The sequence below is a fragment of the Pelodiscus sinensis genome, chromosome 1 (genome assembly GCF_052426305.1).
Source record: "Pelodiscus sinensis isolate ZL-2025 chromosome 1, ASM5242630v1, whole genome shotgun sequence".
Taxonomy (NCBI): Eukaryota; Metazoa; Chordata; order Testudines; family Trionychidae; genus Pelodiscus; species Pelodiscus sinensis.
Genome location: NC_143052.1, coordinates 345,381,969 through 345,452,581, shown reverse-complemented (window position 1 = coordinate 345,452,581; position 70,613 = coordinate 345,381,969). Strand labels below are relative to the sequence as shown.

Here is a 70,613-nt window from a genome sequence, read left to right as displayed (position 1 = left end):
GCTGGAGGGAGGGAGATGGGGACATTGGGGGGTCCCTGGGCTGGAGGGAGGGAGATGGGGACATTGGGGGGTCCCTGGGCTGGGGGCAGGGAGATGGGGGCATTGGGGGGTCCCTGGGCTGGGGGCAGGGAGATGGGGGCATTGGGGGGTCCCTGGGCTGGAGGGAGGGAGATGGGGACATTGGGGGGGTCCCTGGGCTGGAGGGAGGGAGATGGGGACATTGGGGGGGTCCCTGGGCTGGGGGCAGGGAGATGGGGGCATTGGGGGGTCCCTGGGCTGGAGGCAGGGAGATGGGGGCATTGGGGGGGTCCCTGGGCTGGAGGCAGGGAGATGGGGGCATTGGGGGGGCCCTGGGCTGGAGGCAGGGAGATGGGGGCATTGGGGGGGCCCTGGGCTGGAGGCAGGGAGATGGGGGCATTGGGGGGGCCCTGGGCTGGGGGCAGGGAGATGGGGGCATTGGGGGGGTCCCTGGGCTGGGGGCAGGGAGATTGGGGGCATTGGGGGGTCCCTGGGCTGGGGGCAGGGAGATTGGGGTATTGGGGGGTCCCTGGGCTGGAGGCAGGGAGATGGGGGTATTGGGGGGTCCCTGGGCTGGAGGCAGGGAGATGGGGGCATTGGGGGGGTCCCTGGGCTGGAGGCAGGGAGATGGGAGGCATTGGGGGGGTCCCTGGGCTGGAGGCAGGGAGATGGGGGCATTGGGGGGGGGGGCTGGAGGCAGGGAGATGGGGGCATTGGGGGGGGGGCCTTGGGCTGGAGGCAGGGAGATGGGGGCATGGGGGGGGGGTCCCTGGGCTGGAGGCAGGGAGATGGGGGCATTGGGGGGTCCCTGGGCAGGAGGCAGGGAGATGGGGGCATTGGAGGGTCCTTGGGCAGGAGGCAGGGAGATGGGGGTTTTGGGGGGAGGTCAGGGGTCACCAGGCAGGAGGTAGGGAGATGGGGGCATTAAGGGGGGGTTGCCAGTTCTGGACGCCAGTTCTGACTTACATACAGATTCAACATAAGAAACCCAGGCGTCCCCAAGTCAGCTGCTGCTGAAACTGATCAGCGGCTGATTCCAGGAAGCCTGGGGCAGAGCAACTCTGCCTCAGGCTTCCTGTAGTCAGCCGCTGGTCAGTTTCAGCAGCGGCTGAATCAGGACACCTGGGGCAGAGCAGCTGGGGTGCTGCTGGGTTGCTCCAGTAGCGCGGCTCCTCGGTGCTACTGGACCAACCCAGCAGCACCCCAGCTGCTCTGCCCCAGGCGTCCCCACGTCAGCCGCTGCTGAAACTGACCAGCAGCGGCTGAATCAGGACGCCTGGGGCAGAGCAGCTGGGGTGCTGCCGGTTTGGTCCGGAGCGGCGCTGCCGGACCAACCCGGCAGCTCCCAGCTGCTCTACCCCAGGGGTAGGCAAGAAAAGCCTGGTCTGCTGGGGGGGGTGGGGCACTAGCTGCAACCCCCCCCCCCCAGCAGACCAGGGAGACGGGGGTGGTGGGACCGCCCAAGTCCTCCACGGCTTTGCTCCATCTCCCTGGTCTGCTGACCTGGGAGACGTGGAGCAAAGCCATAGAGCACGCGGGCAGCGGGACAGTCCAGGCGCGCCGCGGCTGTCCCACTGCTGGCGTGCTCCGAGGCTTTGCTCCCCATCTCCCTGGTCTGCTGGTCAGGAGACGGGGAGCAAAGCCGCGGAGCACGCCCGCATGGGGACAGCTCAAGCGCATCCGGGCTGTCCCGCTGTGGGCGTGCTCCAAGGCTTTGCTCCCCGTCTCCCTGCAGACCAGGGAGACGGGGAGCAGCTTTTCTCGCCCCGGAGGACAGGGGCAGCGGACCGCGGCGCATCTGGGCATCCTGCCGCTCCCGTCCTCCGGGGCGAGAAAAGCCCCGTTCGTAACTGCGGATCCGACATAAGTCGGATCCGCGTAACTCGGGGACTGCCTGTATACAGAGTGTGGCTAAAGGAAGTCCACACACTGACATAATAAAGATCTTTTCCCCCCTCTCTAATCAAAATTCTAATAACCTTAAGAGTTACTTGTAAATCATTAGCTATTATTTTTTTCTGCCTTATCCTGGAAATACTTATGCACATGTGCATCTTTACTCATGTGTTGTCTCATTGGATTATTCCTAGAAATGTAGCCGTGTTAGTCTGGTGTAGCTGAAGCAAAATACAGGACTATGTAGCACTTTAAAGACTAACAAGATGGTTTATTACAAAGATAGCTTCCCCAATTATCACCTCTAATATCATTAGCGCACAGACATTCACCTCCCCCCCCCCAAAATCCTTCTGTTCTGAAATTTGATTTGTCCTTTTCTGTGTGTTCATTTTTTTAAATTGTATCCTTTAGGATATATGGTTGTGACTATTTTCTTCCACTATTTGATCTGAGGAAGTGGGTCTGGCCCACGAAAGCTCATCATCTAATAAACCATCTTGTTAGTCTTTAAAGTGCTACATAGTCCTGTATTTTGCTTTGGATTATTCCTGTTTGTAAAATTGTGCACATGTATACGTCTTGGCAGGATGTAGGCCTTAATAATTTCTAGAAAGTTTCTGTTATTGAAAAGTTCTATGACTCTCAAAACAGTAATGTAGAGTTCTAGCTCTCCTGTTGGGCAGCCCAGAGGAAGAAAGTCAGGCATCTATTATACAGGCAGTCCCCGGGTTACGTACAAGATAGGGACTGTAGGTTTGTTCTTAAGTTGAATCTGTATGTAAGTCGGAACTGGCGTCCAGATTCAACCGCTGCTGAAACTGACCGCCAGTTCTGACTTACATACAGATTCAACTTAAGAACCCCAGGCGTCCCCAAGTCAGCTGCTGCTGACACTGATCAGCGCTGATTCCAGGAAGCCTGGGGCAGAGCAACTCTGCCTCAGGCTTCCTGTAGTCAGCGCTGGTCAGTTTCAGCAGCAGCTGACTTGGGGACGCCTGGGGCAGAGCAGCTGGGGTGCTGCTGGGTTGCTCCAGTAGCACCGCTCCTTGGCGCTACTGGACCAACCCAGCAGCACCCCAGCTGCTCTGCCCCAGGCATCCTGCTTCAGCCACTGCTGAAACTGACCAGCAGAGGCTGAATCAGGACCTGGGGCAGAGCAGCTGGGGTGCTGCCGGGTTGGTCCAGTAGTGTCCAGAGCGGCGCTGCGGGACCAACCGGCAGCGCCCCAGCTGCTCTGCCCCAGGGTCCGGCAACAAAAGCCTGGTCTGTTGGGGGGGGGGGGCACACTAGCTGCGACCCCCCCCCCCCAGCAGACCAGGGACACGGGGAGCAAAGCCGCAGTGGCAGCGGAGTGCCGCGCCTCTGAGGCTTTGCTCTGGCAAAGCTTCAGAGGCGCGGGACCGCGCCGCGGCTGGGGCTTCGCTCCCGGTGCCCCTGGTCTGCTGGGGACCGTCTCCAGCAGACCAGGGGCACCGTGAGCGTAGCCACAGCGGCGGCGGGTTCCCGCGCCTCTGAGGCTTTGCTCTGGCAAAGCCTCAGAAGCGCGGGAACCCGCTGCCGCCGCGGCTTCGCTCACGGTGCCCCTGGTCTGCTGGAGACCGTCTCCAGCAGACCAGGGGCACCGGAAGCAGCTTTTCTCGCCCTGGAGGTCAAGGTGGCGGATTGCTGCCTGTGAGCTCCGGGGCGAGAAAGCCCCATTTGTAAGTGCAGATCCGACATAAGTCGGATCCGCGTAAGTCGGGGACTGCCTGTATGTGACTATGGACATGCACATCATGCTGTCCTTTGTTCTAATTTGCTGCCAGAGCCAATCCTGCTCCTAGACAGAATTCGCCTGGTTAACAAGCAGATAGTTACAAGTATTTCAGTTCCTCGTGACGGACTACACACCATGTATGCATGTCTCTGCAGTAACAATGAACGCGGTGCCCTGGGCTGGCTAGCTTGTTATCTACTATATTTACAATAGAACCTGGGAGCTCCAGTCATAAATGTACAGTAGAGGTAGACCATCTCTGCCCCATAGACCTTGCAATCTGGGGGCTTGTCTACACTGCCACTTTACTGTGCTGTAATTTTTTCACCCAGGGGTGTGAAAACCCATATACCTACCCCTGAGCACAGCTAGTTACAGCGCAATAAAGTGCCAGTGCAAATATTCTCCCAGTGCTGGGAGCTACCCTCGTGGAGGTGGTTTACATAGAGTGCTGGGAGAGCTCTCTCCTAGCACTGGTGCTGTGACCAGACTGCCATGTTAAAACTTGGAAGTATATTCTAAGTGTAAGATGAGATAACAGATGCAGAGCAACAGACAGTGGGGGGTGCAAATAAACATTTAACTCTAGGCATGTGAAAGTACAACCATGTACACAGTTAACCTTCTCGGTAGTACGCAGGCTCCCTTCTGGCTTTGGAATGTGATATTTAAGATTCTTTGAAGGGGTGGTGCGTGACATATAGCAGTAGCACTAAATGAGGTTACATGTATGCTTTGCTTTTCAGGTGTCCATTGTGGAAGGCATATCACCTCTCATGGTCTGGCGCTGAACTGCTGCACAGACCTAACATGGTTTGATCACATTGTTCCTTGTGGACTCGAAGGGAAGGGTGTCACCTCCCTGAGTGAAGAACTCCAGAGACATGTTACAGTGGATGAAATCACTGAGCCTTTTCTGGATGCTTTTGAAGAAGTGTTTCATTGCACACTAATTTCCCATGAGGAATCTATTGGATAAAGGGCTCCCAGTGCCTCACTTACCTGTGAAATGTGAATATTCTTTGGTGCTGTGTTAATAGAAACCCGGCTTGCAAGTTCCATCTTCCTTTCAGCAATGAAGTGCATGTAACAAACAGTACTCACCGGGTTTGAAGTGTATTCCTTGGTTTAGTCAATGTATGTTAAAAAATGAGCTGCTGTGCCTTTAAATATACATTGCATTCTGACACTGAGCTTGGCCACTTTATTTGATCTTTTTGTCTTAATGATCAAATGACATGCAAAACAGAGCAAAACACCCAAAAGGGATTTAATTTTCTGTAATACCAAATCTTCTTTACATCGCTCTGGTGGTGTTGCAATGCTTTACAGTAGGTTCAAGTATAATTTACACTTACAGGTCAGATCTCCCTGGTTCGGCACCCTCAAGACCTGACTGGTCCCAAACTGGGGAATATGCCAGACCAGAGGAGTTCTCCGCCACCAAATCCTTCCAGCCCTGGCGAGCCAGCCTGCTGCTAGCCCTAGCCAGGCTTCCTGCCAACTGAGCTCAGCCCCTGTACTAGGCTGTTGCGGCCCCAGGTCCACTGCCACCCTGCCGCCTCACCACACACCCAGGCTATGTCTGCACTGGTGGGTTCTTGTGCAAGAACCCGCAGAGCGTCCACACTGCCTGCCCACTCTTGCGCAAGAAGATTTACATACGGCATTGGAAGACGGGGCTTCTTGAGCAAGAGCTACGCTCTTTTCTAACGTGTAAGCCCTCTTGTGCAAGAAAGACCTATGGGTAAAATGGCCATCAGATCTTTCTTGTGCAAGAGAGTGTCCACACTGCCATGGACGCTCTTGTGCAAAAGCACATGGCAGTGTGGACATGTTCTTGCGCAAGAACCCACCAGTGTAGACATAGCCCCACTGGGTTGGTCTGCCAGGCTGCCCTGCCCAAACTCCACTGGCACCAGCGCCACCAGGCTCCCAGCTGCTGGCCCTTCTGTCCCGGGGCTCTCTCATGCAGGCTCTCTGGTCTTGTTGCTAGACCAGAGAGTCACGGTTTACGGAGGTGCAACCTGTACTAAAAGTCCCTGAGATGCTGCCACAGCAGTGTAAGGGAGATAAAGCCCAGAAATTTCATTGATGAACTAGATGCTGTATCTGAGCTGTGCTTCCCTGGGGAAGTAAGTTTGAAATTAAAACAGGAAGAGCAATGTGAGTATGCTGGTATGTTCCTTGCTTTTAACTGGTTTATAAGAGTGAAATGAATAAATCAAGGATATGAAGCCTTTTACCTTTGGCTGCTAGTTTGAATCCACCTACCTCTGTTGGTTTAAATTGTGCTATCTAATATCTGAATGATGGTTTCAGTCCATGAGAACTTTGCAGAGCCACTCCCATGACTGGCCACTGTCAGCAGCTGCACCAGCGAGGCTAAGGACTGAAGGCTGTGGAAACTGAATTCACTGCCTGCACCTACAGAGTGGTCCTTTCGCAGCAGGGCTGAAGCCTGCGCTGCCTGTGTTCTGTCTGTTCTTCTGGGGTGGTCTACACAGCAGGGCTTAACTCAAAATAAGCTACAGAAATTGAGCTACGTCAATTGCGCAGCTTATTTTGAAATTGGGAGCATCTGCACAGCACTTATTTTGAAATAGAGCACTCTTCCTCCGACTTCCCTTACTCCTCGTACAATGAGGGTTACAGGAGTCGGAGTAAGAAGTCCTCTCACTTGACAGTATTTCAGCATTACAGGCAGTCCCTGGGTTACATGGATCCGACTTACATCGGATCCCTACTTACAAACGGGGTGAGGCAACCCCGCACTAGCTGCTTCACCCCAGCAGACCAGGGACACACGAAGCTAGCGCGCCTCCTCCCCCCAGCAGACCAGGGAGATGCAGAGCGGCTTTTCTCAGCAGACACCTCAGCTTGAGAATAAAGGACTGAGGGAAGTGAGGTGTGGGAGAATAAAACAGCTCTGGAGAAATGTTTGGCTAGAGTTTCCCCTACAATTTGTACCAGTTCCGACTTACATACAAATTCAACTTGAGAACAAACCTACAGTCCCTATCTTGTACGTAACCCGGGGACTGCCTGTATTTCGAAATAACTGCCTGCTGTGTAGACATGGACTAAGATATTTCGAAATAACACTAGTTATTTCTAAATAATGTGGTGTAGATGTACCCTTGGACAGGAGGGGATTGTAGCCACCTAGTCTATCAAGCACCCTTCACCAGCACTCAATGAACTAACGATATTCAAAAGAAATACACACAGCCTCTTATTTTAAAGTCTTTTTTTTTTAAATCTTGAAACTAACTTTCCTCCTTGCAGAAAGTAGATATTAATCATACTTTAGTACGTCTAGAAAATCATTGACATTTTGGGCTGGAAGGAACCATGAGAGGTCATCTAGCCCAGCGCCCTGTGCTGATGCAAAGCCAAGTAAACCTAGGCCATGCCAGAGAGGTGTGTTCAGCCTGTTCTGAAAACCTCCAGTGATGGGGATGCCACAGCCTCGCTTAAGATGCCTATTGCAGAGCTTAGCTACCGTTACAATTAAGACAGTTTTCCTAATAGCAAACCTAAGTCTCCTTAGCTGCAGATTGAGCCTATTCATTCTTGTCCTACTTTTAGGGGACATGGAAAATAATTCATCACTGTCCTCTTTATAACAGCCCTTAACATGTTTGAAGACAATTCTCAGGTTCCCCCGAGTCTTCTTTTCTCAAGACTTAGGAAGTGGAGTCCCCACTTGGGCCCCTTGGTCTGGGATACCTTCTGGTCCACGAATCAGCCAGAGACGCTTCTGGTGCAGTCACCCGTGCTTTTAGTGTTAGTTCCCACCACCTTCTATGTACAAAGCTTAGTCAATTCAGCCAGCTCCTCCTTGCCCCCTCCGGGCTTCCGTCATCTGCCTTATATAGCCCTCACTCAGTGAAGCCCACAACTGCTTTTAATAGCCCCCCAGCCTCTTTAGCCAGGCTACAGTGGCAGAGCTCTGACTTAGCCAGCAGTCTGTCACACCGTAGATCAGATTCTCTAAATCTTTTATCATTTTTGTTGCTCTTCTCTGGACTCCAGTTTGTCCACATCTTTCCCAAGGTGTAGTGTCCAGAACAGGAGACAGTACTTCAACTGAGGCCTTATCAGTGGTGAGTAGAGCAGAAGAATTACTTTCTCTTGTCTTGCCTACAACGCTCATGCTATTACATCCCAGAATATTGTTTGCTTTTGTGCAACATTATTACCTTGCTAACTTACGTTTAGTTTGTGATCCGCTATAACCGCCAGATCCTTTTCTGCAGTACTCCTGCTTAGGCAGTTGTTTCCCACTAAGAATTGTACAATTGATTATTCCTTCCTAAGTGTCGGAGTTTCCATTTGTCCTTTCTGAATTTCATTCCGTTTATTTCAGACCATTTTACCAGTTTGTCAAGATCATTTTGAATTCTAATCCTGTCCTCTACAGCACTGTCAACCCCTCCCATCTTGGTGTCAGTGGCATACCTTATGAGAATATTCCATATGCCATTATACAAATAATTTATGAAGTTATTGAGTAGAACTGAATCCTGCACAGATTCCTTTGGACCCCACTTTATATGCCCTTCTAGCTTGACTGTGAACCACTGATAGAAGGGAGTTACTCACCTTGTGCCTTAACGACTGTTCTTTGAAGTGTGTGTCCCCGTGGGTGCTCCATGTATGGTGATGGACATCCCCGGAGCCGCAAATCGGAGCTTTTTCTAAGCAGTTACTAGTCGGCCGCGCATGCATAGCAGCCATCTCGCGCTGCTGGCAGTTTGACAGTTGAGTGCGGCCCGATCCCCTCCCCTCAGTTCCTTGTCTACCGCAGAGCAGACGTAGTTGGAGTAGCAAGGGGGAAGGGAGGGTTGTGGAGCACCCATGAGGGCACACACCTTGAAAAACAGTCATTACTGCACAAGGTGAGTAACTCCCTTTTCTTCTTTGATTGATGTCCCCATGGGTGCTCCACGTATGGTGACTATCAAGCAGTGTCCCGTGCAGTTTATGGGACTCTGAATTACTGCTTAATAGCAATGGACAGAACCACTATAGCCACTGCTGTATCGTGGAGAGGCTGGCGGAAGTCTTCTAGGTGAAGGAGATAGACCATTCGAACGACACCTCTGTAGTCTCCAATAGTCCCAGGGTGCTCACTGTGGCGGGTAATGTCGCAATGGGTAATGACAGCCATTGTGAGTGGTAAGGATGGTCCCTGTAATGGTAGTAGCTTCGGGACACTATGGGGGACGAATGTTGTGAAGAAAATGTACTCCTTTGGTCATAGTGAAGTGTAGCATGGCCATATGGCCATGGAGATGGCCTGCAGACTGGACAGTGAGGTGATGGGGGGATAGGTGACTGCTGTCCAAGTGGGGGGAGGGGGGCTTGAGTTCCTTCCCCTCAGAAGTGTGAGTCTTGCTTGCAGCGAGCTCCTGCATGTCAACTTGATCTGTTTGCTGAACACATGGAGCAGCCGTGTTGGCGGGAGGCAGTTGGGCGGACCGTGCAGCCTGTGGCAGAGCGCTGATTTCGCAGAGCCGCTTGAAAGGCAGCTCCATGTCCTGGTTCAGTGCCACATGGTGGGAACCATGAGCTGGCATCTGGGTTTGCTGGTGCGGCTTCTGTGAAGCGGAGGGGAGCACACGCAGGCTCAAAGTGCTGCCTCAGCACCGCAGCAGCCGTGCCTGGAGAGGCTCTCTGTGCCGAAGCGCTTGCGGTGCCGGTAGCATCCCCTCTGCTGTGTCCAGGTGAAGGCTGGGGGTGGCAGCGACCTCGTCGATGACAGCCCACCCACCCTTTGCCTCTGAGGGGTCGGGGAAGCCGATCTCCGAGTGGGGGGATCTACCCTTTTACTGTCAGGATCTGCATTAGGCTGTAAAGCTTTTTCAAAGAGCAGCATACGGAGCCTGAGCTCCCAGTCTTTGCTGGCTCTCGCAGTCGTCCCACAACAGCGGTCACATTTCTGGGGGACATGCGTCTTCCCCACAGAGCGAATGCAGCTGCTGTGCCCACCAGACGCAGGCATCGGGTCAGCGCAGGACATGTCTTGAAGCCCTGGCTGGGAGGTTCTTGTTTGGCTGAAGGATCCCCCAGCGTGTGGGCTCGAGATAAGAGTGTCTCTGCAGCCTCCACCCCCTCCGGGCAGTAATCTTCTTCTTTTCCTTTGTCTTCTGTTGAGTGGTTTGTTGTTTTTCAAGCAGCTGAATGAGAGTGGAGCTGGGGCCACCGATGCAGTCCATGGGACAGGGAGAACAGCTCATTGGTCTTTGTTCAAGTAGTTGCAAGAGGCTGATAAGAATGTTCTTATCTATTCACTGTCTTTTTTTCTCCTTTTTTCCTCCTTCCCCCCCTTCCCTTATTAATTCTTAGATCTGGATCAGGACTCCAGTCATCTGAAGAAGTGGGTTATGCCCATGAAAGCTCATGATACCATCTGTATGTTTTGTTAGTCTTTAAGGTGCTCCTAGACTATTGGTTGTTTTTTAAGCTTTTCTAGTTATTCATTCATTGCCATATTCAACTATTGCCTTTAGTGAATTCCTTTTTGGCACTTACTGTACCTGGGTCCTCATCTTATAATAACCTCTGCCCAGATGGACCCCTGCTTAGAGCTCCCTTGACTCTGCTGGGTCTCCATAAAGTCACAGGGCTCTGCCCATGTAGTGCACCCTCGCAGGACTGAGGCCTTAGATCTGCCTCCCCCCACCCTTCTCCCAAGAAGACTGGACAACCAAAAAAGTGCCAAGATTATCAAGATCCTGGCACCAAAAAAGAGAGGAAGGGTTGGCTAACAGACATTGTCCAGGACTGTGACTCAGGAAAAGTGGGTTTGGCTCAGCTACAGACTTTCTTTGTGCTTACTTGGGAGAGATTTTCAAAGGCAAAGAGGACAGGCACCAAATGCCCATTGAAAGTCCTTGGGAGTTGGGTCTGTAACTTTGATTTAGGCTTTTGAAAATATCCTATTTTAGCCTCTTCATTCCCAATTCCCCATCTATGCAATAAGAATAAGACCTATCCCAGGGGTGTGGTGGGGGTAAAGTCTACTGATGGTGGTGAGGTGCTCAAGCAGTGGGCCTTGCAACTGCGTGGATACAATTTGTATGCACATCCAATCTGCAAACATGGTATGCAGGTATCTGCAGGTTTGCGTAGCTGGGTGGCATACCATAAATGCCTAGATAGATACTGGGTGCAATGCAAATGAAACCTGATTAATGGGGGGGGGGGGAAGAGTGACTGTTATTCAGACTGTTTAACTCAATCTGACCCAGAGCTGGAAGGAAAGATCTTGATTCAACACCCACCAAAGTCAGCCCGTGGCTGGAAGAGCTGATATCCTAGTTCTCAAAGTCCTTCAAGGACATAGGCAAGACACGATTTGATATTACTAAAGTAACAAGAAAAAAGCAGGTCCTCCCCCCCAAAAAATGCATTAAAAATGCATAGCCCCCTCCCACCTCTTTTGCAGTCATCTTAATATCAGCATGTATATTTTTAGCATGAATCTAGCATGTACCTGTTAAGGCTGCTATAATTTTCTTTGGGCCTGTCTAAAGAAGAGTTTTAAGAATTACCCAGTCACCCTCATATCAAACATAAACTATTTGTCTTCACTTTCAAGTAGGGATGTAAGACTGTAGCCATGTAATTGGTAACCTATAAGTGTGGTTATAAGCAGCTCCCAGTCTGGCTCCCAGGGAACCGGCTGCCACCCTGCACTGTATCAGAGGAAGCAGTGCGGGGCAGCAGCCAGCTCCCCGGGAGCAGGGTGGCAGCCAGGAGCTGGTACTCACTGGGAGCTGGCTTAAAAGCCGGTTGCCGAGGACTTGCCTGCTGCCTCTGATACAGTGGCAGCACTATGGGGCAGCAGATAAGAGTCAGTATGCGTGGGCAGCCAGCTGCCCGGGAGTGGTTGGCAGGTTTGATACAGGGAGTGGGCTGCCACCCTGCGTGTAACTGCTGAAATTACAGGAGATCAGCCACGAACAGTCTGGCTGTGCAGCGGGGCTGAGAAAGACTCCCGTCTGCCATGGCTCTGCACCACTCCTGGAAACACCTGGCATATCCCTGCCATCCTTAGGGGAAGGCAGAACAAGAGGTCTCCACACACTGCCCTTGCCTGCAGGCACCACCCCTGCAGCTCCCATTGGCTGGGAACAGAGAACCATGGCCAATGGGAGGTGTGAGGGTGGTGCCTGCAGATGGGGAAGGGGATAATGCATGGAGCTACCTTCCCTTCCCTACCAGGAGCTGTTGCTGAACAGGCTGGCCGCTTTCGGGGGTGGTGCAGGGCCAGAGCGCGGGTGAGCCTTAGAAAGGGTGGGAAGGAGGCGGGGCAAGTGTATTAGGTTTTGAGGTAGATCCTGGATTGCACTTAAATTCAAAAAGTGATTTAGTGCTTAAAAAAGGTAGGAGACCACTGCCCTAGACCCAGCGATTTTCACACTTTTTTTCTCATGACCCAGCTGAAGAAAATTGTTGATGCTCGCAACCCAGGATAATTTGATTCGAGTGTGGGTTCCAGAGTGGGGCTGAGGATGAGAGCTTTGGGCTGTAGGAGGGGGCTTTGGCTTTGGGGGTCAGGCCTGGAGCAGGAGGGGCTTGCTTTGAGTGGCTCCCACTCAGCAGTGCAGCTTCCTGCCTCTCCTGGCACCCCAGACCAGGCTGCACCCCCGAAGCAGCCAGCAGCCGGTTTCCAGCCAGTGGGAGCACGGAGCTAGTGCTCAGGGCAGGGACAGTGTACAGAGCCCTGTGCACTCTCCCTGCACACACACACCTAGGAGCCGGGCCTGCTGCCAGCCGCTTCTGCAGCACGGCACGGCGCAGTCTGCAGTGCCAGGACGGACAGGAAGCTGCTTTAGCACTGGTCCCCCGATTCCCCTGCAGCAATGAGACCCAGTGCCTGACATTCTGCGACCCATAGTTTGAAAACCGCTGCTCTAGACTAAGTTCCTTGGGGCGGTATAGTGCCTAGCATAATGCTGGTCCTGGTCTATGATGAGGTCTCTGAGGTGCTACATTAATACACGTAATTAATTATACTTATGTTGACAGGCTTATTCAGAAATGCAGTCGACAGCATTCATCCCTTCAGCACAAGAGGAACCTTAGAAGAAAAATGCCACTTATTTTCAAGTGTCCTCACTTTACATGCTTGTAAAAATAGATTATATTTAATAAAATATCTAAAAAAGCAGGTGTTACTTTACTTGTCTCCTGACATAGGTTGCTGGTTTGCATAATACATTGTGTATTTACCTTCAGGCCATCAGCCAAGTCCTTCAGAGTGTGCTCAATGAATAACTGCTTGCTTTTATTGTATTTTCATAGAAACTCCTATGGTTTCTTTGAAAAGCAAAGGATCCATATTATGCTGATAGCAGAACAAGCTGAAAAATGGTGCTAAAGGCAGATAAACCTCTGGAAAAGGTGATTACAAAAATTCTCCTAGCAGAGCTAAATGGTGGGAAAGTTAAGTTTAATGGGAAAAATGGCAGGGTGATAGAAAAGAAACACATAGTAAGCAGAAGATAGGAGGGTGGTTTGAAATGCCCCCGTCCAAGGTCAATATTTGGTTGGAAAACAAGCTAAAAGCTTTCTCGTTAATCTGTTTTCCTCTTCCATTATTAGGTGTGATTCAGTTGAGGAATTCAGGCTTTGGATTCTTGCCTTTGGTGACCAACTAACAACATTTTGATGTATTGAAAGGGAGAGATTTAAACAAAGATCACCAGAATGTGTTCAGGGGAATTCTCTCTTTCTATGTGGAGGCTGAATTATTTTCAGAAGTGAATGGAACTCCAGTGTTAAAGCCCCTCCTTAAGCTTTGATCCTGTCCTCCTGTCCCATACTATCACCATTTAAAATGCATGTCTTTTAATACTTCAGTCATCTGAAGAAGTGGGCTATACCCACGAAAGCTCACGATGCCATCTACGTGTTTTGTTAGTCTTTAAGGTGCTTCTAGACTCTTTGTTTTTTAAGTTTTTCCAGTTACAGACTAACTCAGCTACCCCTCTGAAGCTTTTGACCATTTAAAATGGGCACATTTGGGTGTGGGGAGGCTGAAATTTTCAAAACTGTCTAGGGGATGCTCAGCTCCCATTGACTCTAACGGCACTTGGGCATCTCAGACGGCTTGGAAACTCTTTGTTTTCTCTGGGGTTTTCTGATTTTTTATTATTTTAACTCTGCCCCCTGCCTCTGGTGATAACTACTAGGAATCGTTCACTAGGAGGGATGCAGAACTTAAACTAGCAAGGGAAGTGGTGGATTCTTGTCTCTTGATGTCTTCAAATCAAGACTGGATGCCTTTTTGGAAGATGCTTTAGTCATAAGCTGTTATAAGTTGTTAGGCTTCAGTATAGGAGCAACTGAGTGAAATTCTTGGCCCTGTGATATACAAGAGATCACTGACAAAATCTATGACTCTGCTGCACACAGATATGGGGAAGGGCTAAGAGAACATACTGGGATTTGTGGATAGATTTGAATTCTAACATTTATCTGCATGCACTCTGGCTACATTGGCTGTGTGAAATGTATCTGGTCTGAATGGTCACTCGGGAGAGGGAGGTGCGACAGCCCCCCCACTTACTGGCAGGAAGTGGAGTGACGCAGTCAGAGGAGTACAGCAAGCTGGAGATGCATTGCTCCGCTTCCCCTGCCTCTGTCAGTGAGTCCAGGGGGACTGGACCTGCGCTGCTGCCATTGGCTCTCCATCCCAGCTAGCCCACCGGGTTGCATTGCTCAGGGGAGGAGTTTGAGGGAACAGGCAGGGGCATGGGCAGAGCAAGGATGGGAAAGAGGTGAGGAGAAGATGGAACCTGGGGGGAGGGGGGGGGCGGCCTGAGACCACGGGCATTGCCCCTGCTCTTCTTTAGCCTGGGGAGATGGTCACATGGCCAGCACCCCCTAGTGTCCACACCAGTCACCCCTGAAATCAAGTATGCCTCATTTCTGTAGACTGTGTATGTAGGTATCTACCAGGGTAACTTCTTGCCTTGGAGATTATCAGCAATCTGATGGCAGATGTAACAGTGGTCTCTGGGGCTTAGTAAGTATAGGCTGAGTTGCAGGGGGGGGGGGGATGGGTGGGCATTTCCCTGGAAACTACAACCCTCAGGCAGGCAGTAGTGAGTTCCCTGGGGGTCATGAAGTTATTATACGGGGGGGGGGGGGGGGTCACAATCTGTCAGCCTTCTTCCCAAATCCTGCTTTGCCTCTAGCATTTATAAGTGTTTATATCGATAGATAGATAGATAGATAGATAGATTTGCATAAAGCATGAGTGGACCTTCACAAAATCTACAGTATTTCCTTCATCTACACTTTTGCACTGGTGATCCTTTTTACACAGGAAGCCTCTGAGTGTGAGCGGGTCACACTCAGAGGCTTCCTGTGTGAAAAGGATCACCAGTGCAAACGTTTAGACCAGTGGTCCCCAACATTTTGGGGCTGCTGGGCACTTGGGGGCAGGGTGCCCGGGGTGCAAAAATGGCTCGGGCCAGCTCTGGTCACTAGGCGGGTGCACAGAAATGCCCCGGCGAGCGCCATGGCACCCGTGGTCACCACGTTGGGGACCCCTGGTTTAGACGAAGGAAATGCAGTAGATCTTGTGAGGGTCCCCTCATGCTTTATGCAAATTAGCTTGTGACTATGAATATGCAAAATTTGAAGATGCTTTAGACAAAATACCTGATGTAACATATCCATTTTCATTTTACAGTCTGCTGAAACTGTATCTGTTTATAATTCTAAGTGTGCTAATGAGAGCCACTACTGGTGCCTCAGAAGCCTAACGGCTCAGTGATCAACTCAAGGACTTGTAAATGGCCTTGTTTGTCCTGTTAGCCCAACTGGTAGTCGGTGCTAAAAGGCATGTGACCATTAAGGGTGTAAGCAACTAGTCAACTAACAGATAAGCAAATGCTTATCGGGTAGTTGAGTAGGAACTCAACCAGTTGCTTCCCCCCCCTTGCTTCCTCTATCATCGAGAGGCAGCAATGGGAGGGAGCATGAGCTGGTGCTTGGGGGAGTAAGCTTAAAAGTCGGTTCTCCTCATCTCCATGTAGGGCAGGGAAGGCAGAGGACAGCAGGGAAATGGTGCATGCAGCGATTGAAACAGACCCACTCGTGCAGGTCTCACTGCTGCTCCTCTCCCTTTGAAATGTGCAAAAGCCACCTGCAGCTCTTGTACATTTCAAAGGAAGAGGCACAGAGGGGAACCCATGCCAGCAGGGACTACTTTGCTCTTGGCGTGGGTTCCCGCTGCCTCTCTCCCTTTGAAATGTGCAAGAGCAATGGGCAGCTCTTGTACATTTCAAAGGGAGAGATGCAGTGGGATAGTTAGCACCCCTCTTATCGACTAATCGAACAGTCGATGGAAATTCCATCAACTACTCAATTAGCTTACTAATCGAAATTTGACATCCCTCGTGACCATTCCACCTGGTTCTGAAATCCATTTTGAACCTGCTGTTTTTCCATTGAAGGGGGAGATGCCAAACAAAAGATTCCCACTCTGTGGGAAAGTCTATTTAAGCAATGGGAAGCCATCAGCTGGCTTTAGAAACTGCCTGGCACACTATAAGAGAAAACAAATAACTTTGAAGGGCTGGAGCCCCAAGTCAGAGAAAATCTGATAAGAAATTTATACTTGAAATAAGAACTGCTTTTAGGGTAAGAATTTGCATGTAACAAGTTTTTTAGTGCATTCAATCTAGTTATGCATTTTCTATTCATTTTAATTTAGTAACTTACTTTGTCTATTTTCACTTGCAACTATGTAAATCCTACTTTTTATACTTAATAAATACTCTTTTGTTTATCATCAGCCCAATGTAAATAATTGTTACCTGGGGGAGCTACCAAGGTGCATATCTCTGTTTCATTGATAAAGGGAGCTTGCCCGATGAGCTTTCGCTGTGTGAAACTTTTACACAGAGAAAGATGGATTTATTTGGGGGGTTTGATCCTTTTCGGGGGTTAGTTTCTTAGATGCTATGCCCTTGAACTGAGTTCTCCCAGAGCCGAAATAGTTCATTGTCTGCATTACTCTGCAGAGGGGTGATAACCACAATTCTATGCCTTGTCTGGAGGAGACCAGAGGATCTGGCCTGACAAGACAGGGTGTTGGGGAGCTCCAGAAAGCAAGAAGGCAGGTATCAGTGACACGATCAGCACATCGGGGAACAATCCCAAAGGGACTTCTGCGATCGCACCTTGTTTCAGGTCTAAACTTCCTAAAGGTGCATAATACAGATAATACATTTCCACAGGAAAAATTGTTAAAGGGAGTAGATATGGATTAATCTGAGAACTGAAAGAGGGATAAAGAACTGGTTGAAGGGAAGATCAACTGGTCATACGGAAAGGTGAACTCTCAGGCTATCTCAAGGTTACTAGTGGAGTTCTTCAGGGACCAGCTTTGGGGCCAATCTTATTTAATATTTTTATTACTGACTGGCACAAAAAGTGTGTGTGCTAATAAAATCTGCAGACGATTCAAAGTGAAGAGGTATTGCCAATATGGAGGAGCACCAGACTATCATACAAGAAGTTCTGGATGACCTTATCAACTGGAGTAATAGAAATGGGATGATATTTAACAGTGAGAAGCTCGAAGTCATGCATTTAAGGACTAACAACAAGATGTTTTGCTATACAAGGGAGACATATCAGTTGACAGTGAAGGAGAAAGAGCTGGGGATATTGGTTGATCACACGATGACAATGAGCCATCAATGTGATGTGGCTGTGAAAAAGGCAAACACAGTCCGAGAATGTGTATAGGCAAGGTATTTCCAGTAGTCACAGGGAAATGTTAGTACCATTATACAAGGCACTGGGGAGACTTAATCTGGAATATTATGTGCAATTTTGGTCTCCCATATTTAAGAAAGATAAATTCAAACTGGAACAGGTGCAGAGAAGGACTACTAGGACAATCCGAGGACTGGAAAGACTACCTTTTGAGAGGGGCCTCAAAGAGCATGGCTTGTTTAACCTAAATTTAAATACATCAGAGGGATAAATACAGTAATTCCTCACTTAACACGTGCCCGCTTATCACATTTTCACGATAGTACAATTTGGGGGGGGGGGGAACATTTTTCGAACAACACGACCCGTCCCCACAATAACACAATTTCCCCTAGGACCGGCCGGTGACCGGCAGCTGCGTGAGGCTTTCCCTGCAAAGCGGCAGAGGTTCTCCGCTCGCCGTGCTGTTCCCCGGCGACCCCCTCTGGCCCAATGCTTTGCTCCCTCTCCTCTGCCCCCACTTGCAGCTGGATTTCCCCAGCTCACCGGTCACCAGCAGCTGCACAGGGCTTCATTTGCCTCCTTACAAAGCGGCAGAGGTTCTCCGCTCACTCCGCAGTTCCCCGGTGACCCGGAGGCAGCTGCGTGGGGCTTCGTCTGCCTCCTTACAAAGCAGCAGAGGTTTGCTGCTCGCTGCACAGTTCCCCGGTGACCTCCTCTGGCCGGACGCAAGGCCTCCGGCCAGAGCGGGTCACCGGGGAACTGCGCAGTGAGCGGAGACCCTCCGCCACTTTGTAAGGAGGCAGACGAAGGCCCGCGTAGCTGCTGGTGATCGGCGAGCTGGGAAAACCCAGCCACCAGGTGCAAGCGGGGGGCAGAGGAGAGGGAGCAAGGCATCCGGCCAGAGGGGAGGGTCACCGTGGAATGGTGCGGCGAGTGGTGAACCTCCAGAGGCAGGGTAAGCCCCGCGCAGCTGCTGGTGACCAGCTAGCTGGGGAAACCCAGCCGCCGGCTGCAAGCACCCTCCCCTGTCCTCTCCTTCCCTTCCCCAGAGCCAAACACCTCCCCTCCCTGCTATAACCCAGTCCCCTTTCTCCCCCAACCTTATGTCCCGGTCCCAGCTGATAACAAATGCAGGCTGGAGCTGCACGTGCGCTTGAAACACAACCCCCACCTTTTCCATTATTTTCAATGGGAAAATTGACCCCGCATAACACATTTTCACTTAGCACAATCATTTTCTGAAACGTATCTACCGTGTTAAATGAGGAACTACTGTACTAGGGAGGGAAGGAGTTATGTAAATTAAGCACCAATGTGGACCCCAGAACAAATACATATAAACTGGCCTTCAGCAAGTTTAGATGTGAAATTAGATGATGGTTTCTGATAATCAGAAGAATGAAAGTATGGGACAGCCCTCAAGGGGATCGTGGAGGAAAAAACGCAACTATCTTCAAGACCGGGCTTGATAAGCTTATGGAGGGGATGGTACAATGGGACAACCTATAATGGTGCGTAGCTCATTGGTGATTACCTGTAGCAAAATTCCCTATGGCTGGAGACAGGACACTAGATGGGGAGGGCTCTTGAGTTACTACAGACAATTCTTTCCCAAGTGTCTGCCTGGTAGGTCCTGCCCACATACTCAGGGTCTAGCTGATCATGATATTTGTGGTCAGGAAGGAATTTCCCCCCAGGTCAGATTGGCAGAGACCCTGAGAGATTTTCACCTTCTTCTGCAGTGGGACATGGGTCACTTGCAGGTTTAAATTGTAACTTGAAGTCTTTAAATCATCATTTGAGGACTTCAGTCACTCAGCCAGAGGTTAGGGGTCTATTCTAAGAGTGGGTAGGGAAGGCTCGATAGCCTGTAATGTCTCTCTCTCTCTCTCTCTCTCTCTCTCTCTCTCTCTCACACACACACACACACACACACACACACACACAGGCTGTGTCTAGACCGGCCAGTTTTTCCGGAAAATCAGCCACTTTTCCGGAAAAACTTGCCAGCTGTCTACACTGTCCACTTGAATTACCGCAAAAGCACTGACGATCTCATGTAAGATTGTCAGTGTTCTTGCGGAAATACTATGCTGCTCCTGATCGGGCAAAAGTCCTTTTGCGCAAAGCTTTTGCGCAAAAGGGCCAGTGTAGACAGCTCAGATTTGTTTTGCTCAAAAAAGCCCCCATCGCGAAAATGGCGATCGGGGCTTTTTTGTGGAAAAGCGCGTCTAGATTGGCACGGACGCTTTTCCGCAAAAAGTGCTTTTGTGGAAAAGCGTCAGCGCCAATCTAGAATAGTGATAGAAATGTAGCCGTGTTAGTCTGGTGTAGCTGAAACAAAATACAGGACTATGTAGCACTTTAAAGACTAACAAGATGGTTTATTGGATGATGAGCTTTCATGGGCCAGACCCACTTCCTCAGATCAAATAGTGGAAGAAAATAGTCACAACCATATATACCAAAGGATACAATTTTTAAAAAATGAACACATATGAAAAGGACAAATCACATTTCAGAACAGAAGGAGGATGCGGGGGCGAGGGGGAAGGAAGGTAAATGTCTGTGAGCTAGTGGTATTAGAGGTGATAATTGGGGAAGCTATCTTTGTAATGGGTAAGATAGTTGGTATCTTTGTTGAGACCGACACGTAGGGTGTCGAATTTTAGCATGAATGACAGCTCAGAGGATTCCCTTTCGAGTGCAGATTTAAAAGGCTTCTGGAGCAGGATGCAGGTAATTAAGTCGTTGAGGCATCCTGCTCCAGAAGCCTTTTAAATCTGCATTTGAAAGGGAATCCTCTGAACTGTAAATCATTTCAGTCACCTACAAGCTGTCTTGACTACCATCCCAGTTTAAAGATATTATGTCTTATGGTAGCTTTCTGGATGAAACTGTCATCAGTCTTATTTATATCTAGGTTCCCTGGTATTATTTTGATGCCTGTTAAGGAGAGCTTCATCATTCAGTTGTGTCTGTCCCACTGATGGCTGGAGATCATTTTTAAGTGTTTTGAAGCAGGAGAGCAAGAATTCCACAGGTCAGGATGATACAGGTGCAGTGAGAAGGATTTGTATGAAGTTGAAGAACTCTGGAAATGCAGGGCTTCCAGGGAACTGGAAATGACTCTAAGCTCTCTTTCTTGATGGGAAATAGCTAATTTAGGCACCATCGTTTTCGTAAAATGAGGTTTTCCTAGTTCGAACTAAGCGCTCCGCTAGTTCGAATTAAGTTCGAACTAGCGGAGCGCTAGTGTAGCGCCTATGAAAGTTAGTTCGAACTAACGTCCGTTAGTTCGAACTAACTCTGTAGTGTAGACATACCCACAAAGAGGTGTCTTGGGGTGTTTGTTCCTCCTTTTTATAGTTTCAGTCCCCCTCTTGTAACACATTTCCATCTGAGCCTCAGGAGACAAAGAATCTAGATGGAAGGACAGTCCCTGCTGAGGTTTCATAGAATATTAGGACTGGAAGAGACCTCGAGAGGTCATCGAGTCCAGTCCCCTGCCCTCATGGCAGGACACAATACTGTCTAGACCTTCCCTGATAGACATTTATCTAACCTACTCTTAAATATCTCCAGAGATGGAGATTCCACAACCTCCCTGGGCAATTTATTCCAGTGTTTGACCACCCTGACAGTTAGGAACTTTTTCCTAATGTCCAACCTAAACCTCCCTTGCTGCAGTCTAAGCCCATTGCTTCTTGTTCTATCCTCAGAGGCCAAGATGAACAAGTTTTCTCTCTCCTCCTTATGACACCCTTTTAGATACCTGAAAATGGCTATCCTGTCTCCCCTCAATCTTCTCTTTTCTAAACTAAACAAACCCAATTCTTTCAGCCTTCCTTCATAGGTTTTTTTTTCACCTGTTGGAAATTCATTTTCCCTCTCTGCTTGATGATTCTATTTACTGTACTGCTTAAATTAGAATTAAGGCATGAGCACATTCCTTCCTTTGTTTATAGAGAGACAGTGAGTGTGTAAGACCTTGTTTAAGATCAGCATCTGTAGAGGAGGGAGACAAGCTTTTGAGCCACACAGAAGTGGGATGACCATATAGCAAGTGTGAAAAATTGGGAGAGGGGCAGGGAGTAATAGTGCCTATATAAGATAACGCCCCAAATGTTGTGGCTGCCCCTATAAAATTGGGATATCTGGTTACCCTTCACAGAGGTCTTCTTCGGCTCTGGGACAGGAACTCCCAGCATCACAATAGAATACAAGGTGGAACCGACTGGTGAACTGGTCAGAGTGTTTTGATGAGACCTCTAGGGATGACATTTGGTTAATGCATTTGCTCAGGAATTGGATGTCATTGTTACATTTTGCTTCCCTTTTTTTGTGGAGTTTCAGACCTGACTTCTGCCTCCGCAGAACTCTGGGGTGTGGAACATCTGTTGACATCTTATAACTTCACATACAATCTTGTCACACATATTTTACCAGGACAATACTGACCAGTAAATTCTGCAATTTAAAGTGATATCTTACAAGACATACTTTGTACAGAGATTATTACAATAGTGTATAGGGAGTGGACACAAATGAATGTTCTGTTACAGAGAGAAGATGCCAAATATGCTGAATAATCACATTTAAAATGACTTCGAGTTGACTGATGAATTCTGTGTTTCATTCTATATTCATTCATTGTTTGGACTTTTAAAACTTTTTTTTTACTCCACTCCAGTGTATCTCATGGAGTGTTTTTTACCCATGAAAGCTTATGTCCAAATACATCTGTTAATCTTTAAGATGCCACAGGACTCCTCATTGGTTTTTGCAGATACAGACTGACACAGTTATCTCTCTAAAACTTTTTTGCATGACTTGCAGAAAGATGCATCAACGACTGATATTTATAGAAAGGCTTTCACCCTGATCTAGCTCAAAGACTTTGTTATGCAGAGGGCAGCACTGAAATGCAGCCACCTCTGGGGTGGAGAGTCAACAGGTGTTATTTATAATTAGTGCTTACAGGCTGCAATCTGGTCTGGAACCTAATGTGCAGGGACTGTACAAACATAGAGAAAAGGAAAACATAGAGAAAACTTCCTGCCCCAAAGAGCTCACAGTCTAACAAACAAGGTCTTGGCAGATGGATGAGGCAAAATGGGTTCATTGTTATTGTGACGCACCCTCCCCACCCACATGGTTTATGAAATGGACTCATGGACATGAATATACATAACTCAAAGGTGGTTTGAGCAAATTATTTCATGTAACCCATCGATCTTCATGTCATGATCTGCTGGTTCTGTTTTTCTTACTCTGTTGTATGTATCATTTGTGTGTGTAAAATTAGACACATGGAGTGGGGAATAATTTGTGAGTTTCAAATGTGTAAATGGGAGACATGGAGAGTGTTACCTACAACTTCTAGATGAGCCACTGTTAATCTTTTGTCCTTAAGTCTGAGCAGTGGTTGGTAGGGAGTGGCCTCAACTCCTTAACAAAAGGAATAGGAAAGCAGAGGCCTAGGTCTTTTGGCTGGGTTGCACCTGAAGGAAGGAGCCAGAGACCCCAGGGTGGGGAAGAGAGCCGTGGTTTAGAGTGGCAGCCGGAAAAGAGGTTTTAGGGTGAGTTTGATTAAGTTTGCACTGAGGTTTCTTAGGGTTGCTAGGTGTCCGGTTCTCTACCGGACAGTCCAGTATTTGCACCCTCTGTCCGGTAGAAAAATTCAGAAAATACTGGCCACGTGCAATGTCCAGTATTTTCTGAATTTCCAGCTGGCCGCCGGATGGAAGCCTGGCAGGGGTGGGTGAGCAACTTGGAGGCGGGGTCGCGATTGGCGCTGCGAGCCCTGTGGTCGTGTGCAAAAGCCACTCCCCCCGCCTGGCTTCTGCACACAACCAGAGGCTCCCAGCACCAACTGCGGCCCTGCCTCTCAGCTGGGAGCCTCTGGTTGCGTGCAGAAGCCGGGCGGGGGGAGTGGCTCCTACTAGGAACTAGAGGGAGTGCCTGCTAGGGGTGCAGCCTGTTGGACTCTGGCTGCGGCCAGTGGCTGCACCACCCCCCGCCAGCTCTGCTTCCTGTCCCCCTTCCTCCGCCCCCTCCTCCTCCCCCCGAACTCCCCCAGCTCTGCTTCCCGCCCCCACTTCCTCCCGGCCCCCCTTCCTCCCAGCCAGCCCCCGACACTCCCCCCCCCCCCCGCCCGCCAGCCCTGCCTCCCACCTCCCCTTCCTCCCGGACAGCCCAGCCCCCCTCCCAGCTGGTCTCTCTCTCCCTCTCCTCCCACCCATGATCAAGTGTGTCCAGTTTTTTTGGGGGGGGGTCTACTTGGTAACCCCTAGTTTCAATGTAGAATTATTCAAGCGGTTTTGTTTCTTTTTATTTGTAACCTACTTTGCTCTGCCTACTTTCACTTATTACTACTTAAATCCTACGGCTTCAACTTTATAAAACCATTTTTATTTTCTATCAAACCCAGTGTAAGCGATTGTTACCTGGGGGGGCAACCAGTGTGCACATTCCCCCTTTCATTGCTAAAGGGAGCTTACCTAATTCTTTGGGGTTTGATCCTCTCTGGGGAGTGCTCTCCCAGGAGGCTGGGCCCTAAACTGCACTCTCCTTGGACCTGAAATGGTTCAGTGTCTGTACTGCTTCTCGGCGGGGGCAGGGACCTCAGCTCGGGGCCTTGGCTGGGGGAGACCAGAGGAGCTGGCCCAGCAGCACCGGGCAGTGAGGAGCCCCAGAAAGCAGGAAGGCGAGTGGCAGTGGCCGTGTCAGCACCCCCAAGGGGTCGTCTGTGACCGCACTCCATCACAGTTATGCTGTGGAAAAGAGTGATAAAAACAACAGGATGTGTGCAATTCTTTGGTGACTAACAGACACTCAGTGTAACAGCACCATAGGGTGGGGAAGTGAAACAAGGATGTAGTTTTGGCCAGTTATACCAGAACAAACCTCTTTTATTACCAGACATGCTATGGGATCTTTAAGGTCAAACAAATCAGCCTTAACTCTCTTCTGAAAGCATCACCTACTGCAAGGTGTTTCTGGCTTGTAATCCTGTGCTTAGACCACTCGCCCATACTTCTCTCAACTGTAGACTGAGTCTCTCAAAGGAAGTGGTGAAAGTGTAACAATATGGTTTTTCTGTAACCATGTTGGAAGGCCTGAACTAAAGCCTTCTTCTGCAGCCAGACTGAAGAGAGCAGCCATTAGCTGTAAAGCCTGGAGTCACATACTCACAGTCCATCTAAATTGCATTAAAATAGTGTCACACTAGGCTGTGAGAAGGTGACCTTGTCCTTATGGCGCCCACAGTCACCAGATAAAGAAACAGATCTCAAGATGGGTAAAGAAAACTTAATTAACAGCGTTTCATCTGGCAAGAAACTGCTTATCAATAGTTGAGGAATCCTCATTCTACAATTATTGTCCTCGCACTGTCCTATTGTTTGTCTGTGTGATATACCTAACTCATAGAGCTGGAAGAGACCTTGAAAGATCATCGAGTCCAGTCCCCTGCCTTCACAGCAGGACCAAGTACCATCCCCAAGAGGGATCTGCCCCAAATTCCTAAATGGGCCCCCTCAAGGATTGCACTTACAACCTTGGGTTTAGGGGGGTAATGCACAAACCACTGTGAGTGTTTCTGTCTGATGTATAATTAATTTTGCTAGGTGTAACTCAACCAAGGTGGTGGGTGTGATTGGTTAGGTAAGTCTGTTACAGTATGTTATGATTGGTTAGTAAAATTATACTAAAATAATTGGTTAAGGTATAGCTAAGCAGGACTCAGATTTCACTATATAAACTGGGGTTCAAGAAGGAAGCCAGCAGAAGAGCAAAAGTAATAGAAGCAGAAGGAAAGAAAGGAACACCAAGAAGAAGGGGGAAGACCTGGAAGAACTCATCTCCAATACACAGCCTAAGACCAGAGCTGTCAAGATCCTTCTGCATGATCCAGGTGTGCAGCAGCTAAGATCCAGAGACACTGATCTTGCCTGGCCAACAGGGGAAGGCTGCCTGCCTGTATCAGGATTGGTAAGCATGACACTATGTGCTTAGCATGTGTATTCTGCCTGCTTGGGAAGTGTCAATGAATAAGAATATTACTGTGTGAGGCTCTTTCAGTGGCAAAAGATCCTGCAAACCCGTAGGAAGTTCTGCCCTGAGCCCTTAGGAATTGGGCTGGGGTGGGTGTGTAAATTAACAGGGTTGCACCTTCAGCCCTAGGAACTGGGTAAAAGTGTATATCCCTAAAGTGTGGCAGGGATAGAGAAATTTGTGTGGGTAACAAGAGTCACAAATCTGCACGATAAAGCAATGGAAATAATACCCCATGAGTCCTTACACTCATTTTACATATGTGTAAATGGAGGCACCAAGAAGTTGTCCCATAGGTCACTCGGTAAACCCATGACAGAGCCAGGACTGGAACTCACATCTCCTGACACTTTGCTCATTCCACCAAAAGTACAATCAGTGAGTTGTGATCAGCATGGTGAAAAACCCTGGACTTCTTTAGAAGACACAAGAGAAAAATGTATCTCCTGGTGTGCCATAAAATCCCCCCTTCCTTCCTCTATTAGGTGCAATTTAGAGATAGTCTATTCATTGTTCTAGAGGAGGGTCACTCACCACTAGTGTTCCCTGAAAGCTGAGGGGTTGGGTGGCCACCTAGGATAGATTAAAATGCCACTTTGCTGATTAGCAGAGTGCTCAGAGCTTGCAGCAGCTGACAACATATGTTTCTACTGATGGTGCACATCCACACATGCCTCAGTGCACAGAAAAATTATTCCACACATGGAGAGAAAAAATTACCATTACTGGTCACCACTCTTAAGTGCTCATTGAATCATCCAGCCTGTGAATAAGACCTGATAGTTAAATCTCAAAGGGCTTGATAACCTTTGGAAGTGCCACCATTTCTGCTAGCCAACCAGTTCCTCCTGGGTTAATTCCCTCCACTCCTGCTAACAGGCAGCTAAATCACATCTTGGATATTTTCAACCAAACACACCAGGCTCTATTATATCCAAATCCTGCAACCTATGACCACATTATCAGCTGGGCATTTTGTTCAACATCACTGCAGCTGCCTCTTGCATCTTGGCAGGCTTGAGATAGTCATTGCACTAGCATAGCCAGGACAGCAAAGCCTAAGGTATGGAAAATAAAGGACAAATGGGCACATTGAACCCCTGGGCGGCTGCGTCACTGTTTTTAATGGATTGTTGTGTGTACATGTCATAAGGTAGCTCATAGAATCCTAGGGCTGGAAGAAACCTCAGGAGGTTATGGAGTCCCCTGCCCAAAGCAGGACCAATCCCAACTAAATCATCCTAGACCAAGGCAAGCCAGTGGTAAACTGATTTAAGTATGTCCACATAGGGATTTGCTGCAATTTAATTTTAAAACTTATTTTAGTAAAACCAGTGCAAGTTCTGTGTGCAGGCGAGTGCATGGACTTGTAAGACAGATGATGATATGTTCCGACTTACTCCTGCCAACTTCCTGCTCCCCCTTATCCTGACATGGAGGCTTTCATTTTTGTTTCTATTCAAAACAATCTACCAAATTCTCCTCCCACACAATCTCAAATCCATGGCTGCATCTAGACTGCCAAGATTTTCCGCAAAAGCAAGTGCTTTTGCAGAAAAACTTGCCAGCTGTCTACACTGGCCGCTTTGAATTTCTGCAAGAACACTGACGATCTCATGTAAGATTGTCAGTGTTCTTCCGCAAATACAATGACTCTCCTGTTCAGGAAAAAGCCCTCTTGCACAAATGCTTTTGCACAAGGGGTCCAGTGTAGAACCGTTTTGCGCAAAAAAGCCCCGATGGTGAAAATGGCGATCGGGGCTTTCTTGCGCAAAACCGCGTCTGGATTCGCACGGATGCTTTTCTGCAAAAACTGCTTTTGCGCAAAAGCGTCTGTGCCAATCTAGACGCTTTTTTCCACAAATGCTTTTAACGGAAAAACTTTTCCGTTAAAAGCATTTGCGGAAAATCATGCCAGTCTAGACATAGCCCATGTGTGTGGCGGGGGAAACAGCTTGCTTAGAACAACATCATTAGGAGACAACATCTTTCAATAGATTCCTTTGCCTTGGTCTTGTTCTTTGCTCACATTCTTTCAGTCTCACCCTTGTTTTAAAATAGATGGCCCAGTAGTTTCAGCTTTGGCAGGGGCCACATGTAACCCAGAAGCACTGAGACTATGAAGTTTGCTCTCCAGTTCAGGCACAGTTGGCTTTTCACTCATGTAGAGAAAGCACAGGGCTTTAGCTCCTAAGGTTGCAGGTTTACTCCTACCTGCTGATGATGGGCTTTCTACAAATTACATACAGGTGAAATGAGTTTGGGGCCTCAGTTTACTGAAAGGTGACATGATTTTGACCTGTCATTTGACCAGCAGCTGTCAGGGGAGGAATACTTACGAATAACTGTTCCCATTACACCCATTTGCTTAAAGAATCCAAAATACTTTCCAGTGCAGGTACATCAGCTCTCAGTTCCACCATCATCAAAAAGCATCCAGTCCTGGGGTGTAACACTACAACATCCTGGATCCAGCACAGGGCAACACTGCCTAACGTTTAAAACAAAAAGCATAGAAGAATTCTGGATCCATTTGAAACATCCGGGGAAATGTAAGGAGATAAATGGCAGACCGGAACTTAGCCAGGACACCAAGGGTAAAATCCCTTCTCAAGTCCCTTTGAACAAGTCAGTTAGTCTCCGAGTCTCAGCTCTGCAGTTGTGCAATGGGAATAATAGCATGGCCCTGCTTCCCAGGGGTATCCTGAGTAGTAATACATTAAAGATTGTGAGGCGCTCAGTTGCTATGGTGATGGAGACCATGTAAGTATGATAGATGACAGATATCCCCTTAAGGAAAGCAAAACCACACTTCTGTATACGATGCCTTCCAAAGATCAGGGCTATATTAAGCGTCACAGCACCCTTATCACCTCACTGTTATTCCCTACTTTTACACAGGCCCAGCCAAAGAGTTCGCAGGGCCCAAGGCACTGGGGCTGAGCTGCACAGCCGTGCGGCTCCAAGTCAGGGCAGCGAGTGAGCGGCCGGATGGGCGGGGCCAGGAGCTGGACAGCTCGGGGCCCAAGGCAACCACCTCGCTCGCCTTGTCCAAAGGCTGGGCCTGCTTTTACAGGTGGGGAAACTGAGGCCACCAAGACAGAATCACTAGGTAGGTGAAAGGGCCCCTCTATCGAGGACTGCCCTAGCCTTCCATCCCCAGGTGCCCTTTAAGGAGGGCAGGGGGGCTGCAGCTCCCCCCCACATTCATATGGGAACATTGCTGGCCGTGCCCCTTCATCAGGGAGCGAGGGGAAAGTGCACAGTTTGCTGTATTTCTCACTCTGGCTGGGGAGCACAGGGGGCAGATGTACCTGGACGTGCCCCAGCTGGGAGACATTCATTCACCCCTCCCTCAGCAATGCCTGCTGGAGCTGCAGCAGCCATGGAGAGGCGCTTCTCACCTGGCCCCAAGCTTCTGCAGTGAGAGAGGGCTGGAGTTGTCGTCTCTCCCCAGGGCAGCTGCATACTGAATCCTTCATCCCCAGCCCCACTCCAGAACAATGATTTAAATGAAGAAAAACAAAAATGAATTGAATTAAGGACCCGAGCAATGCCGAGTAAATCTTCTTGTGTATAATAATAAATATGTTTTGAAAAAGATGTTTAATGGCAAAGGTACATTCAAGGACTCTGTATGACACACATAGGTCAGGCTCCGTCTAGATTACAAGCGTCTTGCTCAAAAAGCTTTTTGTGGAAGAGATCTGCAAAAACTTCTTGCGCAAGAGTGCATCCACACTGCAAAAGCTCATCGAAAAAGCAATGTGCTTTTGTGCAAGAGAGCATCCAGACTGCATGGACGCTCTCTAGAAAGAAAGTGCTGATAGAATAGTGGTAGAGATGTAGCCGTGTTAGTCTGGGGTAGCTGAAGCAAAATGCAGGACAATTTAGTCTTGAAAGTGCTGATAGGTATTCACAGAATGGCCACCAGGGCACCTATGCTTTTTTCGATAGGGGTTTTTTGTGGAAAAGGAAGCAGGTCCCCATCCACACACACCTTTTTGTGCAAGAGCTCTTGTGCAAAAAGGAATTATTCCTCGTAGAAAGATAAATAACTCTTGCACAAAAATCCTTCTGTTCTGTCGATTTACTTGCACAAAAACGTGCTTGAGGTGTGGACGCTCCGCAAGTTTTTGTGCAAAAACTCTGTAGTCTAGAGGTAGCCTCAATGAGCACCTCGTGTGACCAGCTGAACTCTCCTCCCCAAGGATCTCTAGAACTTTCCCTTTGGGTTGTCCGATGTGTAACTCCGGTCTGTCTCTTTGGTGTGTCTATCAATGAGAAAAGGTCCACGGAGCCCAGACTGAATCTGGATTACAGCCATGCCAGAAAACACCACAATGCAGCTGGCTCCCACTGAACTCAATGGGAGTTTTGAACTCAATGTCTATGGAGTGGACCCACATGTTGCTCTCTTGCTTTGCCCAAAGTCAGGATTGTGAAATTCTGGTTTCTCTAGCAAGAGATTAAAAAATGGTGCTCTCAGACGTCCCCTCCCAAACTCAGTTATGCAGCCGACACATATGGGCACAAAACTCCTTATGCAACGTCCTGGATACCCTGTCCCTCAGCCTTACTCAGGGCAGCACTCCTTGCTCACAGCAACCATGCCAAGAAGTCCATTAGGATTACTGACTTCCGGCATGCAGAATCAAATCCCAAATGCACATGGGCAAAACCTGATACCCATGTGCACAAAGTCCTTCACTGAGAAGGAGGGGGAGAGAGTCTATTTATTTTGGTTCATAAAACACTTCCCAAGCGGGAGAGTGAAAAGGGAGGGAGAAGGAGGAGGGTTACAAGATTTCTTACGCAAAGTAACAAAGCTGGACATGAGTCAACAGGGTTCGCTTGTAGCCAAGAAGGTTAACAACATATGGGCTCCCCATTATATAAAATATGTAGATGCACTGGAGAGGGTCCAGCGGAGGGCAACAAAAATGATTAGGGGGCTGGAGCACATGACTTATAAGGGGAGGCTGAAGGATTTGGGCTTGTTTAGTCTAAGGAAGAGAAGAGTGAGGGGGGATTTGATAGCAGCCTTCAACTTCCTGAAGGGGGGGTTCCAAAGAGGATGGAAAGAGGTTGTTCTCAACGGTGACAAATGACAGAATGAGGAGCAATGGTCTCAAGTTGCAGTGGGGGAGGTTTAGGCTGGATATTAGGAAAAACTATTTTGCTAGGAGGGTGGTGAAGGACTGGAATGGGCTACCAGGGGAGGTGATGGTATTTCCATCCCTAGAGGTTTTTAAGTCCCATCTTGACAAAGCCTTGGCTGGGATGATTTAGTTGGGATTGGTCCTGCTTTGGGCAGGGGATTGAGTCAATGACCTCCTGAGGCCTCTTCCAATCCTATGATTCTATGAGTACTGTAGAAGCTGTAGAAACCATTTTCATATTTAGCTAGAAGCCATCTTGTATATCAGAAACCATTTCAGCTTTTCTCTCAAGCACGTAGACCAGAGTGAACTTTCTGTCACCCCGTGAGAAGAGGCCTACAAGATGGGCTATTGGTATGTGTTAATTGGGCTGGTTGGGACAGGAGATGTACTCCCTCGTACCTGTCCGCCATCTTGTTGATAAGGCTTTGTTTTTCCAAATTTAATTAAGGATTTCTGTAATTGGATGCCCTGACGTCAGACTGTTTGGCTAAGGGTATAAAGATACTAGGATTAATTGTATTAGCAGCCTTACTGGGCCCGGCTCTGCTGTGACCACGTTTGGCTCATGCTGTGCTTTATTAATTAATAAAGCTGTTTGTTAGCTGCCTAAACACAGAGGAGCGTGTTTTTGCTTCGACAGTACCATTATGTTAAATAGCTTAGATCCAATGCCACTGTCACCCATAACCGTCCTCAGGTCCAGTCCCCAGGGTAATCACCCATGAACCCTGCAGTACAGCCCACAAGCCCTGGCAGAGCAGGGTGGGAAAAGTTCTGGAGGTGAGGGGCTCTCCTGGAAAATGTTCAAAGACCCTTCCTATCTAGGCCCCCAGCAGCAGCCACATGTCTAAGAACACCTCTGAATTGCTAACCTCAATCACACATAGTGGTGTCACATTATTGGATTTTAAAGTGAGCAGATCACTGTTGCACCCACTGGTGGCATTTGCCCCAAATTCTGTTCATATCACAAAGGTCTGAATAAAGACATTGGTGGGATGGTACGCTACATTCCATGTCCTAATGACATAAAAAACCAAACAATGGATACTTAAGAACAATTTGCAACTTCTCTATCAGCTTCATGTAGCATGGAGATTCTAATAGACTATTTCTTTCCTTTTTTTTTTCTTTCTCTTCTCCCCATCCCTTATTTATTTTGAAACTGGATCTTTAATAACTCCATTCACCTGAAGAAGTGGGTTGTGCCCACAAAAGCTCACAATACCATCTACATGTTTTGTTAGTCTATAAGGTGCTGCAAGAATATTTGTTTTTTAAATTTTTCCAGTTACAGACTAACTCCATTACCCCCTGAAGCTTTTGAATTTACTGTGTTAGTCGACAGGATCTTAGTTTAAAATTTGCTTTAAAACTATGTCATTCGTGTGTTGCTGAAAATTATAAAATCGCATCTCTAAAAAATCGCTCCTGCCTCAGCTGATGTTGGGCATAGAGGCACTAGTTTAATACTGCTGAGTAGGGCCCCATAAATCCTAATGATAGCCTTGCCACCTGGGTCCTTCTTCTCTATAAGAAGGAGTGAAACCATTGCTGAGTTGTCGCACCTCTTCCTGCTAAGGACTACACATCCTCACCAACCATCCCTCCTTACTCACCACAGCAAGCAATCTCACAGAATCACCTGGGACACTATAGTCTCCAAAGCTTCTCCTACCTTGCTCACCACTGTGCTAGCTGAGCACCTTCCCATAGCAAGGCAAGTAGCATCTGGAGTGGGCTGTAAATTCTCTCCTCTTCTTTCCCTGCCAACAGCACTCGTGCAGCATGGCTCCCACAGGCAGCTCTCAACCCAGACCGACCAGGGTTAAGGAGATCTGGGGGACATGGAACAAAGCCCAGGAGCACAGGGGCAGGCTGCCCAGCCGCTGCCTCTGCTCTCTGGGGAATCACACTTCCAGCTGCACAAGGGGCTTTCATTTCATTCAAGAGCAACTGGTGTCACAGAGCCCTCTAGGCCAGAGGGCAGCAAAGCTGGAGGCAGCGGCAGGGGGTGCTCTGGCTTGGGGAAGAGGAACAGGAAAGACTCAGAGTACAGAAGGGGGAAATGCTGGGCCAGCCCTTTCAGCTCCTCCTGACTTCCCTTAGACGGTTGCATCCGTGGGAGTGATGACTCTGGCCAAGCAGGGGGTGGGGCTGGGGGCATAGGGATGTGACCTGGGAGAGGGGACCCCAAGCCTGGGAGATGTGAGAGGGGGTTGGGACCCCTTACCTAGGGGATACGGTAGGGAGCCAGGAGTGGGGATCCCAAGCCTGGGGGACCTGGCAGGGGGCCGGGACCCCTCACCCCGGGACACGTGGCAGGGACCCTGGGCCCGGGTGTGTGGGGTGCCCCTAGGGCTGAGGGTCCCGGGGGGGGGGGCAGAAACTCGTGGCCCGAGGCTGGCGGGGCGGCGCTGCGGCCGAGGCTCGCGGGAGGCGATGGGGGGCAGCAGCAGGTGGCCCTGCCCCGGGACGCTGCGCTCCCTCCCAGCGGCGGGGGCGGGGCGGGGGCCGGGGCAGCCGCTCCCAGCGCGGCCCCCACGTGCTGCAGCCGGGCGAGTGCGGGCGGCCGGGGCCGGGAGAGCAGGACGGGCTGGAAGGCGCCGCGAGAGGTACCCCGGGATCCCCGTGTCTTCTCTAGGGAGCCTTTGCGACCCCCGAGCCTCCCCCACCCCGGGGGCTCCCACACCCTCCCCCCACGGAGCCCCCGCGCCTCGCTCCCGGGACCCCTGAACTCCTCCCCACGGAGCCCCTGCCCCGGAGACCCTTTGAGCCTGCCCTGGGATCCCCAGAGCCTTCCCTAGGGAGCCCCTGCCCTGGGGATCCCTGAGCTCCCTGATCCCCTACCCCAGCCACCCTGAACCTCCTAATCACTTTCCCTAGGGATCCACGGCCCCCTGCTCTGGGGACCCCCCAAACCGTCCCAGGACTCCTCCATCCTGTGCCATAGGAACCCCCTGAACCTCTATTCACCTTTCACCCCACTCCCTGAGCCAGAGAATCGCTTGATTTTCCCTCCAGCCCCGCACCTTCCCCAGAACACCACAATCCCATGTCCCTGGGGACTCCCTTGCCCTCCTGCACCTTTCCCCAAGGAGCGCTTACTCACTCTTCATCCACTCCCTACCCCCATCCCCAAATCCTCCCAAGCTCCCACCCCACAGCTCTGTGCCCCAGCCCCATTGTCCTTTTGCTGAAGGAGGTGCTGGGGGTTCAGGAAGAACCAGACTGCTCCGGGGTGACATGTACCTGCTACTATGATCTTTCTATCTTTCTATCCAGCTGCTACTATGAGTTATGGGAGGGAGGTGGAGGGGAGGTTGTCATAACTGGCAGGTTCTGGCCCTGTGTGTGTTCTGGAGAGTGCCTCTGCTTTGGACCTGGGGTGATGCAAAGCCAGAGTGAGTGTCGGTGACATTGACACTGGGGCAAGGAACGTGTCCTGACAAAAGTCCCTCTTCAGGCGCTTCATTTCTTTACAGAAAGTTTTAACCTTTGGGCTAAAAATATTGTCGGCTCCTGAAATCTCAGCGTCCTCTTGAGAGAGCCTGGGAAAACCTTTTTTATCCACCCTTGTATTAGCAGGGAGAGGGGAGGTAGTTTTTCCTCAGGTGAGAGAAAACTTTAGGTGAGTAGGCACTGCTAAGTTTGAAGTAGAGGTGGGAATTGGTTGAATAATTATTAGTTATCTCTTGAATGTCTTGTCTAAAGGGTATGCAGGACTGCCCTCTACTGGATGGAGTGAGAACTCTTCAATTGTGTCAAGCTTTATGTTGCTAATATCATGGAGATTCTCCTTTAAGCACTTTGGGGGCAGCGACTGTTTTATTCTGTGTCTATACGGTGCCTAGTGCAATGATGTCCTGGTCCATGACTAGAGTCCCTGGGCACCATCATGTACAAATACTAATAAAACGTGGTGTGGGCTAATGATTGGGGAGCAGGGGGATCGGGACTTTCACCTATCCCTGGGGAGTTCTAAGTGGCTACGGTGTGCAGCGTCATAGGAACTGGGAAGCCCTGGGTGACTATGGTTTAGTTACAGGAGATGGGAATCCTATATGGGGCATATGTAACTTGAACCAGCATGAGCCAACCAGCTTTGTTACAAGGGACCTCCAGTGACAAAACCATATAAGCCTCTAACAACAAAATAAAGCTTGAAAGCCCTTAGGGCAGGAGTCTCAAACCCATGGCCCATGCATCAGCCTGAGTAGTTCCATAAGCCAGTGCAGCGACCGAAACACTAGGTAGCAATTCCTGAGAAGTTGTACCAAATGTCATGTATGTATGACAGAAACTGTGACGGTCACAAAAACGGAGAGGTTTCACTTTTTGCCTATACACTGGCCCATGCAGCTGCTGGCACGTGAGTCTCTGCAGCCCTGGGGAGGGGAGGTATTCACACCCTTTCCCTGAGCTCAGCCCCTGCTCTGTCCTGTCCCACTCCTGCTCTGCCCTCTTGCCCCCTGCATTGTACCCTTTCCACCAACCCCCGCAAGGGATGCAGTCTTGGGGATTATCAGGAGTTGAGCAACTCCTCCCTCCACACTCACTGTAGGGGCAGGAGCCATGGTGAAGCGGGGAGACCCGACTGGCCTGGGAGATGGCAGCGGAGCAGAGCAGGTTGCTGCATTGCTCTGCTTTCCTGCAGCTCCTGCCGTTGCAGGAACTGCAGGGAGGCAGCTGACTCCTCCTGCTAGCCGCAGCCCGCCCAGGGCCCTGAGGACTAATCTGAGTATGGGGAACTGTCCTGTCCGTAGGACAATTGGGGCAGCCGTTGTGGGGCCCCGCTGAAGTGCAGGGTCTAAGGCGGCTACCTTGAACAACCCTATGGACAGGCAAGTTCTGCACACACCTCCCCTGAGCCACAGGGACGTGCAAACAGCAGCAGCTGCCAGAAGCTGGAAGCCGCTGTAACCTCATTGTGCTGCTGGTGGTGGCAATGGGAGCATTGGAAACCACCTGGGGGCAGCAGGCGGGGCTGGGGGGACAAACAGGGGAAGGGAGAGTGCATGGGCTGGTATGGGCACACGAGGGAGGGGGGGAGGATGCATGGAAACTCCTGCTCCCCAGGGCCCAGCCACAGGGGAGGGCCCGCTGGCCTGTAGGAAGAGTTGAAGGCTGACCCTGGCCCTAGGGTAAATTGAATTTGAGGCCCCTGCCTTAGGGCTTGACTTGGCTTATGTAAAAGGTGCATTTTCTAAACATGTTGGTTAAAGTGCTGTGGACTAGGGATGTTAGCGAGCAGTTGAATGGAGTATCGACTACTCGCTCCTCCCCCCGCTGCCTCTCTGGCGGGGGGGGGAGTGGGAACAGGAGCTGGTGCTGGGGGGCGATGGCTTAAAAGCCATTCCCCCCCAGCACCATCTCTGTGGTGCAACCTTCCCCCCTCTCCCCCGCTGCCTCTTTTTGAGGCAATGGGGGCGGGCGGGATAAAGGAGACTGCTGCGAAGCTGCCACTGTCCGCGGTGGGCTGAGGTTCGTTGTGGTCAGAGGCTTCTCCAGCAGCAGCCCCTGTCCATGGGGGTCCCAGTGGGGAACTGGGCCTCCCCATGGACAGAGGCTGCTGCCGCCATGCAGCTCTTGTTCATGGTGGTCTGGGCTGGCCGTTCCGGCTCAGCTGGTTCAGGATGTGGTGCCTCTGCATTTTAAATGTAGCAAGAACTCTTGCTACATTTAAAATCCAGAGCTGCAGCACAGGTGGGTCCCGGAGCCGGCACAAGCCGGAACTGCTCAGTCCTGGCTCAAGCCGGCCCCTGGAGCTACCCCCGCTGTGGCTCTGCAGAGCGGCCCTTATCGACTAATCGTGTAGTCGATACGAATTGTGTCAACTACACGATTAGCCAGATAACCGCAATTTACCATCCTTACTGTGAACTGAACAAGAGGAATTTAACAATTCCAGCTAGCACACATTACAATACAGCTTGTCCTGTCCACAGCAGGATTTTAAAATGTTTCCGCTCACTCACTTTAAAGAGACGTCTTTTATGCCAGTCTAGATGTACCCGTGATTATGAGCCACAGACTCCACAACCTCTTCTGTGAATCAGCAACAAGAGGGGGACAGAGACTGACGTGAGAATCCTGAAGGGGATTATGAAGATAATTATCTCTGTGGGGGTTGCTACTCTTTGAAATGAACTGTGTATTTCAATGGTTTAATGCTCTCCTACATGTAAAGCCCAATACTGTGTGCATTAGGGATTGTCTTAAACAAACCCACAGCCCACTCAAACCCCTGTGAGGTCTGGGAGTGCTAAAATCCAGATGTTGCAACTTCCTTCCAGGTCTACCCCATCTGTAGCAATCTGGGCTCCCTGCTTGTTCACTCTGCTCAAAGAAGGGTTTCAGAGAGGAACTATGGCTAGACAGTGGACACCAGTAGGAAAGGAAGCAAGGGGAGAAAGCAGCAGTGTGAGCAGGGATGGGACCCCCTTGCCTGGGTGGTAAGGACCTTCAGTAACATGTTCATCAAGGAGGATTGGCAGCACACAGCATCTCTCGGGGTGGGAGGGTGAGTCCAGCTGCCTCTCCTAAATCGGGGAGGGGGGGAATTAACTGTTTGAAGACCTTGCAAACTGAGTTTCTGCTGGGAGAATGGGGGAGGATGTGGATCTTTCTGGTGTTTCTGTCAAATTCCCATGGAAGTGAAGCTCTTGAACAGGTATGGATGGAGTCATCATCCCGCCAGAGTTTAACAGAGGCCGCCTCTAGATTGGCAAAAGTTTAAGCCTCCCTGTTATCGGTTAAAGTAACTTAGAGTTTCTTACAGGTACTGTCCTATTGTAACCCACGTCCCTGCCAGCTCTTTAAATAGTTCCCTGCTGGCTTTTGCCGCAGCTCAGCCAGCACTATGCTTCCAGTTCCCTGCTGGCGTAGATCTATTGATGGCAATGACCATGAAAGCACTTCCCTTGGCAGGACTCAGCTGTTCTTAACCACTCGCTGTCTAATTCTGTTCTGAACGGTGTTAAACATCACATGGAGAGAAAAATGCCAGCTCCCTGTCTACAGATGTTACACTGTGGCATCCATCCCTGCTCTGGTCAGTGGAGATGGGCCACTGGGGAATTCTAGGGTTGATTTCTTCCAGCTTAGTCCAGGCCAGAAGGAACAGTCCTGGAATTTTATGGGAGGTTTTAAAAAATATTATGACAAGAGTGCTGGGGTTACAGTCCTCTGAAAGAGGGTGGGATTTCATGGCAACAGGGCAGGGTACGCAGTTAGGACAGGTCGCATTGCCAGTATTTCTTCCCACTGCAGAGCCGAAGTTTGCAGGGAAGTCACCCTGTTTTCCGTAGCAGTCATTCCTCAGTTTCTTATAACAGGCCCACGCCTCCGTGGTTCCAGTCCAGCAACAGAGCTGCACAGTTACATGCAGCCTCACCTTACATTCCATACTCTCACAACCCCGTTGCTTAGTAGTAGTATCCAAACAGCCTCATGCTGCCAGGCTGTGGACAAACAGTGTGAGATGGGGCCTGGGTAGATGAAGTGACTTGCCCAAAGTCCTATAGCAAGTTAGTGGAAGATCCAGGAGAACCCAGATTGCTTGATTCCCAGTCTGGATTTTCCTCCTGGATCTATCACTAACCTAGGTTTGCTTCCTACAGACACTGCAATGCAGGTGGGTCTCGGGGAAAGTTTTGAAGAAGCAGAAAGTAGAAGCTGGAATTGGGCTGGACATTTTTTATCAACATTTTAATTTTTCCAACATTTTGACCAGCTCTATAGCAAGGCTGAGAATCAGAAAGAAAATATATTCCAGCCATTGGTAGCGGTAACATTGTGGGTCACTGGAGACAGAGCCCTCCACACTTAGGGGACTGTGTGGCAGGAAATGGACAAATGACCGTGGAGACTGGCGTTGTTGGCAAAACAAGGAGTGATGCTCTTGGAGGAGCTAGTAACCAGATTGTTACACTTACAGTTTTTTTGTGAAGGGTGTTTTTGCCTGTTTACAATCTGTGGTTTGATGAATGAGCTTTGCACTGTTCTTAATTATATTTTATATCTGATGTTATTACATCGTCACCAGTGTATCTGGAAGCAGCGACACCATCTAGAAATCCCTGTTTTCTTTTTAAAAGATTTTGACTGAATTATTTATAGTCCAATAAAATGCCTGCAGCAGTCAGTGTAATTAATTATTTCTAGACACATTCATCAGGAAGGGCCCATTTCCTTCAGAATGGTTGTGAAGGCATTTTGGCCACAGGGGGAGTATACAGCGGCGGTAGTTGTCACCACTTGACCTCCCTGTTGCATAATTGGTTTTATTGCTCATGGTGTCACCGGACGCGACTGCACAGAGTTAGACTGCTGTAACTGGATTTCATTATTAAATCAAGCAGTCACTTCTTTAATGTGGAAATGTTCTTTTTAATGTTTTCACATCCACAGCTGTTTAATTCCCTCTCAGATCAGCAGAGTTTCTTTGTACAAAAGCTTTTTTTTTTTTAACGTTTTTTAAGTAACATTGTTTCTGGGGGCTCTAAGCTTATTGTTTGGGTTTTTGCACTTTTTTTTTAACTTCATACAGGTTCCTGCAAAGCTGTTCTCACTAAATACAGGCCTGGAAGGATGGTTGCTTTTTACTTTGGATTTAAGTAGCAGACATTGTTTTCTTTCTGCCTTTTCGGGAGCTTTTTCCATTTATCTTGTTTTCTTCTTTGTGACTGTGATTTGCTCTTCATGCTTTTTATATTTATTCCCCTATGGTGGCACTTTTGTTTGTAAATTTTTAGCCACCAGGAATAAATCTTGTGATATTGCTGCCTTAATTCGGGCTTTCTTTGCCTAGCGGGAGAGGGAAAATGAGAGACTATTTTTCCCAGAGTTGTCAATGAGTCCTTTTGTTTGCTTGTTTGTTTGTTTTTGGAACATTTTAGTGGCATTTGCTGTGTTCTGCACTGCATTATTTTTTCCCTACAGGTGCCACACTCTGGGATTCCTTTTTCTCTCAATCCTAGTGTGATGGGTTGGATCACAGAAATCCCCTTGGGGTTGACCCCCAGTGGACGGATCATGTCACTGACACCTGCCTTTCTACCCTCTGGGGCTCCCCATCACCCTGTCCTGCTGGGCCAGATCCTCTGCTCTCCCCTAGCCAAGACACAGAGCTGGGGTTACCCCCTGCTTTCAGAGCAACACCAAGTATTGTCGGTATTGTCAGTGTGGGACATTGCAGCACAGCTCCTGAGAGACAGTAACAGGCCACGTATGCAACGAGAGTGTCTATGCTGACACAGCGTCGACCTAATGGCATCGTCTGTGACTCGACGCCACTTGGGGTGACAGTGTTACCAGATGGGCGTACAGAGGCACTTAACGTCTGTGGGAGCCAAATGTAAGTGGCGACACTTTCGCAGCTAGGTCCTTACAGTGCAGACCAGGCCTCACTTTTCCTGAGGCATAAGAAAGGAGATTGCAGCAGTAGCATGACAGGTGTCAAATTCTTGTATGCGGTACAGCTCCTTTCCAAGTGACTCAGCCTTTTGACGTCCCATGATGTCAGTTTACCTGCTGACATAGAACAATTGCTGCATTCAGGAGAGACATAAGCTGGTATTCAACTCTGCACCCAAGCAGGCCCCTAGAGCTGCAGAAGCCGGTGTCTGGCCCTGGCAGGAAGCTCAGGTGAACCGGCCCTGTTGGCGATACAGAACCTTGTTGTCATTTCAGAGCAGCGTAGCTGGGAACTCCTTAGCTTGTGGCTAAGGCCTCTCCCAGCTCTAGGTCAGCAGTCCAAAGTCAGCCTGTGCTGGGAGTTGCCTGTTGGTACTTACCATCTAGGGTCTTAGACAGGGGCCAATGAAATAAACTTGGCCTTTGTACTGAGTTTAGACCACAACCACCACCACAAGAGGTCAGGGGCTAACTTAGTTCTCTCTCCTTCACTGAGAAGATTGGTGGTTCCTCTAGACCAGTAGTTTTCAAACTTTTTTTTTCTTGTGACCCAGTGACCCAGCTGAAGAAAATTGTTGATGCTCACAACCCAGCACAATGTGACTGGAGTGGGACTGAGAGCCTTCGGCTGTAGGAGGGGGCTCTAGGTTGGGAAAGGAGGGACTTGCCTTGAGCAGTTCCTGGTCAGCAGTGCTAAGACAGCTTCCTGCCTCTGCATCCTGCCTCTGCAGACCAGGCTGCGCCCCAGAAGCAGCCAGCAACAGGTTCCCAGACAATGGGAGTGCGGAGCTAGTGCTCAGGGCAGGGGCAATGCGCAGAGCTCTGTTTGCTCCTCTACCCCCTCTCCCCACCACACACACACACACACACACACACACACACCTAGGAGCTGGACTGAGTCTGGGGAACAGCATAGTCTGCAGTGCCAGGACAGACAGGGAGCTGGCTTAGCACCCCCAGTGGCTACTTGATCCCCCTGCAGCACCGAGACCCAGTGCCCATTATTCCGTGACCCAGTCCTGGATCACAGCCTGTAGTTTGAAAACCGCTGCTCTGGAGTCTGGCTGGAGCACACGAATATGTCATCAGCCCATGCTTGCTTGTTTAGTGTGGCTCATTTTCTCCAGCGGCTGGACCCCAGAACATCATAATTCTTTGGCTGGTTTTGAGCTGAGACCTACCCCTCTCTGGGTAAGATCATCCTGAGCTTCCGAGCTCTTCACAGCTGAGCCTCCTGTAGGAACCACTGCTTGTACTGTGACACCCCTGTGCATGTGAGCAGCCACAGGGCTTGAACCAGTGGCCTGTGTATCCAGCAGTCCGGCAGGCTCTCAAGAGCCAACCTTAGGGTGCTCTATTAAGAACCAGCCCCAAACTCCCCATTGGCAGTGAGTTCTATACAAAGGACAGGTCTACACTGGTGAAGAGTCTGTATGCCAATGGGAATGTGCTCTCCTGTCCGCATAATTACTCCACTTTCGCAAGAGATGGACGCTATGATGGCAGGAGAACATATCCCACTGAAATAGCCAGGGCCAGCCCACAACATTTAGGCACCTGAGGTGGGGTGCACAAATGATGTCCCCATGCCACCTTTTCTCCTGCCTGCCTGTTATGTCTCTTGTGCCCTCCTTCCTCCAGCACAGCACTCCACCATCTCTGTGCATCTAGAGCAGAGAGAATACATATGCACCAGCAGCAGACACAATTTTCTACACTCTGGGTCCTAGTGGCACCCTCTCCCCCCAAGTCTGGCACGCGAGGCTGCCACCGTAGTTCGTATCATGGTAAGACCAGCCCTGGAGGTAGCATTGATGTGGACAGCGCTGGGGTCACTCTGTGTGTGTGTTTCACATTCCTGAGTGATACAAGTTAGATAGACCTAAGTGGTATGTAGACGTGCCCTTAAATTTTTCCAACCAGTTGTCAAGTGTAAACTCGACTGGTGCTACAACAGCCTAAACATGGAGTCACAAAGGGTACATCTACACAGTAGCATGCAGCTCGAAATAAGCTACACAATCTGAGCTATGTAAATTGCGTAGCTTATTTTGAGATAGCCTGTTTTGAAATTTGGCACTGTCTAAACAGCACTAATTTCTAAACAGAGCACTATTCCGATAAATCCCTTCATCTTTGTGCATAGGGTTGCCAGACGGTTTAACCAAAAATACCAAACACGCCTCCCCCCCCTCCAAAAAAAACAAAAACACTGGGCAGGGGAGAGAAAGGGGTAGACGAAAATTCTTGAGCAAAAAAACAAAAACACAGTGTGGCCCCTTTAAGAAATGCTTTTGAGGCTTTTTGGCCTTAACAGGCTGCTGGCAGCCATCTGCCATCTTGTCTACCTGCTCTGGGCCAGACAGCTGCCCTGCGGAACCCGGTAAGCATCCGGGATTTTTGCCTCCTGGCCAGGAAAAAATCAGAAAATACCGGACATTTTAGGTGTCCAGTATTTTCTGATTTTTTTTTTACCAGACAGGAGGCGAAAATACTGGACTGTCCGGGTCAATACTGGACACCTGGCAACCCTACTTGTGCAACAAGGTTTTCAGGATGTCAGAATAACAAGCCCGTTATTTCAAATATATTTCAAAATAATGGGCTTGCTGTTAAGACATGCAGATTGCTATTTTGCGATAATAGACGTTATCCTGGCATAGTGCTGCTGTGTAGACGTACCCAAACAGTCCCCTTGGATACGCTATTTCTCACCCAGGAGAGCCTACCTTTGTGATAGGCTGTCCTTTACATCAAGAATCATAGCAGTACTCAGGTTATTCTGAGTCTCAGAGGACCAGTCACTTACCCTCAGTTCAGTTGCACGTTAGAGCTTACAGCAAAGACAATGCTTATAGTCAATCCTATGTTAAATTATATAAAGATTTATTGTATAGGAAAATAACCTTGTTATTTACAAGGTTACATATTTACAAGGTTAACATAGACACACACAAATGAGTTCTAATCAAGTTTCAAAAAGAAAGAGATGCTTCAACAAAATGTCAGGTGAAATTTAATGTTCATAAATGCAGAGTAATGCACATTGGAAAATATAATTCCAACTATACATGTAAAATAATGGTGTCCGAATTATGTGTTACCACTCGAGAGATCTTGGAGTCATTGTGTATAGTTCTCTGAAAACATCCACTCAATGTGCATCAGCAGTCAAAAGAGGAAACAGAATGTTGTGAATTATTAGGATAGATAAGAAAACAGAAAATTCATTTTGCCTCTATATAAATTCATGACATGCTCACATCTTGAATACTGCATGCAGATCTGGTTGCCCCATCTCAAACAAGATGTATTCAGATTGGGAAAAGTTCAGAAAAAGGAAACAAAAATGATGACGGGTAAGGAACAATTGCCATATAAAGAAAAATTACAGATTAAACCTCTGTGGTCTGGGACTCTCTGGTCCAGCAACATTTGTGGCAGGAGCTCCAGCTGGGTGGCAGAGCTGCCACTGAAGCTGGCGGGGCTGGGAACGCTGGCGAGGCTACCACCACCTACAGAACCAGAAGGCTGGGGAGCAGAGACTGGGGAGAGGAGGTTGGTGCGCGCTCGGCCCCCCCCACCCCCCAAGACCTCACACTTGCTCTGGCAAATTCCTTGGTTCAGAACTGCCAGATGAGGGAGGTCCAACATGTAAGACTAGGACTTTTTAACTTGGAAAAGAGATGACTAAGGGGGGATATGATAAAGGTCTGTAAAATCATGATTGTTGTGGACAAAGTAAATAAGGAAGTGTTATTTACTCCTCATAACACAAGAACTAGGGGTCACCAAATGAAATTAATGGGCAGCAGGTTTAAAACAAACAAAAGGAAGTATTTCTTCACACAACACAGGCCATTTCTGTGGGGACTGATGCTGCTGCTAAATCAACTGCAGGGCGCTTCCCAGGTACTCTGCCTCTAAAACTAAGGTAGACATAATATACAGAGCTATACCTATCTCATAGAACTGGAAAGGGCCTTGAGAGGTCATTGAGTCAAGTCCAGTCCCCTGCCCTCATAGCAGGACCAAGTACCAAAATGATGCACCAGCCAGCTCCGAAAGCCCAACATCAAGAGCCCACTATCACAGTGAAGGGACAAAAGCTGCAAGCAGTGGACCAATTTACATACCTTGGCAGCACCCTCTCCCGCGCAGTGACAATTGACATCGAGGTCCACTGCAGAATCGCCAAGGTAAGCTCTGCATTCGGCAGACTGCTAACCAAAGTGTGGGACCGCTGTGGAATAAGCCTTGCTACAAAGCTTAAAGTCTATCGAGCAGTAGTGTTAACTACCCTGATGTATGCCAGTGAGACTTGGACTGTATACAGGAGGCACGCTAGGCAACTGAACCAATTTCTACATGATTTGCCTCCGCAGACTTCTGAGGATCCGGTGGCAGGATAAGGTGCCAGACACAGAAGTCCTTTCTAGAGCAGGCCTGCCGTCAGTTCACACCCTGCTGATGAAAGCCCAGACACGCTGGGCTGGCCATGTTGCAAGGATGCCAGACCATCGCATCCCTAAACAGCTCTTCTATGGTGAGCTGTCTCAAGGAAAGCGATTGCACGGGGGACAAAAGAAGCAATACAAAGACATGCTTAAAGCCTCTCTCAGGTCCCTGGATATCAACACCACCTCCTGGGAGACCCTGGCACAAGATCGATCGACATGGCGCATGCTGATCCACCCAGGCTGCCAAACATCTGAAGCCAGAAGGACAACTATAGCACAAGAGAAGCAAGCACTCCGTAAAGCCAGAGTTGCAAATGCTGCAATAGTGGTGCCTACACATGTCTGCCCAACATGTGGCAGAACATTTTGTGCCCACATTGGCCTTATCAGCCATCTACAGACACACCGCGGACAGCCCCACAACTTGTTAGATGTCAAGTTCCTCTTCGAGCACAATCATCATCAAGTACCATCCCTGATGAATTTGCCCCAGATGCCTAAATAGCTCCTCTCAAGGATTGAACTCACAACCCTGGGTTTAGCAGGCTACTGTTCAAACCACTGAGCTATCCCTGCCCCCTTCCTCTACACTCAACCTAGCATGGAGTAGACACTGCAGTAAATTGGCCTAAGTCAAGTCAACTCCAGCTATGTTATTCATGTAGCTGAAGCAGCGTAACTTAGGTCGACTTACCCTGGTATTGTAGACACAGTCCCCTTGTGGAACTCTTTGCCAGAGGTTGTTGTGAGTGCCAAGACTATAACAGGGTTCATCAAAGAACTAGATAAGTTCACGGAGGTTAGGCCCATCTCAGGCTATTAGCCAGGATGGGCAGGGATGGTGTCCCTAACCTCTGTTTGCCAGAAGCTGGGAATGGGTGACATGGGAGGGATCACTTGACGATTCCCTGTTCTGTTCATTTCCTCTGCGGCACCTGGCATTGATCGCTGTCGAGAGACAGGACACTGGGCTAGGTGGACGTTTGGTCTGACCCAGTCTGGTCACTCTTACGGTCTGTCTATAGTAAGCAAGTTTTATAAGTTCTTTAGGGCTAACCCAGTCTGTGCACTGAAGATCTTATGCTTATTCCTAGTCATTCATGCCGTGCCTTCCAGAGTCCAAGCAGCATATACAGTTCCCTCCTGCTAGGGATTTTTATTCCTTTCTGCACTTGTGCTTTCAGCTACTCCGCGGATGGAAGGAATTCACTTGCATGACTCATCTGCTTGGAGGGGAGAACAAAGTCTTTTGTTCTCTTTAACGTTCCACAATAATTTGTCTGGTTTTGGTGGCCCTTTCTCGTTGAGTTGTGTCGTGGTTTTTTTTTTTAAACCTTCTGTTGGTGGCCAGCACTTTACACTCGTTAATGTCTCTCTCCTGTCTGGTGATTTACACTGTCACAGTGTCATATAATACAGATGAATGAATATTACCGTACAGTATGGGATATTATTATATGTTATAATAATCCCATTATAAGTGAGATGAATGTGTGCAGTAGTTTACAAGCATTCAATGGTGTCTAAACAGGACAGACATTTTAAAGCATACTAAATACTAACTCATAGGAAGCCAGACGGAATCATGTCATGCTCTAGTCACGTTCCTCAGAGGCCTGGGGACCGTGGCATGAGCCAGCGCCTGGTCAGCCAGTGTCTACACTTTGCAGCTGGGTGCATGAGCCTCAACTGTTTGGTCTAAAAGACACCCCTGCTCTCTGAGCTCAAACCCAGTGGCTGATGCATAAACCTCAGTGAGGTCAAGCTGCGTGAGGGGCACAGAGAGCCACACCAGGCAAGAGTGGGATACAAGTGGCAGTGTGGAGCTGCTTGCTTTGTGGCTACCCGTGCAGTGCTGTGGGCAGTGAGTGCCTGTCTCCAGGAGGGGCCCTATAACCCCTTTCACCACATGAGTGGTTTGAAAAAGAAGCTCATGGGCAAACTGAGGCCGCATCTGGGGCTGCTGTTTGTAGCTGGAACCACTTGGCCAAATCCAACAGCCAGACCCAAGGTTTGGGCCTACCTCTGTTTCTGACCGGACTGCTCTGTTCTGTTAATAATACACATTGATGCTGTATTTGTAAATCGACTTTCCTAGTCTGTAACTAGTCTCATTGATCAATGCATTGTGAGGTCATGGGAATTCCTGGATTGCCTCCTTAGTCCTGCCTCCTCCAGGTGCTCACTATAAAATGTGACAAGGAGTCCGGTGGCACCTTATAGGCTAACAGATTTATTGGAGCATAAGCTTTCATGGGCAAAGACCCACTTCAGATGCATCTGACGAAGTGGGTCTTTGCCCACGAAAGCTTATGCTCCAATAAATCTTAGTCATTAAGGTGCCACACGACTTCTCGTCACTTTTGCAGATTCAGGCTAACACGGCGACCCCTCTGATGCTATAAAATGTGATACTTAAATCCTTATGGGAGCCAGTGAAATGATCATTTGGCAAGAGTACTGACGTCTTTAACCAGCCTTTAGGTAGGAGCTGTGGTTACTGTCCCTGGTCTGTGTGTAAGGTGGGAGCTGAAGAGTTCACCAGGCTGGGAGAAGGACACATGCCCATTGATGCTGATGGATACCCTGGGGCAGGAGGAACAGGGAGCATGATATGCAGCAGTGAAGTCCCCAGGAGCCCTGACTGCGTGACACCCTTTCCCCAGGAAAGAATTCCTGCTTCTCTACTGTCTGCATCCTCCCTTGGCTAGCGCTCAGCAGCGCCTCCCTTTATCCCAGGGGTGGGAAACCTCTGGCGCACAGGCAAGATCTGGCTCACCCCTTAATTTCATTTAGCCTGGCTACTGGTCTAGAGGGACCAGGTGTGACCCAGCCTGGAAGTTTTTATCCTAGATCTAGAGCACTGGACTGGGAGATGTCCCAGGTCAGTTGCTGGCTTTGCTATATGGCCTTGGGTGAGTCACTTCCCCTCCCTGTGCCTCTGTTTCCCCTCTCACTCTGTATCTGCCTTGTCCATTTAGACAGTAAGCCTGTTGAGGTAGGGCCTGTCCCTCGTGGTGGTTTGTATAGCACCCCCTAGCACCGTGGGCCCTACTGTCCTGTGGGTAGTACTGCGGCAGCCTCTACTAAGGAAACGGCATGTGTAGCTTTGGAACACACCATAGATGACTGCTGTCGACTTTACCTTCTAAGGGCCAGATCCTCAGCGGCGTAGCTCTGCTGGCATTAGTGGGGCTGAGCCGGTTTATGCCAGCTGGGGTCTGGCCCAAAGAGTCAACATGGCAGGAGGCTTATAGTGAAGTGAAAACATGAGAGCGTCGATTGTGTGCACTCTTTGGAAGGTAGCGATTGACTAAGTGTTGGCTGCGGAGGGCCTGACAGCCACCATAGGCCCTGGGGCAAGGTGCGTGGAGGGGGAGGCTCTGCACCCCCCCAGAAGGGACAGGGCCAAGAGCAGTCAGGCCTCAGCACCACCCAGACTGCAGTGTAAACCTCCCCGCCGCTCCCCCCCATACACAGCCCTCAGAGCTCCTTAGAGTGGCGCTACTGTGCTCCTGTGGCAATTCAAAGGGGCCCAGTGCTCTGGCCTCCTCCTATCCCCTCCACCCTGTCGGTGGGCCTTGTTGGCTGTTGAGGTATTTTAACTTCCCACCAAGCTGCACTTGTGAACGCACTAAGGACAAGCTGTGACTTGCACAGAGCATCACTGAGTACCCCCGCCAGTGAAGAGCAATAGTGCACAACAAGGACAGGAAGGGACGGACGCCTGGTATCCAGTGTAAGCTACAGCAGGGATGGAGGTTGGCCAAATGTCGGCTGACTCACGTTTGAGTTTGGCCAAGATATTGGGTAACTGCTCCTCCTCTGGCAAATAGCGTCAAGGAGTTGGGAGCTCAGTTTGATGCTTTAATTTTTCTGCAACCTGTTTGAACAGCCTGTGTTTCTAACCAGAGCCTCATCCCATGGCTCATTTTGCAGCTGTGATGCATTTGGCTTGGCAGGATAGTATGGGATTCCCTCTACACCCTATCAGCATGTCCCCTGGTAGCCAGAGCTCACAGTGGATGGTACAAGGCAGACCTGTTTCCCTGATAGGGCTGGGCATGGTCCAAGAGCGTGGTGGGAGTTGCACAATCCATACTCAGTGGCTAAAGAAGAACAATGAGAAATAAGAGAGGAGTTTACCAGGGGAAATTAGGCTCATTTTTCATGGTGCTTGATAACTGTGGGAGATGTTTGGAAGCCACTGGTGTCATGGCAATGCTAAGGGCAGCCTGCCCCTCCAGGCCTGCCTGCCTCCAGTGGAATCGCCCCAGGGAGGAGTTTGGAACATTGTCTTGTTTCTTGTGAGTTGTTCTAGACTAAGAAGGGCAGAAGCATGTAATAAATCTCCTTTTGCCCGAGGCTGCTGGCTTCACACTGTGGGAGTGCCAGAGACTGGCAAGGTCAGTTGTGGGACCGGTTCTGCTCATGCTGAGGGAATAAATAGGCCCAAAGAGTTAAAGGGGTTAACACGACCCTGTATCTGTTCAACATTAAACAGCGATAAACAAGGTTCAGGGGTTGGTACGCAGGGTCCTCAGCCTGCTTAATGTCCTGGCAAACACCCAGTAAGCAGCCATTTTCTGTGAAAATACAGAAAAGGACGAGTAACAGTTGAAGCGGTTGAAATATGAAGCATGATACAAGGCTGTCGTTTCATTAGCGTCCCTCATTCCCTTCGGCTGGTGAGAGTTCTTGGAAGAAAGCCTCCGTTTGACAGTCTATAAGTGGTATGAAAGATACCGCGGCTTTCCTTTTTGGAGGTTGGGGAGGAAGTTAGTTGAGCTGGGCTGGAGTAGCTGTTGTTAAAATCTCATCTGCTCTCAGATTATAACAAAGACACACAGAAGGGAGATGGAAAAGAAGAGCACAGGTAGAAAATGCAGCTTTTGTCCCTAGGGGTGACTCTTCCTTGCATCCTTGCAGCTAGAGAAACCCAAGCCTGGCACATGTTGGAATAATAACCTGAGGCCAGGTCTCTGCATAAAATATGACATTGGCACTGATGTGAAGACACTCCGGCACTAATGGGAGAGCTTCTCCCAATGATGCAGTTAATTCGCAGTAGCTATGCTGGCAGAAAACACTTAGGCTACGTCTAGACTGCAAGCCTCTTTGGAAAAAAGAGCATCGAGACTATAACCAGTACTTTCAAAAAGCAAGCCACTTTTTTGAAAGAGAGCACCCAGGCAGTCTGGATGCTCTTTCGAAAAAGCACAGTTTGTATTACATAGCGCTTTTTTTTGAAAGAGCACTTTCGAAAAAAGGCATTCTTCCTCGTAAAATGAGGTTTTCCGCGGTCGAAAAAACTGCCACATTCTTTCGATTTACTTTAGAAAGAATGCGGCAGCAGTCTAGATGCAGGGGAAGTTTTTTTGAAAAAAGGCCACTTTTTTGGAAAAAACCCTGTGTTCTAGACACACCCTCAGGTACCAACATTGGGCTGTTTAGGACACTGGTTTTTTTCTGCCTCTGTGGTGGCTATGGATGTGAATAGGTAACCAGATACCCGGAAAGCATCACTCTTACTGGGTACTGGTTAACCAGCACCCAGGAACAACCCCCCACACATGGCCCACTGCAAGCAGAGGGCTGCTCCAGCTCCACAGGGATTGGGAGTTGGACTCCCTACATGCAGGGGGGCAAGGAGCAGACGCTCCCCCACCCCTACATGCAGGGCTGCTGGCTCCTGCTGTTTGCCCCCATTAGCCTTGTGTGTGGGGAGGTTGGCTTCTGCTCCTGGCAGTCCTGCACACTGCGGTCTGGAGAAGAAGTCTGCCCCATGGTGAGCCCAACTCGGGGAGCAGGCTGGGAGCAAGAACCAGCACCCCCATGGGCTGGAGGCTGTTCCAGCCGGGAAGGAGAAGTCCCTCCTGGAATCCCGTTTAATCTGTTAACCTGTTAAACCTAAGGTTTAACTGGTTAATGGAATAACTAGGATTTTACATCCTAGTAGTGGCAGGCTCACAGCAGAGTTGCAGAATACACCATCTTGGCTGGCTAGGCCAGACTTACACTGCACAGAAAGCAAAAGTGGAGCGATAGCAAAGGGTGTGTCTAGACTACATGCCTCCTTCGACGGAGGCATGTAGATTAGCCAGATCGGAAGAGGGAAATGAAGCCGCGATTAAAATAATCGCGGCTTCATTTAAATTTAAATGGCTGCCCCGATCTGCCGATCAGCTGTTTGTCGGCAGATCGGGGCAGTCTGGACGCGACGCGCCGACAAAGAAGCCTTTCTTCATCGGCACAGGTAAACCTGGTTTCACGAGGCTTACCTGTGCCGATGAAGAAAGGCTTCTTTGTCGGCGCGTCGCGTCCAGACTGCCCCGATCTGCCGACAAACAGCTGATCGGCAGATCGGGGCAGCCATTTAAATTTAAATGAAGCCGCGATTATTTTAATCGCGGCTTCATTTCCCTCTTCCGATCTGGCTAATCTACATGCCTCCGTCGAAGGAGGCATGTAGTCTAGACACACCCAAAGAGAAGAGATGGGTGGGAAGAAAAAGACCGCACCAGGAGGGAGGGAGGGAGAAGACAAAGCCTTGCACCTCAGGTGGTTGCTGTCTTGGACCAGCCCTGTAGGGACATTTCTGAGGATCAGGATGACAAAGGCCCAATGGTGTCATGGTGAATCCTGGTTCTCAGGAATCAGCGGGGAGGCAGCCATAACAGGGAATCTCACTTTCCTGTTCTCCAGCCTTATCCTCTTCACTCCCCTTCTCCCTCCCACAATGTTGTTTTTGTTTTGAGACTCCCTGAAAGAGGCAATGGTTGCAACAGCTCCGCCCCTCGTTAGTGTGTTCACTAATTAGATCTAATGTACAACATGCCAATTTTAGTCCATTGGTTTTCAGTCCCATCTTTTCCTAGTTACTGGCCATGGTGTTAATACAGTCCCTGAGCTACAACAGGCCTTTGTGTTTGGACCACTTCCCTCTTCATGTCTTCCCTTTCATAGAATCATAGAATAATAGGACTGGAAGGGACCTCGAGAGGTCATCGAGTCCAGCCCCCCGCCCTCAAGGCAGGATCAAGCTCCGTCTACACCATCCCTGACAGATGTCTATCTAACCTGTTCTTAAATATCTCCAGAGAGGGAGATTCCACCACCTCCCTTGGCAATTTATTCCAATATTTGACCACCCTGACAGTTAGGAATTTTTTCCTAATGTCCAATCTAAACCTCCCCTGCTGCACTTTAAGCCCATTACTCCTTGTCCTGTCCTCAGAAACCAAGAGGACCTTTCCCCAGCACCGTTTCTTACCATAGGCTGTTGTGCGGCTGTGGGAATGTGCACTCCTCACAGTTCAGCTCACAGTTAGGGTCCATTTGTTGGCCCCATTAGTACCACACGCCTGATCCTGGGAACAGCCCCCACGTCCCACAAGTCCTTGGGACTCAGGGTCATTCAGCCTCACTCAGCAGTTGGAAGGCTCAAGTCCTGGCATGTAGCTGTGATTAACTCCCTCGCTCAAGCTTTGAGTGCCCAAGACTGTGCCACTCTGCGATGTCCCTGGGCAGCAGTTTAACGAGGGGGGTGCATGCTTTGGTGCTGCTGTAGGATGAGTGTATTGCACATGCCAGGTGCTCCAGGCATCCCTCCATTCCCTTCCTGCAAGGGCCCTCTGTCCACCCTTCCACTCCCCTTTATTTCAGGCCAGGGGTCACCTGGCCCCAGATTCACTGTTTGGGTTGTTACACTTTTACTCCTTTCTGGTTTTCTTAGAAAACAGCAGTATGTTGGGAAGAGCAGACTAGCTCCAGGCTGGGGAGCCGCTAGAGCCGGAGCAAACTCAAAGCCTAGCCCTGAGGCAAACAAAAGTTTTTCTCAAGAGAGGCTTGGGAGGTTTGATCAGGTGGTTGGTTTGTTGCATTACGTGGTGCCTGACGGGATAGTAACCTGCGTGGTTTGTCTGCTGGGAGTGACGCTCTGAATGGAAAAGCATCTGCCTCTACGGCTTGAGTTAAGTGATCGGATCCATTCGCTCAGTGTCTCTAGCACCCTTGTGGTCTGGATGGGTTGAACAAGAGCCCCAGGGAAAGGTCGGGGCCCTGTTTTGCTCAGTGCTGTACGGACGCAGAACCAAGACGCTGGTGCCTGCCCCAGAGAGCTCTCCCATAGTCATGTTTAGTTTAGCTGGATGATAGTGCCAGTTTGAGGGACCTGAACAACATCCCGGGAGACTCATGCTCTCTCCATTCACAGGACGGGCCCCGTGAAGGCAGTGACGTGGCCGGCTCCTCCACCCCACTCTGCCAATGGACCGCTGGAGAGGGGAGAGAGCTACCCACGCTACAGGTCTAGTCGGTCTCTGAGAGCAACTGTCCCCAGGGGACCTGACTGTGGATATCTGTGACTTCTGGTGTGGCCTTCGGGATCTCTCCATCTCCATCACGGGGCCGATGCCACCACCACATGGCCCTTGGAATGGGAGTCACTATGTGAGTACAAAGAATTTACTCTTCCTTACCTGACGTGGGGCTAGGCCCAGAGGGATGACTGTTCCGGCAGCTCCAGTGCACAATGGACAGGGGCAGATCACATGCCTCTCTAGCCTGGGTCTTCCGCTGGTGCCCTTCTTGGCCCGGGAGGGCAGTGAAGGGAGCATTGTGTTAGCACTGCAGACCACCCAGTTACAGGGACCATGTGGGCTGGAGGTGTTGACCTTGCTGGGTGGCATCCCCTGTGCTGCGTACTGCTGCAGAGGCCCTCGGCAGGCTGGCTGAAGCAAAGCCCTGGCTGGGGAAGGAAAAGACCAATCTGCAGCTTTTCGCTCTTGGCGGAAGGAGAGTCCCCAGGGTGGCTACCAGAGCGGCAGCGCAAAGCAGGGAGCAGAAATACGAGGAGAACCTCTGCCGAGGGCCCCACCCAGCGGGTGATCACCACCGTTTTGGCGTATGCAGTGTGGGGCACAGAGCCGGGATGCAGGCACTCCCTGAACCTCCCTGGAGCAACAGGCCCAGGGCTGCAGGGCCAGCCCCACCCTTCCTCCTTCTGAGGGAGGGCCAATGGCGCCTCATCTCATGGCACTTTTGAGGAGGGAAAATCCTTCCAGCTGTGCCCAACTCTAATACATTCCCGCCCCACCAGGCCTAAAGAGGCAGTTCCTGTCAGTGGGCTCTGCTTATGCTCCACAGCCCCCTCTACACCTGGGTTTAGGGCTGGTGAAGCCATGTGGTGTGAGACCCTCCTGCCCCAGTGGCACCCCAGCTCAGTCTGTCTACAGAGCCAAGCAGAGAGAGTCTGTGTAAGGCCTTCACCAAAGCATCTCTATGGACTCCACAGATCCTGCCCCCTCCCTCTGCAGTGGGCCTTGCTGCCAGGGCCCCCTGCAGTCCCAGAGCAAGGGAGCAGAATTCCCCCACATCAGGAGTTTTCCAAAGGGTTCCTGACCAAAATGTCCCCTCTGTGTGCTGTTGGGTTGCTGTGCTGCACACCAGAGGAGGCTGCATTGCAGTGGTGCTGTGGGCCTGTGGCTAGTGGTGCACTGGGATTATGCTTTGGGATCAGGCAGGGGAAGGTGGCGTCATAGTGTTATATTGTTTGAGAAATGCACGTTGATCCCGTCTCAACAATATGCACCCGTTTTACGTTGGGTGCTGATCAGCCAGTATGATCCCTTGCAGCAATGATGCTGCCCTGTGCTGTGACCTGTAAGCGCCCCCAAACCTTTGCTAAATAAAGTGCAACCCCTTCTCTCCCGCCCCCCCCTTCCCTCAGACAATATGTCTCAGAGCCTAGGGCAGCGGACTCAGGCCCATGCTGCAGGGCTAAAACTAGCAGTGTAGGCATTCAGACTCTGGCTGCAGCCCAGGCACTGAGACTCACCAGTCACCAAGTTTCAGAGCCCAGGCCTAAGCGTCTACACTGCTCTATGTAGACCTGCAGCACAAGCCCAGGTAGTTACCCTGCTCTCTGAGACTCACTGCAGTGGGTCTGTACTGTGTACCTGGCCCCCGCTGACATCCAGTTGAAATCCCTTTTCCCCCTTTGTCCCTGCAGAAAGTTTCCTTGGAGTTGCGAGGCCATGGAGGCATGGAACCTGACGGAGACATGGTACCAAAGCCTGCACTCGGTGCTGAAGGCCCTGAACCAAACACTTCATGGTGCCATCCAGTGCCAGGCAGAGCAGGCCATGGGGCAGACAAATAGCAGTCAAGCTAAGCTGGCCAGCAAGGATGACTATTCCTACATGTACATCTTGTTTGTGATGATCCTGTTTGCCGCCACAGTGGGGAGTTTGATTCTGGGGTACACCAAGTCCAGGAAGGTGGACAAGCGGAGCGACCCCTACCATGTGTACATTAAGAATAGAGTGTCTGTGATTTGAGCAGGACTGGGACACTGTTGCAAGGACGTGCACAGCTACCGGCACCTGCTTTTCCTGGCCTAATCCAACTCTTCTTGGAGGGGCCAGCACATGGCTCTGTCCTGCTAAGAGACAGCCACAAGGACAAAGGCAGAGGACACTAGCAGGCCAGAATAGTCATGTGACAGCTCTGGACACTCGCCAACAGGTCAATCTCGGATCACTTTGCACCAGTTTCTAAGTTGCCATCTACCTTGTCCTCCTCCAAAGGACATGGGGATTGGCCGATGGAAGGGCTTACATGTGTCCCAGAATCCTTTGCTCCAGTGCAAGGGAGCATGGGATGCATGTGGGCGCTGCAAGTTCTGTTACTGTGATGTTGGAACATCATATGAAATTGCAGATAAATGGATATGGAGATCAAGGGGTGTGGTGCCCACAGCTCAGCAGTGCTCGTGCTCCTGACTATGGTAGAGCATGGCACAGTTAGGGGACTGGGTGGGAGCACAAAGTGAGGGCACCTCTTCCACCCCCTAGAGTCCAGATCATTGGTGCTGTGACCTAGCACCAGCGTGTGGAGGTGCCTCTTTCACTACAACAGAGAATGAATGATGGGGAGATGAGCCAATCAGATTGTTTGATTTGTCCCTCTGCGTCTGTCAGCCTCTCTCTAGGCATGTGTGGCCGGGAGCCTAATGATGCTCTGAGCGGGGATGCCTCCCAATCTTAGAGAAGCTAGAGAGCAGCTCCCACTAATCTCTGCCCCCAGGACCAAGCAGCTGTATATCACATAGGGTATGTCTACACTACCCTCCTAATTCGAAATAGGAGGGTAATGTAGTCATACCGCAATTGCAAATGAAGCCCGGGATTTGAATTTCCCGGGCTTCATTTGCATAAAGCCGGACGGCGCCATTTTTAAATGCCGGCAGTTCGAACCCCGTGCCGCGCGGCTACACGCGGCACGGAGTAGCTAGTTCGGATTAGGCTTCCTAATCTGAACTAGCTGTACTCCTCATTCCACGAGGAGTCTCCTCATTCCCCAGTCTCCTCATTCCACGAGGAGTACAGCTAGTTCGGATTAGGAAGCCTAATCCGAACTAGCTACTCCGTGCCGCGTGTAGCCGCGCGGCACGGGGTTCGAACTGCCGGCATTTAAAAATGGCGCCGGCCGGCTTTATGCAAATGAAGCCCGGGAAATTCAAATCCCGGGCTTCATTTGCAATTGCGGTATGACTACATTACCCTCCTATTTCGAATTAGGAGGGTAGTGTAGACATATCCACAGAGAGCCAAGCAGCATTCCCTAACCACGGTAAACCATTCTGCATTTTAATAAATCTACGGCCACATAGCATACGGTGTAGCTAAAAGAGACTTGTTAGCAATATAGGGTCTGTGACCTTTCTGGTCCTTAAAAATACATTTATCTATGAAATGGGTTTTCTTCAAAAAAATATGAATTGAATTAAATAAAGTGACAATGAAAGGGATGGTTATAAGACAAACGGGTGTTTGTTTCTGTTTCAAGTGGCTATAATTATCCAGCCACTTACATTAGAGCCCAGTAGAATCCATAGAAATGTGGGGCTGGAAGGGACCTCAAGGGGTCATCTAGTCCAGCCCCTTGTGCTGAAGCAGGGCAAAAGCTTCAGCTGCTGCACTGGTGACTGGGAGAGGTATTCCCTGCAAGGTGTGTACTTGTACGGGTGCTCAGGAGAGATTCGAGTTCCTCCCAGCTAATTAGCAGAATGCCCACAGCTAGGTGTTTGTTTCTACTGGTGGTGCACATTCACACATGGCTTAGTGCACATAAACATTTATTCTGCACACGGATGGAAAAGATTAGAGCAAGGATGGGCAAGAAGTGACTAGTGGGCCAGATCCAGCCCACAGCACCTTGCCGGCACTCTTACTAAACAGCAGCAGCAGCCACTTTAAACAGCAAGCTGATATTTGCTAAGCAGTCTGGGCAGGGAGAAGAAAGCTTTGTGTGGTGCCCCTGCTCCCAGCAAAATCCCTCAGCTCCCACTGGCCAGTTTCTGGCCAACTGGAGCTGAGAAATGTTGCTGAAGGACAGGTCAGTAAATGAAGCCTCCTCACTCCCAGTCTCTCCCCGTGCTGGAACAGAGCCTGCCCAGCACACAAGCATAGGGCCTGTATCAGGTTCCTGCAGAGCTGCTGACTGGAAGCCACCTCGGTAAGCGCCTCCCAGCCAGAGCCTGCCTCTGGCACCCCACTCCCTTTTCCCCCCCAACTACCTGCCCCAAGCCACCACCCAAATCCTCTGTAACCCCTCTCCCCACTTCTTGCAGGTCACAACTCCCTCCCAGACCAAAATCTTGGGAGTGGGCCCCCATTACAAATTATTGCCTACCCCTGGGTTAGAGGGAACGTTGACTGGGAGAACCCAGGAAGATTTGCCATGGCTATGGAACAGCCACACATGGAAGCAGCTGTTTCTTAATTTTAGATCACCAACCACCCCCAGTTGTTTGGACTCTGCCTGGGAAGTGCTGCTGTCCCTCCAGTGCTCTCTTCCCAGCCGCTCCCTCTCCCTCTCTGGTGGTAGCAGGGCCTGAAGGAAGGAGTCAGAGAATGCAGCACACTCAGCAACCGTGGTGGCATTGGGCCATTGCTAATCTCACCCCCGGAGGGAGGTAGATGGAACCTGAGATTTTTGGTTCCCTGGGCGAGTTGCTGTGGGCACAGGAGAGAGCACCCAAAACTGGGACCATTCTGCACTGACCCCACTAGGGTGGCTCAGCACGGGCTGGTGGGAAAGGACTGAGATCGGGGTGTTCCTGGAGGTGCCCATTTCAGCCTCTAGAAGAGGCTCGGATGGCTGAGGGGAGAGGAAAAGGAAGTGCATATGGGACTAGGAGGCTGTAGCCTGGGAAGTGGAAGAAGGGAAGGTAATAGGCAGCCTGGAAGCTGAGTACCGAGCTGGGTGGGAGGCCAGGGCTGGCAGAAATGTCTTGCCACTGTCTCTCTAAACACTTTCCTGAATGACTAAGCTAAGGGTACTTTGCCTTTCTTAGGGGACAGCGATCCAGCGTCCTCAGAAAATTGGTGCCTGTTAGTCTCAAGGCCGCACCTCAGTGGGAGGGAAGGGTTATTAGCAGCTTTGTACAGACCGCAAACAGAAACACAGAGAAGTCAGGGATTGGCCTGGGACAGAAAGTGAGTCTCCCATAAGAACGGCCATACAAGGCCAGACCAAAGGTCTGTCTAGCCCAATGTCCTGTCTGCCAACAGAAACCAATGCCAGGTGCCCCAGAGGGAGTGAACAGAACAGGATATCGTTGCGTGATCCATCCCGTTGCCCATTACCAGCATCTGCAAACAGAGGCTAGGAACACTATCCCTGCCCATCCTGCCTAATAGCCATTGGTGGACCTACCCTCCATGAATGCACCTAGTTCTTTTTTGAATCCTGTGATGGTTTTGGCCTGCACAATGTCCTCTGGCAAGGAAGCTGTGAGCTGTGTGAAGACGCTGCACTGTGTGATGATGGATCCCATTGGAAGATCGCCAGCTCTTCATGGCAGGCCTGTCTTTCGTTCTTGTGCAGCACCTAGCACAATGGGGCCTAGTCCATGACATCCCTAGTATGGTAATACAACTAATACATGTACAGCACCTGGCATGGTAGATTAGCTCTGCTTGGTCCTACTGAAATCAAAATAAATAGCAGATTTGAATTGCACTGGACCTCCGGCCAGAAACCTTTGCATTATAGGACCAGTGATGTCTAGAACCTTGCTCTGGGTCTGTTATTGTCTGTGTCCTTCGCTGCTCTTGTTGACACAAAGCTAAACCAGGGGTGTTTTGGTGGCCCTCCCTCTGGGGCTGCCTGTGTTGCTGCCACTTTGCAGGTGAGAGCAGAACTTGCTGTGACTAGGAGGTTTGTTTCCCGCCACGGCTCAGCTCTGCATTTGATGTGGCACTCAGGAGGACAATGCGAATGTTTGCATTCCCATGAGTCACCCTATAGCTTGAGCAATGCAGAGCTGTGGGGTGGGGGAAGGAGGGATTTTTTCCCCACAGAGAAATAAGCAGGGGTGTGGATCATTTATCTTGTGGCCTGTGCATGAGGCAGAGGAAAATAAAACTCTCCGCAGTGTCTCAGGCTTTTATTTACAAATGGAGCAGGAGGAGGATTGGGAGCAGGCTGTGATTTCAGAGAATGCCAGTGCAGGCACCCGAGGGTTTGTTTTTGCAGTAGCTTTTAACTCATGATTGTTTGCTCCCTTATCAAATACCACTCAGATTTGCTCTGATTCCTCTCCTCTCCCAACTATGAACTTTCCATCCTACACTGGGTGGGATGCAAGGCTTGGTGTTCTTCCAGGGTGTGTCTAGACTACATGCCTCCTTCGATGGAGGCATGTAGATTAGCCAGATCGGAAGAGGGAAATGAAGCCGCGATTAAAATAATCGCGGCTTCATTTAAATTTAAATGGCTGCCCCGATCTGCCGATCAGCTGTTTTTCGGCAGATCGGGGCAGTCTGGACGCGATGCCCCGACAAAGAAGCCTTTCTTCATCGACACAGGTAAGCCTCGTGAAACCAGGTTTACCTGTGTCGATGAAGAAAGGCTTCTTTGTTGGGGCATCGCGTCCAGACTCCCCCGATCTGCCGAAAAACAGCTGATCGGCAGATCGGGGCAGCCATTTAAATTTAAATGAAGCCGCGATTATTTTAATCGCGGCTTCATTTCCCTCTTCCGATCTGGCTAATCTACATGCCTCCGTCGAAGGAGGCATGTAGTCTAGACACACCCCCAGTGGGCATTACCCTCGCTGTTCTGGCCCCATTTCAAAGTAGGAAATGAATCTGGGGGAAGTGGGGAAGCAAATGGGGTAGAGAATAAGGGATGGAGAGAGGGGAGAACTGATTGGGGCCAGAGAATGAGGACCGGAGATGGAGGGGGAACAAGACATGGAGGGAAGAGGAATAGATACAATGACCTACAAGGCAGGGGAAATGGAGATTTGTAATGAACCCAAAGTAATAAAATGGAGTAAGAAAGCAGAGAGGGGCAGAGCTGGGAAATGTCCGCTTGTAGGTGTTTCTTCTTGAGAGAAGATGGCTTGTGTTGCAGGCAGGGTTGCCAATCCTCCATGATTGTCCTGGAGTCTCCAAGAACTCAATATTAATCAACGATGATGTCATGTGAGGAAACCTTGCGGAATACATCCAAACAAAACTGGCAACCCCCCCTAGCTGCAGGCCATAACGAGGATGTACTCTTCCTCTGGCCTAGGCTTAGACCCGGTGGCAGTATGGCCAACCTCCATGTTCAATATTCGTAAATCATGTCCCCCAAAACTCATGAGGTGAATAATCAATAACTGATTTGCTCTCTGAGTTTTGAGCCTTCAGAATTCACATTTTTCAAGCATTTTCCCACACCCCTAAAAGCTAGAGTTAGTCACTTGAATGAAAGTAAGAAGCAAGCAGAGATTTTCCTTTGAAATGCCCTGCCTAGTTTTCCATAGCACAGGCTGCACTTGTTCCGCTATAAGCCAACAGGTGCACTTTGCACTCCAGCCATTGTTCAGAATCCAGCGGGCCGCCTTGCTTTGCACTCAACCTCACATGGTCAGCAAGCTTGCAGCCGGGAAGATTCCTCTACCTACAGGTATATTGCTCAGAATGGAGACAGATGACATCTCAGTCAGGTGGCCACACACAGTACAGCTCGCAGTGAGGGAAGCAGGCTGCACAGACTTGGAAATAAGCAGCAGCTTTATTGTGCCACAAACAACTACCATATTAGCTCTGGAATGTGCTCCTGTGACACATAGGAGGGTTCCTACAATACGGGGAAATAAATACCATAAAAGCAATGATCTTCAGCTATAAAAACAGCTACCCTGAGTCAGACCATTGATCAAAGGTCCTTCTAGCCTATTCTGTTTTCTGACTGGCCAATGCCAGGTGTCCCAGAGAGAATGAACAGAACAGGGAATCACGGAGTGATCCAGTCCCTGTCACCTGTTCCCAGCTTCTGGCAGGCAGAGGCTGGGGACACCATCTCTATAATGATCTTCCAAACTGTTGCCATCCATCCAGCTTGCACCCACCATTCTAGCATCGAAACACTCGACACTTGTATTAACATCAGCATCGCTCCGGCCTGAAAGGCCCCCGTTTGCTGCCCCTCCAGGGTTCCAGAAGTGGTGCCCAGCCCATGTCTGCACTTACCTAGCTAGTCCTGGAACAACTCAGCCCTGCCAGGCTGCAACAGGGGGAGGAAGGGTGAAGCATTCAAGCACACAGCAGCCCATGTCTCTGTGGGGAGGAAGGGCTCCAGCCACTCACACTGTGTCAATGGGTGCAGAGCCCAGACAATAGCTGAGCCACTGCAAAGGGACGTCTGATGGTAGGCAAAGCATGAGTGCCACCCTGTGGTGTGTGCAGTCAATTAAGAGGAGCTGAATGGCTCACAGAAGTTGGGATGTGCCTATTGAGGGACTGGATTGTAGAATGTGAGCATGTGTAGGCTAAAGGCCAATATCACCATATGACATCATCTAAAGTCTGACGACGCTAACATTCACATCCAGGCACCGAAACAATTGGACTGATTTTCAGAAGTGCTGAACAGCCACGACTAGGGATGTTAAATTGCGAGTAACTGACTAATTGAATAGTCGATGCATTTTGCATCGATTAGTCGATAAGGCGCCTTCGCCTTTGAAGTGTAGCAACAGCCCTAGAGCAGTTGCTACATTTCAAAGGCAAAAGCATCGCACTGACCCCGGTCTCCATGTGGCACTGGTGCTTTGAAATGCCGTGGAGAGCCCGGTGTCAGGCTCCTTGCAGCATTTCAGAGCCGCAGCACCCCGTGGAGCCCAGGATCAGCTGGGGACTCCCAGTTGATCGGGTTGGATATGCCACCACTACGGCTCCAGAGTCATAACGCTGGATGGTTGGGTGGTAGGTCAAGAGCCCCTGACTTATGGCATTGAATGGATTAGCTTCCTAGCCATGCTGGTTAGATCATTCCCATCCAGGCTCTGCAGAAGGCTCTGAACAGCAGAGATGGCCTCCATAATACTCCCATCATCCATCTCAGCCGAACCCCAAAGGATGGTGGGCAGTAGGGCCCTGACGTAGTCCACCTGCACACAAATATCCCAAAACTCGTGAGATCTCCCAGCCCTTTAGTGAAGACAAACCATAGTCCCAGGGCTGTATTTATTCTAACCCATGACACCAAGTCAGAAAGCAGCTCATGCTCCATTATTTGATGTCTGGCACTTTAGACTCCAATGCAGATAATCCCCCAATGGTGAAACTCAGGGGCGGGGGGAAGAATCAAAATCTGGCCCACTGGGAGTTCTAGATGAGAGCTGAACAAGGTTGAGAAACTTGAAACTGAAATATCACTTCTGGGCAGGATCAGAAATGTTTTTTAAGTGCTCAGCTTCTCTCAGGGCTAGAGACTTTGGGGCCGGCCAGGCTCATGCATTCATCAGATGCAGCTAAGAGGGACAAGTGTTTGGGGCTGTCAGGAAGGAAGGGGAAGCAAGAGCAGTGGGGAGTGGCTGCTAGAGTTCCCTGGGAGGGAAGGCAGTAGGTACCTGCTGGGGGGAAAGGATCCTCCACAAGGAAGCCCTGAGAAGCTCTGCAGAGCTCTGCAGAGCCTAGTGGTTAGGGCAAGGAGCTTGCAGAAGGGGTGCCCAGGAATGGGGCTAAAGCTACATTTTCTTATGTTTAGTAAGAACCCAGCAGGACCTTAGTTGAAAGTGAGCTCAGAAGAGGAGCCTTGGTAATGGCAGATGATCCTGTTTCTGATTTCTAGTCTGGAGCACATTGTCAGGTTTGGAGTCTGAGAATTTTATCTTTGGATTTCAAAGTCTTGTTTGTCTCATTAAATGAGACAAAATAAGAGTGTTACTGGAGTCTGAAGTCCCTGTTCGAGCACCTAGGACTGCAGAAGGCAGTGGTGGGTCTGCCACAAGGAGGATATGAGACAGGGCTTTGTGTGACTCTTGCTAAGATTTTAAGACTCATCAAGACTAGGGATGTGAACGACTAGTCGACTATCCAATAAGCAAATGCTTATCAGATCGTTGACACGCTAGTCGATTAGTCGCTTTCCTCCCTCTTCCCTGGAGACCCCAGCTGGCTCGGACTCCATGCGGCATTTCAAAGTGGCAGTGCCGCATGGAGCCCAGGATCTGCTGCTTTGAAACGCCACGTGCAGTCCAGGGCTTCCTGGCACTGCTGCTTTCAATGCTGCAGGAGCCCGGGGCCAGCGGGACCCCATGTTCCCCATGCAGGGAGCAACTGGCCCCATGTTCCCCTCAGAACTTTCGTCTTTGAAGTGTAGCAACAGCCATGGGGGGAACTGACTATTCAATTAGCTAATTAATCGACATTTTACATTTCTAATCAAGACTCATCAAGACTTATCCTTTGTAACAGCACCTGGAATGTTCTCTCCAAGCCAAGAACAGGAATGGGGCTGAGGTAATTTTTGTGGGGGAGAATGATAATGTCCACCTGAAATCCAAGCCGTAAAATCCTTCCCACCTAATCCATCCCCTTATTATCAGAGGAAAGAACTGCATGCCTGCCAGCTTGAGAATCCTTGTTGTGCTCAGCACTGCTGGGACTCCCAGCCCAGAAGCCAGGTCCCAGGCCACAGCTACCTTGTCGTTTTCTAATTGATCAAGCCTGGATGCTGAGTCCTCTTAGATCAAGTGAGTGGAAAACTAGACTGGAAGGAGCAAGTCTCTGGGGGTGGCCCAGAGCAGCCGAACCCCTCGTGGTGACCCTGTCAAGTACAACAGGCTGCTCTGAAATAAAGTGAAAGGTGGAGACTGAGAAATCAAACCCCTGCATTGAAATCCTGACCTCATTCAAGTCAGTGGAAGTTTTGTCATTGATTTCAATAGGGCCAGGATTGTACCCTTAATTAGTTTGATGAAGAGACAATACATGAAGCTTGTCAATAGGAACTAGCCAGATAGAAACCATGGAAATGGGGAAAAAGACAACTTAGTGATGGATTACCTCATTCCTGATGATGTGCCTCTAGCAAACCCACCCAACAGAGAAGGTTAAAGGTTGCTCATCAAATCCGGAGTTAATAATCTTGCATGTGGGGATGCAAGAGCTTTCATCATGATCCTCTCTCCTCCAGGCTTTTCTCAGTGCCCCTCTTTGCTTTTCCGTAGTGACTTTGCAACAAAGAGTCTTTCATGGACCTACAGAGAGGTTGTTGCCTACAGGAGATCTAACAGGGTTGTCAACTTGGGATCAGGGTCACATCAGAGCCCAGAAGTGAGAACTGTATCATTCTTTTTCACATGATTGCTTATGTTCATTCCAAGTTAGGTGTGTGCATGTCCGGGCATAGTTGTTGGGATGCTTTTCCCTAGCAGGACCTGTGGGTCGGCAGTGGAGACCCCTAGAGTGGCACCAGTATGGCAAGGTATATAGCCCACTGCTGACCGGCCCCTCTCTTAGTTCCAATGGTGGTAAGAAGAAACTATCTCAAGTGTTCCTTAGCTTTTCACTGTAGATCTTTTGTTAAGTGTTAATTAGTTAGAAGTTGTGAATAGTTCTCAAGGGGGAGTCATTTGTTCTCTTTCCCAGGGCATGCCTCAGCTCTACTGATTGAAACTATGTATAAAATGCCAGAAGTTTATGCCTATAGGGGACTCCCCCTCCCCCGACTTGTTTTAAGTGTCTGGGAGTGGCACACCATGCAGTTAAGCCTTGTATGTTCTGCAAGGTTTTTAAGCCAAGAACGCACAGAGATAGGGAGTTTTGCCTCAGAGAACTCCTTATGGAAACCTCTCTGCACCCCCATTTGGTGCCCCGTGCCTCAGGACCCAAGCAGGCGGCCTCGGTGCGAAGCACACCTTCATCAGTACAGAGTATAGCAACTTTGTGCAAAGATTTGGAGAAGACTCCACAGCACCCGCACTTCCCGGCACAGAAGGCGCTGCCTTGGCACTGTTCTCACTCCTAGAGAGGTGTCAGAAGCACCTGGACAAGGGCAAGTCACCTACTCTGAAGGCAAAGAAGTCTATGGGAGTGTGTCCCATGTCAGTTCACCCTCCAAAGTTGACTGCTCAGCCAGCACCATCGAGTCCAGTCCCGGCGGACTCCCCTTCCAGGGAGAACCACATACGAGATGTCAACAAGCCATCCACTCCTGAGACATATGAGGTGGCAAGAGACCTCATAGAGATGACGTCAGGCTGCTCAGCCTCTCCGAGAGAATTCCCAGTGCAGCAGTCGGCTCTGTCTCTGGAACTGGGTCAGGTACACTCTCATGGGAAACTGGCTATGAAGCAACAGTCGCCTTGCCACGGCACCGGTCGCCTCGATCCATACTTGTTCCTTCTCCATAACAATCAGCTCAAAACGGCAGCCTACACAGAGAAGCAGCATCTTTATCACCTCTACCACAGAGCTAGATTCAAACGGCACAATAGTGTGGAGGAGTGCCACAAGCACCCACATGGCAGGTCCATCAGGAAGTAACCGATCCACCTGATGGACAGCTCAGTGTGTGGACAGACACAGGAATGGTTTCAGTGGAGCTCAGGAAGGTACAGGTTCGTGACTGGAATTCCTCAGCACTTGAAGGAGGATAAAGAGTTCTGAAAAAAATCCTACAGACAAGCAAGTGCACATCAGCACCAGGGCATGTCAGTATCATAGAACAGGAGAACCTAAGTCCTTGAGTGTCAGACTCACATTCCTCTCACCGCCTGGCAAATTGGCTTCCACCAGTTTCTCTCCACATTTGCTGGGACAGTCTTTCTACTTCCTCTCCAGTGCATAGGAAAGCATGTCCTTTACCAATGAGAAATGCTCTTGCAACCTGAGCTCTGCCTGAGCGCTTCCTCAGAATTAGTGTACCTTAGAATTAGACATAAAACCTGTAGATTATCTCCACATGAGTGTTGGAGAAGAGAACTATGTCTATCAGCTGTGCCCAGACCTGGCCCGGTCCGTCACAGTGGCGTAGTCAGCAGGATCCACTGTGACGGACCAGGCCGGGTCTGGGCACAGCTGAGGGCATCCGCTCAGGGCGAATTGCTCAACCTCAGGGCTCCTTACAGCCCCCAGACTGGTGACCTCTCCAAACAGGCCACAAACCAGTCCCACAGAGCGCTTCAGCAGCCCGCCTGAAGCCTCACGAACAAAACCCCTCTGACACCCCAGCAATATCCATGCCCCAGATGGCCCTGGGCCTCATACACCGGTGGGCGGGGGGTCTTAGAACCCAATCCCACCTACCCCGAACAAGTTCAGTCTGGTTCCAAGAAACCAGCCACAGATCCCTGGTCAATTTACCCTCTGGACCTTACCCACAAATCGCGCTGAGCCAATCCTTTAGCATCTAACATCTAAAGGTTTATTACCACAATAAAGAAAAGCATGAGAGTAAGGTTGTTAAAGGATAGTACATTACATGCATCGAATTTCCCAGTTCTCGATGCAGGCTCTAGCAGAGATGTTACAGCTGCTGGCTTAAAAGTCCTTGTTGCGCATCCCAGATCAGGATGGGTCCACAGTTCTTTCCGGCTCTTCGATCCCTGCACTGCTGCCTCTGGGATGAAGTGCTGAGCTGAGTACCAAGATGGAGTCAGCCACATGGCATCTTTATAAATCCTTCCTGTTCTTTTCTTGGCTGCAGCAGGTCACCTGGCCAGCGGTCTATCACTGTGTTCCATGCTGGTAGCCCTTAAGTGTCGGTTACCATTCCCGAGGTGTGTCCTTGGCCCCTTGAGTGCTATTGTCCCACAGGGCCTCGCTAATTAGCATGTCCATAGGCCGGGCTCTGCCCAATGCCCAACCACATTCAGAGAGACTTCCAGTCTCCATACAGATTACAGATTCCTAACCACACACACAGACATTATACAGATATATGAAGAACAGATACAGAATCAGAAGAAAGTAAGCTTTTGTTTGACCCCTCACATGACCCCCTTTGTACCACTTTTGGGGCGAACACCCCCCCATGGGTGCAGCAGTGACCTGGCTGCTCCCTTCACAATCCAATAATGTGACAACAGTTACTGTTGTTCTTATTGTTGATGCGTGTTGTTATTTTCCAAAATATATGGTTTGACCCTAAATTCGTGTGTGACCTGATTTGTGACTACCTTTCCAATGGTGATAGATACGTGTACGAAGTCGAATCTGGCTTCTGTGGGGGAGGCAGCATTAGGCTTTAATTAATTGCTCACAGCAATTGTTTACCTCAGTCTCCCGCGTAACATGGTCTTATATAGGCTTCTTGGTGGGAAACCTAGTGAGTGGAACTCTCACCAAGGTGGGAACATCTGGTTAGAACCAGTTCCTTAATGGTCTCTGGATGTGTGAGAGGAAGAGGGCAAAGCCCAAGATGCAGCCCAGGGATGAAAGGTGGCCAATTCCATTTTGTTTTACATAAAATCACTGTTTTAACATTAAGATCATTAACATGTAGTCATAAACATGCAACACAATTACAGTAAGCTTCTGATAATCCGGCACCTTTAGGACCCAGGGGGTGCCGGATTATGAGATATGCCAGACTATCTGGGGTGCCGGAGGGGTGTGGAGTGGGAGGGGATGCCACTCTGGACCCCTCATAGCCCCCCCCCTTACGATAGTCGGGCTCTGTCCCAGGCATCCCTGATTCAGCCGCTGCTGGTCAGTTTCAGCAGCAGCTGAATCAGGGATGCCTGCAATACAGCAGCTGGGGTGCTGCCGGGTTGGTCCCGCAGTGCCTAGGGGCGGCGCTACGGCACCAACTCAGCAGCACTCCAGCTGCTCTTGGGGACGCCTGGGACAGAGCAGCTTGGGTACTGCTAGGGGGGGCTTAGCTCATGTCTGGGTTATGAACTCTGTTTGTGGTGTTTCCCCCAAGTTAATGCCGTATGACTTCTTTCCTACACTCAGACTCAGTACTTACGAGTGGGGAAGCGTTACCTCTCAGAGGCACCCAGCCAGGGGTGTGTGAATTTCCCAGATTACTGGGTGGGGGCTCGAGCCAGTTCTGTGTGAGACGGACCCCAAGATATTGAACCCAGCCCTGGTTACTGCCAGGCCTACCTGGCAGAAGGGTTACTATATTCCAAATTACCTTCTAACAGGGGCTTGTCTATGCTCTCAGATGAAGGGAGGCCTGGAACAGAACCCACTTCCTTTCATTGCCTCGTTCAGGAACAAGGACACCGAATGAGATCCTAGAACAAGGGCTAGGATCAGCAGAGGAGACTCTCAGTGGGGGCAAGTCTTTCTAGGTATCTCAGTGATCTCTGGAAATCCCTGCTGGATTAACAAAATGTAACCATAACATGCAGCCTTATCTCTGGAGTTACTCCCTGTCTGCCACCATTTTTACAAAGGAACAATAGAACTGAATGTGTGAGAGAAAGGGTAGAAATAGCCCCTGATCAGACAGGTGGATTCCTTCCTATATTCTGTTAGAAGGGCACTTTTCATGCCAGAGCAAGAGACATCAAATGGAAAAAAGACCCAGATTCTCAAAAAGATATTTAGGCTCCTACCTCATTGATTTCAGTGGGAATTTCAGTTAAGGGCCTAAATATCTTTGAGGAGCTAGGCCAAATATCTGAGGCAGGACAGCTGTGTGGGGAAGTGGCTCAGGAGGAAAGCCCACTTACTTTTTTCTCAGTAATCAATTGGAGCTTCAATCTGAAATTGAATTTAGCCAGCACAATACCCAGCCTCTCCTTCTGTCGAAGTCAAAGCTACTGACACTGAAGGACAACTGAGCCAGTGTTCTAATCACAGCATAGTGAAGACACACAGCAGCACTTACATCATTGTTGCCATGATCACGAGCGGGTAATAGAGGAATGACCAAGGGCTGTTACCCATATAAGAGACATAAAGCATTATGGATGTGCCTCATCATGAGTTCTTTTAGGGTTTTCTGTAAAATAGACTTAACATGAAGCATACATTTCTGCTTTTCCCTATGAGCAGGTGATTGTTACCCAGGGTAGATTAATCTTTACCCTGATCACTATGGATACCAACTTTCCATCTCTTCCTGAACTACCCTTCAGCACAAAACCCTTTACCAAACTGTCCTCTCCCAACACAACCAAGATCTACTCTAGATATCCATGGCTACTAGGGAGAAATCGTTTTGTCAAGGTCTGTGTCCTGGGCATTATGTAGGCTGGAGCCTGTATTAATTATAGATATGTAAATGAGTGAATTATGAATTTGTATATTCATTCATTAATGTTCTATGGTGTTTTATAATGATTAGAATAATGGATTATGTACAAACAAAATGGAGTCTTTGACCATGTGACGTTAGGCTCTGAGAGAACAGGGATGGGCTCCTCCTCAGAGAGGGTATGTCTACACTAGCCCCCTAGTTCGAACTGGGGGGGTAATGTAGTCATACGGAGTTGCAAATGAAGCCCGGGATTTGAATTTCCCGGGCTTCATTTGCATGATCCCGGCCGGCGCCATTTTTAAATGCCGGCTAATTCGGACTGCGTGCCGCGCGGACTAGCTAGTTCGGATTAGGAAAGCATACAGCTAGTTTGGATTAGGAAGCCTAATCCGAACTAGCTAGTCCGTGCCGCGTGTAGCCGCGCGGCACGCAGTCCGAACTAGCCGGCATTTAAAAATGGCGCCGGCCGGGATCATGCAAATGAAGCCCGGGAAATTCAAATCCCGGGCTTCATTTGCAACTCCGTATGACTAAATGACTCCCCCTAGTTCGAACTAGGGGGGTAGTGTAGACATACCCAGAGCGAGCTAAAGAACTGGTACAGGCTGGATTTTCCTGCTTTTTGCCTGAAGGTTCTCTTTACCTCAGGTCCTGTTCCCTCCAGAGGGCCAGATGATAGAAAAGCACCTCAGAGGTTTCCCACCTCCGAGGGTATATAAGTCCTGGTACACCACACAAAGATTGCTGTCTATCCCAGTGCCAGTAGTCTGCATGGGTCATCATAGCACTCACATGAGAGACCGACCCTGCAGCAGCCTACCAGAGGGAGAAGAGGACACTCATCCATCCTATTTACCATCTGGCGTCTGTTCCATCTGCCCGCCGTCCTCTTCTTGGATCCCGATCCACCATCAAGGGACTTACCAGTGTTCCTCCCTGCGGGCCTCTAACCAGCCCAAAAAGTAGAAGGTCCTGGGCACCCCTACTCTGAGTCTGTTTTCCTTTTTGGGGGGTTTATGGAAGGGAAGGTTTCAGGTCAGTTCACAGGTGATAGACCCTGGGGGAGAAGCTGAATCTGCATCTTTCTGGATACAGCACGTATGAGCAGCAGCTTCTATATTTCTGGACTATTTGTTATCTTAGCCCTAGAGGTAACAGTCAGAGGTCAGGTCATGGAGCATGCTCTGTGGAGTACGTGGTTGTGTTATTGATACGGTGGTGGAGGAGCATAGAGTGTGTACTCTGAGTGGCGTTTCACTTCCCTGTGGGCTTGACTCAGGTCTGTCATATGTGACGAATGAGGGAAGCAGAACTGATCTGTGAACACAACCCACACAGCCTTGTGGATCAGCGTTGAGATGCTGCCGCTCCCTAAAGAGCTGAGATCACTTGAAAAGGTGGCAACATATCCCAGTGCCCTAATGGGAGCTCAGTTCTTATAGCCTGGCCCCATGTCTTTCACAGTGAGTAGGTCTACACTGCAATTAGACGCCTATCGCTGGCCTATGTCAGCTGGCTCAGGCTCGTGGGGCTCAGGCTGTCAGATTGGGGGTGGGGAAGGGCATCCCAGAACTCAGG

General features: G+C 49.8%; 2 protein-coding genes and 1 long non-coding RNA gene across 3 annotated transcripts in view; 2 read left to right on the top strand and 1 right to left on the bottom strand.

Moving 5' to 3' along the window:
- Window positions 1–4,866, top strand: part of LIPT2 (lipoyl(octanoyl) transferase 2) — a 6,115-nt gene extending 1,249 nt beyond the window's left edge. Inside the window, exon 2 of the mRNA XM_075919598.2 lies at window positions 4,420–4,866. Coding sequence (XP_075775713.1) covers window positions 4,420–4,652 — 233 coding nt within the window. The 3' untranslated portion in view covers window positions 4,653–4,866. The remainder of the gene's footprint in view (window positions 1–4,419) is intronic.
- Window positions 4,867–33,060: 28,194 nt separating this feature from the next.
- On the top strand, window positions 33,061–55,470 carry KCNE3 (potassium voltage-gated channel subfamily E regulatory subunit 3). The gene is made up of 3 exons (XM_006127515.5): window positions 33,061–33,266; window positions 52,744–52,979; window positions 54,541–55,470. The coding sequence occupies exons 2-3, from the start codon at window positions 52,954–52,956 to the stop codon at window positions 54,866–54,868; spliced, it is 354 nt and encodes a 117-aa protein (XP_006127577.1). The 5' UTR covers window positions 33,061–33,266; window positions 52,744–52,953; the 3' UTR covers window positions 54,869–55,470.
- On the bottom strand, window positions 53,143–68,586 carry LOC142826591 (uncharacterized). Its single transcript, XR_012900814.2, has 3 exons — window positions 68,506–68,586; window positions 58,251–58,455; window positions 53,143–53,277 (listed from the first exon to the last, which is right to left on the bottom strand). It is a non-coding gene; the product is annotated as an uncharacterized LOC142826591 (long non-coding RNA).
- Window positions 68,587–70,613: the final 2,027 nt, after the last annotated feature.

Excerpts from the sequence above, each read along its gene's own strand:
- KCNE3 (XM_006127515.5), top strand. The coding sequence starts at position 52,954 with ATGGCCCTTGGAATGGGAGTCACTAT. Across the intron at positions 52,980-54,540 it reads CTTGGAATGGGAGTCACTAT|AAAGTTTCCTTGGAGTTGCG; the intron begins GTGAGTACAAAG and ends TTGTCCCTGCAG.